This window comes from Leucopleurus acutus (assembly GCF_964270905.1).
Source record: "Leucopleurus acutus genome assembly, chromosome: 20".
Lineage (NCBI taxonomy): Eukaryota > Metazoa > Chordata > Mammalia > Artiodactyla > Delphinidae > Leucopleurus > Leucopleurus acutus.
The window spans coordinates 2819037-2888121 of NC_139162.1; the positions used below are offsets into that span (position 1 = coordinate 2819037).

At 54.8% G+C, this 69085-nt stretch overlaps 3 protein-coding genes across 5 annotated transcripts; 1 reads left to right on the forward strand and 2 right to left on the reverse strand.

The window, feature by feature from the left end:
• Positions 1-7408: 7408 nt before the first annotated feature.
• Positions 7409-8914, reverse strand: FOXC2 (forkhead box C2; the record flags this gene model as incomplete). Its single annotated transcript, XM_082863102.1, has 1 exon — positions 7409-8914. The coding sequence occupies one exon, from the start codon at positions 8912-8914 to the stop codon at positions 7409-7411; it is 1506 nt and encodes a 501-aa protein (XP_082719228.1).
• Positions 8915-15783: 6869 nt separating this feature from the next.
• MTHFSD (methenyltetrahydrofolate synthetase domain containing) lies at positions 15784-34725 on the forward strand. Of its 3 annotated transcripts, XM_082863104.1 has the most exons (8): positions 15784-15794; positions 19075-19178; positions 19892-20005; positions 22072-22185; positions 24938-25028; positions 27977-28089; positions 28301-28426; positions 34159-34725. In XM_082863104.1, the coding sequence occupies exons 2-8, from the start codon at positions 19116-19118 to the stop codon at positions 34633-34635; spliced, it is 1098 nt and encodes a 365-aa protein (XP_082719230.1). In that variant the 5' UTR covers positions 15784-15794; positions 19075-19115; the 3' UTR covers positions 34636-34725. The 3 variants fall into 3 exon arrangements, with proteins under 3 accessions (XP_082719230.1, XP_082719231.1, XP_082719232.1); XM_082863105.1 differs by lacking the exons at positions 15784-15794; positions 19892-20005 and adding an exon at positions 19746-19859 and having other exon boundaries at positions 18555-19178; XM_082863106.1 differs by lacking the exons at positions 15784-15794; positions 19892-20005 and adding an exon at positions 19785-19859 and having other exon boundaries at positions 18555-19178.
• Positions 34726-45877: 11152 nt separating this feature from the next.
• On the reverse strand, positions 45878-50708 carry FOXF1 (forkhead box F1; the record flags this gene model as incomplete). The annotated part of the gene is given in 4 exon segments (XM_082863103.1): positions 45878-48150; positions 49589-50613; positions 50615-50663; positions 50666-50708. Coding segments are annotated over 4 exon segments (1278 nt in total). The 3' UTR covers positions 45878-47989.
• Between the last annotated feature and the right edge of the window lie 18377 nt (positions 50709-69085).

Sequence of the window (69085 nt, forward strand, 5' to 3'; positions counted from 1 at the left end):
TGGATCCCTGGCTTTCCTCGGAGCCCCCCTTTCAACCCTGGGATGGAAAAACAACCTCAATGTCGGCGCTTTTGCAACGCACGGGTACCACAGTCGCCCGAGTCACCCAACCCCTCCAGACCAGAGCGCCCCCTGCAAGCTCAAGTTTGGATCCAGCCTCGGTGCCGGCTCGAACAGACCCAGAGCCAGACCCAGAGCAAGAGACAAACCGGTGTTACTGCGCGGAGCCCCCACCTCCGCTCCCGGAGCCCTTCCTGGAGTTTCCCAGGCACCCAAAGTCCAGCACGTACATCCTTGCCTTTCCGGAAAGGCGCACCACCGCAGCGCTCCTTCTAAACTCTAAGGCAAATCGGAGCTTGAATTCGTACAATAATAAACACCGCCCAATTTGGGCATGGGCGGGACGCAGGCGGAGACACGCGCAGCTGGTGGGCAGGGCACTGATAGTAAAGAAAAAACAACCCCAGTTCTAGTCGCGGTCTGGAGAGACGAGCCCCACGTGCTTGCAGCAGTTAGCAACCTCTCTGAGAGGTTTCAGCCGCAGGACTCCGGCAGGGCGCCCTAACCCGGCTCCGGCAGGGGGAAGAATCCTGGGCTCCCAGGTGAAGTGTGTAACTTGAGCTTAGGAGGGGACGCTGCAGGAAGGAGCCCCGCGCTGCGGCTTATTTCCGGGGAGCGCAGGGAACAAGCACCGAGTGTCCGAGTGTGGATGCGCCCTCGTGCGGAAGCTCTGTCGGGTGAGGACCTATCGGAGGCTCGGTGGGGGGACCAGCTGAGCCTAGGAGACAGCCGGGCAGACTGGGTGACTCAGAGAGCCAGATGGAGAGGCCGAAAGTTCCCTGCAGGTTCATAGGTCTTCAAATCCCAGAAAAGCACATTCATCTCTGAAGTCAGTGGGAGTGCGTCTTCCAGATTACACGAAAGCCCTGAAATCATGCTTCCGGAAGGACCGTGGCAGTTCCAGCTCTGGGGCCCAAGCACAAATTGGGTTCAGTGTGGGATGAGGGCAGAAAGTACCATTCCCAGCTCCCTGGCAGAAAGCCTGCTCCTTGGGCAGGCCAGGCACTAGCCTGGACCAAAGAGGCCTCAGAATAAAAGTCTTCGGAGGAGAGACAGGAGTTCCTCCCGTGCCCCGCTCCCATCTACCCTTCTTCTGCTTCACCGGTAAATACAGAGCAGACATTCAGGTTAACGATGATCTGCGCCATATTCCCAAATATCTGCCTCACTCTTCTACGTGTGAAGATAGTTAACGAATTGTATATATATTTGAATGAATGAATGATTCATTCAATGATTCATTCATTCAGTTGAATGAACGAATGATTCTACCATATGTTTGAGAAGAGTGAGGGTGGAAGGATGCAAGGTCACCTTAATGACAAAATGTGGGCGAGGATGATGATAATAAGGGTAATACGAATAACTAACTATGTCTTGAACACTACTGTGTGCTGGCACCGTTCTAAGTGCTTTCCTTGTATTGTTACTCCATCCTCACAGTAACCCTAAGAAACAGAAACATTTATCGTTCCCATTCTGCAGATCAGGCAACTGAGGCCAGGAAGTTAACTCACCTCAGGTCTCCTAGGAGGAAGTGTTCCAAACACAGGAAAACAATCGCATTATAATAGCTACTGTGTGTCGTTCTTGAGAACCCTGGCAGCATCTATGGAAGATGCGAGGATGGATTCACCCATTTTACAGATGGTGAAACTGAGGCCGGGCACGGAACACCGGAAAACAACGGAGGTAGTAAACGGAACAGGGATTGGAACCCACACGGTGTCCTCCAAAGGGGGATTCTCTGAGGTCTTACACCCTCAGGTGAGCACAGAAGCTGAGTAATGTGTGTCTGGAGTAATCAAAGGGCAAGGGGACCCTCTGGAGAGGAGGGATGAGTGCCCCACCCCCAGAGCTGGGAGATTTGGGGCATTGTAAGTAGGAGACCCAGAGTCCTCACATCCTGCCAAAACCCAGGACACCCTCTCCTTCCCTACCTTCCTCTTCCACTTTGAAAGAATCTTAGAGCAGTGTCTTCTGCTTCTCTCAGGGGAAGTGAGCCATAAAGGTAATGGTTGGCCAGTCAGCTGATGCTGATTGAAGCCCAGAGAAGAGGGGCAGTTAGGGCCCGGGCACCACCCTGCCCAAGCACATCAGCATTTAGCCTGATATATGCAGTTAAGTGAGACCAAAGAATCCTTGCTCTTCTGTTATCCAGGTAAATCCTAATAGCTAACAGCCCTTACCATGGACTGGATGTTATCGAAGCACTTTCCCCACGGGTGCTGGGTTCATTAATCCTCACGATAACCCTATTTGATGATCCTGTTGTTTTTTCAGTTGAGAAATGGGCTCAGAGAGCCTGAGGCAGCATGCCCCAGGTCACGGGGACCCTCAGTCGGCCTGTGCGCGGTAGGGCCCGAGTTGGTGCCTGTGGCTTTGGCTTGGAGAGGAAATCTCCATCGGGGAACCCATCTGGAAAAATAACATGAGGGCAGAGAGAGCGCCCAGAGGGGCTGCTGGAAAGGTAGGGTCCAGGATCAAGGGCCACCGAGCCTCCGTGAGGTCAGAACGGCCTCCCTGGCCTCCATGACCTCCCAGCCTGGGTGGGCCTATGGGGTGAGCACAAAGCCCTCCCCGGGCTCCCCAACTCCATTCCCTTAAAGGGACCATCAATGCCAGCAAGTCCGTGGAGCTGTCCACCACCCCTTCCCCTGTTCCAGCCTTCGCACACTCACAGCCCCAGCATAAAGTCCCCACGGACCTGACCCAGGAAGAAACGCAGCGCCGGAGAGGCACCTTCAAGAATCCACCTCTACCCAAGCTATGTCTGTCTGCTTTTGCTGCAGAACAGAAACGTTGCAAAAGCCAGAGAGGGAAAGGCTTGCATAAGTGGAGGCGGTGGCGTCTTCCCAGGTGCAGCCGCGGCTGCCCAGCCTTCCCAACTCCCTGAAACTTTCCACCCCCTTCCCTACATGCCTATGTCAAAAAGCAAACATTTCAAATGCCTTGGTGAGCTGAGGCCGGGCAAAGAAGGAGGCAGGCAGGCAATGCTTCTCAGCGTTTGGGAAAGCATTTCAAGTATGTGGTGCTAAGAGGCACTCGGGGGTGGCTCTGACCAGGGGGTCCCGCTGGCCTGGAGTCTGCCCCCCACTCCCCAGCCCCCCCTGGCCTGGCTGCACCCAAAGGCGGCCCTACTCTCCACTCATCCACTCCCACCACGCCCTGACCGACCGGCAGGAGCACGTGGTCCTGAGGACGCAGGCACACATCCCCTGAGACGCCCGCCGGGTACGAGCTCCCAGACCCCAGTGCATTCTACTTATTCGTCACGGGAGTCTCTTCTCGGTGTCGCTCTCTCCACTCACCTCAGGTTTATGGTTATCAATAAATTTCCATTGGCCAACCTGGCCCAACACCCCCGTCCAGATTTCTGGATTGGGGCTGGGGCTGAGGATGGAGGAGGCGAGTCCTCGGCCACTGGGGACCTGGGAGCTCTGCTCTGTGCTTTGAGTGAAGCTCACAAGCCTCTCCCAGGCCCAGAGGTGATCCCACCCACCCCCCAGGCAGTCTTGGGGTAAAGGGCAGGAGATGGACCTGGGAAGATTTATGAGCCAAATGCTGAAGTTCCCAGGACCCTGCATGTTCTTCTCCCACCAACTTCTGATATTCACTTCTTGCGAGCAGAGCAGGGGAGTGGGGATAAGCGAGGGCGCATCGCAGGAGCCGGCGATGCAGGAAACCATGCCTGCTGCCCCGAAATGCCCTTGCACCCACCCGCTCATTTTAGATGAGAAGGCCAAGGCGAGGGAGGGAAGGACTTTGTTCACACAGCGAGATGTGGTCCTCTAACCCCTAGCCCACTGCTCCAGCAACTCGAGGATGCGTGGCGCTACCGATTTTGGCGTCCTCGAGGACAAGCCACTTGAACCAGAGCAGTGAGGGCTGCCGGGCCACAGACCCAAGACTGGCCGTGGGAGAAGCCCAACTTTCAGCCTCTCTCCCTGAAAGCAGTGAGCCTGGGTGTCTCTCCGAGTCTTACAAGAAGCATGGCTCCTCCAGTTGCGGCCTCTCCAGGGCTAAGAACAACGTGCAGGATGCTCAAAGGCCACTGGGTCTCTTTGGCGGCCTTTATCTGTCAAAACTGGACCCTGGTTAGAGACACAGTCCACCCAGCCAAGGCCAGTCGGGGACGCAGGGTTATCTCTGTGGGAAACGGTCTCTGTTGTAGTGGTCGGGTCACTTCCATTTTATTTGCTGTATCTTTGAGACCTGCCCGGCTGTATCTTACTGGGTCAGGAAGAAACGTGGTTATCAGACGCAGCTTCACGCAAACTGCGTTCGGTGGACCACAGAGCCGCCTTAGCAAGGAGTCCCGGCAGACCTGCAATCCGGCCCTTCCAGCCCCGACCTCCTTTCCCCTTTTCCTGAAAGGCCCTGGGCCTCCCGAGGAGAGCGGCGGAGGAAGGAGCGGCGAGCGGATGGAGACGTGGAGCCGGGACGCCCCGCGCAGTCTCTGCGCGACGGGGGCAGACGCGTAGGGTGGCGCGAAGACCAGCAAGGCAGCCGGCGGCGCCTGGCCTCCGCGCTCAGTCCCGGCGTCCGGTCTTTCCCACTCCGCGGAGCAACGGACGCCCCAGGCCACTGAGTCCCGAAGCCTCTCGGGCTGCTGCAGGCCGGGGCTGAGACTGGCTCCGAGCGCAGGGCCTCCACCCCCCCACCGCCCACCCCACATGCGGCCGGCCTCCAGGCGCTTCCCGCACTCCCGGCCTCCTCGGCCCAGGGCCTGACTCGCCTCCATTCTGCCGCCTCCACAGGCCTGGATAACTCCTCCAACAGTCCCCAGGTGGCTACGTTCCCCGGGGAATGGAAGGGCCCCTCGCCGTGGCCTCCGTGAGCTACCCGCTCAGGTGAGCGGCCCACGCACAGCGGGGACTTCTTTAAGAGGCTTTCCCAAACGTAGGAGACCCCAGCGCAGTGTCAAGGGCAGATCAGATCTCTGACCCCGTGGTTCCATTTCTCTCTCCACTGTTTTCCATGTGTCTCTGAGACCTCCTCTGAGTTCTAAATCTTAAGGTGAGGGCAGGCTTTCAGGGAGGACTCTGAAATATCTGGGGAAGCAGAAAGCCAGCTAGAACACTCTCCTCGAGGGGAGCAAAGTGAAACCCCAGTGCCCGAGTCCGCAGTGAGCGATCTGCAGCCTCATTCTGCAGCTCAGAGAATGGTCTCAGGAGTCTCTCCCTCCCTCTCTCTGGTGCATCCCACTCAACTGAGCACCAAGGACCCGGGGGCTCACCACTCCTACGGTCATGAAAAGGAATAAAATGCAATCTTTAAGTCTTAGCCAGGTGCCACCTCTGGGGCCACAGATTGAAAGAAGCTGTGTTGCACATATGGGGGAAATTATTATGCTCAAACTTCCCCCAATTCGATTTCAGCATAACACAGAGACAAAATGCCGTGTTAAAAACAACATAACGCCCAGGTTACATTCAAGGCTACTGCATCCAGCAAGATCACCTTCTGGAAAATCATCATCTCCTGAAGTGGTAAGTTCACAGGAGCTGCGCTCTAGGCAAGGTACGAGTGCCTTCTCACCTGCTGGGCTGGGAAACTAATTCCCAACTTGGAGCTCTGGACCCCAAAGTCACACACAGAGACCAAGAGGGGAGTTGCGTGTTTTGGTCAGTGAAACAGATAGTAACGCCATCCCCCCTCCCCTGCGCAGCCGCACCTCACAAAGGCTGCATGGCTATTTAAAATTTGAAGGACAAGGTATCAAAATTGAAAAGAAAAATAATCTATTATTTAAAGTCCTGGAAAAGTTGACAAATTTAAAACTCTAAAAGCACTGTAAATTATTTTTGAAGTGCGACAAGGCTTTAAAATTTTTCACTGCAGTAGGGTAAACATTTAGAAATCAAATCCAGAAGTGAAGAGGTCAAAGATTCACCTCTGATCTGGTCACCGCCAGGGATGGTCATTAAATGGTACAGAATCAATCCCCTTTGGATTTCCGCCATCCGGGTTCAAATTCTTTTCTGGAGAACTATTAAAGTGGGGAAGGAAGTCCGTATTTTAGGAAACTGAGGAAAAGCAGGACTCCCCCTGGTTTGTTGTCAGCTAATGGAAAATGTTTATCCTCCTCTCCCTCACCTCCTAAATTGGAGATGGCTGGACACTGGGATGGAATGGCACTGTTTGTTTTGACTATTGGCATGTTTTTCTGCGTTTAACAAAATGCATTACAGCAAATGTCATTACGGCTCACAGCCCTTCAGGCAGCAACGTCCAAGCAGGACTGTTTCTTGATTGAATCCCACCTCAGTCAGGGTGGGATTCTGAATTAATCGAAAGCCTTTTGTGACACTGGCGGGACAACAGGGGAGTTCCCCCAGTCTTCTGTGATCATCCGTAGATGTCTATACATTTACCCACCTGTGTAACAAAAATAATCAAAACAGGTGGATTTGTGAACACACCTGGTTTTTAAAAATTCGAGAATACAAACACACTGTCCGGACTTTGGGCAGAAAAACAACATGGGTTTATTTTAAGGCAAGTACAACAATTAAGACCACATAAGACAAACACAGGTCAAGTTAAATTTTTAGTGTTTTTTTTTTCTTTTAGGAATGCTGGGGGAGGAATCTACTATACAACACCATCACACTTTGTAAATAAAAAGTATCAGATACTTGACTTCTTTATCTGCCAACAACAACAAAAAATAAATTATTTTCTTGTTTTGTAAAAGACCTACAACTGGGAGAAGAATTATATCTCATAATTGTACAGGGGGGGGGAACCCCGCATAGGTTTCTTGAATTTTCACTTTGGCAGTTAGAAATGGTCGGGCAAGATGAGAAATTATCCAGTGAACTCAACTTTAAATATTATATTAATGGCTCTGAAAAACAACAAAAAAATAGCCTGATTACAAATCCACACATTTGTACAGCACGGTTAGAGAAATTTAAAATTACACACAGCACATACATAATCTATAGAGACCCCCATAGACCTATGGGGGTCTCTACAGAGAATCATTACTGGATCGCTATGGGATTTGGTCCATAAGTTATAATTTTTGAAACCCCGAGTGGAGCTGTGAGCACAGCCATCCTGGAAGGGGAGGGGGATTTTAAAATCATTTTTCATTTCGTTGGGCCGCGTCCCTGTACTGGGGCCTCTTGGGATCTCAGAAACGGGGCGGCGAATTAAAGTTACCTGCAGCTTCGCAGAGGGCTGAGGCTGGCGCGCGCGCTCTGTGCTCCCGGGTCTGCGGAAAAAGCGGTGGGCAAGTTTGGGTTCTTTTTGCGTCTCCGCAGCCTGAACTGTTTGAGAGGGTCGCGTCTGGGAGGCGAAGCCAGAGCGGGCCAGGGCAGAGGAGGGCCGGGGCAGGTCAGTATTTCGTGCAGTCGTAGGAGTATGGAGCTGCGTGGCGGTAGAGAGAAGGCGTAGATCTGTAGGGCAGCTGACAGCTCGCGTTGCTGCTCACCTGGGGTTCCCCGAGGGTCGAGTTCTCAATCCCCAGCCGGTGGGAGTTGAACATCTCCCTGACGTTAGGGAAAGTCTGCTGCTGGGCTGCGAACGTGTGGCCGGAGAGGTGGTTGAGGTCCCCGCTGTGGTTCAGATACCAGGACGCCGCCTGGGCCGCGGCGGCCCCGGGCTGCGGCGCCGGCTGGGGCTGGGGAGCCGGCGGGGGCGGCGGCGCCTGCGGGTGGTGGTGGCCGTGATGCTGGTGGTGATGGCCGGCGGCGGCGAGCGCGCCCTCCTGGCCGGCGGCGAGGTTGAGGGCGCTCAGGGGCGATGTGGGGCCGCTCGGGTGGTCCGAGAGGGCCTCGTCCAGCGCGGGCGGGACGCACATGTGCGCCGGCCGCTCGGCCCCGGTGTACAGGCTCATGGCGCGCATGCTGCACTGGTAGCCCCCGGCGCCCGCAGCCTCCAGACCCTGCGCGCACGGCTGGCCGTAGGCAGCGGGCGGCGCGGCGGCGTAGGGCAGAGCCAGCGGCGGCACCACCAGGCCCGCGCGCCCGGCCGCGGGGCTCAGCTCGCCGCCCGGCGGCGACGTTCGCAGCGTCATGATATTCTCCACGCTGAAGCCGGGCAGCCCGTTGGGCGCGCCTGCGTGGTGCTCCGGCAGCGAGCCGTCGGGGGAGCCGGCGGGCGTAGAGGCCGCGCTGCGTGGACTGCCCTGCAGCGCACTCTCGGGGCTCAGCGTCTCCACCTTGGTGATGACCGGCAGCGCCGGCGACGCCGCCTCGCTCTTGATCACCACCTTCTTCTCGGCCTCCTTGGGGGCGTCCGCTAGTGGGGGGGCGGCCGGGGCGCCCTTGGACGCCGCCGGGGGCGGCTCCTTGAGGTGGGCCCGCTCCTCCTTCTCCTTGGGCACGTCCTTCTTCTTGAAGCGCCGCCGGCGCCGCAGGAAGCTGCCGTTCTCGAACATGTTGTAGGAGTCCGGGTCCAGGGTCCAGTAGCTGCCCTTGCCAGGTTTCTTGTCGTCGCGGGGGACCTTGACGAAGCACTCGTTGAGCGAGAGGTTGTGGCGGATGCTGTTCTGCCAGCCCTGCTTGTTCTCCCGGTAGAAGGGAAAGCGATCCATGATGAACTGGTAGATGCCGTTCAGGGTGATCTTCTTCTCGGGCGCGTTCTGGATCGCCATGGTTATGAGCGCGATGTAGCTGTAGGGCGGCTTCACGAGGTCCTTGGGCGCCGCGGGCTGGTGGTGGTGGTAGGGCGCGTAGGAGCGGCCCATGCCCGCGCCGTACTGCTCCGGGTGCCCCGAGTAGACACCCATGGGGCTGGCCATGCCTCCGTAGCTGCCCGCCGCCCGGTAGTAATTCTGCTCGCTCAAGTAGGGCACCACTCCCAAGGCGTTGGGGTCGGACACAGAGTAGCGCGCCTGCATGCTGCGTCCGAGACGGCTAGCCACCGCCTGCGCGCACGGACCGCGAGGAAGGCCCTACGAGAGCGAGCGCGAGCGAGAGAGCGCGAGAGGGAGGAAGGGAGCCGGCGGGGGGAGCCCCGGGCGCCTAGAAGCCTCAGGGGTGAGCTGGAGGAGGCGCCGGGAAGGGGCGCCCGCCTTTGGGCCGGGAAGGGCGCTCTCTTTCAGCGGACCGGGCGGAGCAGCATCCTGGAGGGCGCGCCCGGGCGAACGCAGCGCCGGCCCCCGCTCGCTCGCCCGCTCGCTCTCGGGACTCGGCGGGTGGCAGCCCGGGCGGGCGACCGGGGACGGAGCGGAGACGCCGCGCGCGCGGTGGACCGAGGCTGGGCCCTCGGTCCGCGTCAGGAAGGGGAAGGCGGCTCTCCAAGCCCCCCCAGCAAATCGGCAGCCCTGAGGGTCGGAGAGCCGGGGTCCAGAGTGCTACCCTGCCGAGCCCGGAAAAAGAGGCGAAGTCCCTTTTAGGGAATGGGAAAAGTTTCAAAAGTCTTCTTGCTGAAAGCGAGTTTTTACTTTCCTCCAGCCACGCCCCCTCCGGGAACTTTGGACCAATAACCCGGCCGCTCTGGGGGCTTGGCACCAATCAGGACGAGGAGCGCCGGAATCCGTCGGCTCTAAGACCCAGCCGCGCAAAACCAGACTTCTGCAGCTCAGTCTTAACTTGAAAAGATTTTTTAAAAAGTTATATCTTATTAAAATTTATTTTATTATCACATTTTGGTTAATGGGCCCACGTGCCCAGAGCAAAAGAAAAAAACAAAAAAACCCCGACGCTCCTTCGCAGATAAAAGTCAGTTTGAGATATAAAATCGAATTGATTAATGTAGCCCAGTATCTCCCCAAAGACCTTGTAAGTAGCAAAGAACCTGGGACTATTTTTCTTATTAATGAGTGATGAGGCAAATAATTAGATTTCCTAATTATCGGGGTCCAGGTGTAATGGCTTCCAAGTAAACGTGCTGGACTGGAATGGAGGAGCCTCCGCTGTATGTTGTCATTATTTAAGCAAATAATTAATAATCAACGGGAAGTTTCCAGGTTCAGGGCAGTCGAGAATAACCTATAAAGGTTTTAGAGGCAAATTATAGAAACCGAGTGCCCCTCACCCCAACCTGAGGAGGCAGGCCGAGGCGTCTATAGGGGAAAGGCGAAGTGGGGAAAGCAGCGACATCTTGACGATATAATCCTCTAAATTCGCCGTGGATTCAGTAAATCGTCCACAACATCGGGAGCCGTTTTGTGGGGTTTGGGGAAGAGAGCGAAATAATTCTGTTCATTTCCCCCTTTCCCCTCCCGCGTAGACGCCTGCAGCCCACCAACTCCAGCTTCGCAGCGTGTCTCCCTTTTCCCAGAGATAAATTCCCTTTGACAGGCTGACTCCCGCGCTCCCCGAAGATGGGAACAATGCACCAGCCACCCGGCCCCGGGAAAGCCGGGTTCCTCTGCGCGCGAGGAGAAACCCGAGCCGCACCCCGCGCCCTGCACTCTGAGCCCTGCGCTCCGCGCTCTGCGCTCCGCTGGGGCTTCGCGCTGGACGCGCGTCCGTAGAGCGGGTTCCCGACCGGCGCCCCGCCGGCTGGAACCCACAACCCTGGGCGCAGCTCTTGCTTCCAGTTCCTGGAGAAGCCCCTTGGGATTCTCCAAGTTAACTTTCTGTATTTCAGTCTTTTCTGTTTGGCTGTTGTTTGATAAGGTGGTTTGGGCACTGGGGCTCCGTGAGAGGATGGGGTAAGCGATTGCAAATGGTTAAAGACACCTCCGGAGATGGTATTATTCGGGATATCGACCTGGAGCGACTCGGAGATCCTCGCCCTTCAAAGCTTTCTCCTTCTCTCTAGGAGTCCCAGAAAGTTTGTTTATTTGTGGACTGAGTATTTATTTCTTCAACACCTCGAATAATCAGGTCCCCCTCCACTCGCTTCCCCGAAGGGGCAGGACATCTATAAGACGGGCTAAATGCTGGTCAGAATTCTTCTGGAAGTTGTCGGTCTGGTTGGGAAGGGAAGAAGACTTCGGAGAAAACTTTTGTATTTCGGGATTCCTTTTCCCCTCCTCACTCTCCCATCAGTTGTTTATTAGATTCCCAGGAAAAGGGTTTGAGAGAATCTACGGTCAGTCTTATCTTTGGGGGAGGTGAGTAGAACGCATTGGGGATACTTCATTCATTTTCAATAACAGAACAAAAGAAAAACATTTATATGCACTATCTTTGAATGGTATTATCTCCTGATAAATTCAAAATCAAAGGGAAAGTACAAAATAGTTTCCTATTACCTCGAATATTCTGCTTCTGAAACATTCGCTATATTTTTTTATGGGTGCTCTGGGTTCTTTCTCTAACTTGATTTTTTGGGGGGCAACGAAGTAAAATAAACTGCCCAGTCCTCAGCTCACAGGTGAATGGTTTGAGCGTTCTCCGCAACCCTCCAACTCCCACTACAACTTTATTATTTTTTCATACCTCTAGTATTTTCACATCCATTTAAAAAAAAAAAAAAAAAAAACCTCTAGCAAAAAGTGTCTTTCTCCTGGAGTACGTGACAGGCAGCCCGAGTTCTCACAATTTTACTGCAAATGCAAACTATTGATCAAGAAACACTCCTCAGTCTGTAGACTTCCTGGAGGAATATTATTTACTCTGCTTTTACGAGGTGCTTTAAGAAAAAAAGCCTTATCACAGCACAGGGCAAAAACCAAAATAGCTAAGGACCACGGAAAATAAATCCCAAAATGGCAGTTTTTGCCTGAGTTTATATTTACAAGTGTGTCCAGGTTTAAACCAATGACATCTGAAAAGAACTAGGCTGAATGGCCTAAATTATCCCCCCCCCCAAAAAAAGAGTGGGATGGGAGGGGAAAAAATCCTTATAATCAAGACAGAAAAGGTGAGAGAGACATTTTCCTTTGCCCCTGGAATTAGGTTTCTTCTCCGCTCGGTAGGACTCCGGGAGAGATGTTTGTTCAGGTTATTAAAACAACACCTTCCACACACCTGGACTTTGCAAAAACCATGTTTCCGATCTTTTCTTTTTCCTGCCAAGGTATTTTGGATTGGGGGCTGCTGATTTCTTCCTTTCTTGACCTTGCTGTCAGTGAGCCGAAAGCCAAATCGGGCCCCAGAGAGCCCTGTGCATTAGTAGAATAATAAGCGACGATAAAGGCAGAAGATATTCAAGTCACTCCCCCACCCCCGGCCCCGCGCCCCACCGCACAGAGTCCTTGCCTGGGCGCCGCGGGCTCCTGCACCTGGAGGCGGCTCGGGCGGACCTGTGGTGTTGGCGCCACCTTGAGGCCCATCAGGGAACTACTCTTGAAATAGTGGGGCGGGGTCGGGGGGAAAACTCAACCATTCTGGTTACAATGGAGGTGCTGACACCTTATGGATGCACCCTAGCATTGCATGGCAGGAATAAAGTTCAAAATCTCTGAGAGAGAAAGGTAAATAAACTGTGCGCAGCGAGTCGATCAAGAAAATACAAAACATTTTCCATAGTTTTGCGATGTGTCAAGAACATGATGTGTTGGAAAACAGAAGTGTCTTTGAAACTGCTTGGGGAGCAAGAAATCCCCTCTAGGGAGACTCGCTGAGGTTTTAAGCAAATAAAACCTGCGCCTCTTAGGTGTCTACGAGTCTGGCTATATTCTTGCCAGAGTTGTTAACAAATTGCTCTCCTCGTGTCTTCCCAGGACAGCTGTCTTTCTGCCCGATGTGTGGCGTGAGTTTCAGGGAACTCATCAAAAATGTTTGGGCTGCACGTGTGTGCCTGACATTGGCTTTAACAACCCTTAACTTTAACCAAAGTTAAGGGAGACTTACAACACTTCTGCAGCCGCTTCTGCTTTTGAGGAACAACAGATCAGACAAGTGAAAGGATTTTTGTGTCTCTCCTCACTATTTTCAATACATTTCTCTCCTGAGCTCATGAGGTTTTAGGGAAAGGGACCAGAAATGAGAGCAGTCTCAGTCTTCCAAAAGCTACTTGGGATCTGATGAACCCTTGAGTTCATCAGAGCCAATGCTGCTTCTTAGAAATCCATTGCAATCCAGCTCCTAGAAATTTTTTCCAGGACAAAAAGTGTGTGCCTGATGAAAACTGTCCAAACCACCATTCACAAATGGTAGCACCATAAACAACAAAATAACAGGGGTAAGGACTGTTCTTGGTTAAAAGATTAAAGAAACTGAACAACTAAATGCAATATTTAATCCTAGATGGAGGAAATTTTTTAAAAACACTAATAGAGGAGACTACCTGGGGAAGTTTGAATATCACGTGTGTATTAGGTAATAATTTTTTATCAAGGTTAAAATTCTTGAGTGTGATAATTATATGTGGTCAAGTGAGAACATGTCTTGTTTTTAAAAGATGCATGTCAAAATATTTAGAGCTGATATTCATCATCTCTGCAACTTTTAAAAGATTCAACCAAGGGGGAGAGTGTGGACAGAGAGGAGAAGGAACGAGAAAGTTATCTAAAATGTACTAAAATGCAGACAATTGCTGAACCCATGGTATGTGGGTATTCATTGTTTATTGGTCTTGCAATTTCTCTCTAAGTTTGAAATTTTTCAAAATTAAAGAAAAAGATTGGGAGAAAACCATCTTTGTTACTCTGGAAATTTAAAAAGGGATGTGACACAGAGCAAACATCTTTCCATGGAAGGAAATTAGGATTTCCGTATTGCAAACACTAATGTAGGGGCCTAATTTGGCCCCCAATGTCCCCTCTCCTTGTGTTCTAGAAGTTTCTGGAAAACAATCTTGAACAACCATGGAGTTTATCACATTAACTTGTGGTTGTTTTAAAAAAATAACAACCAAACGCTGATTGTCTAAGGAGCTTATCTATCTGTATAATTCAAGCATCACCACAATTAATACCATCAAAATTGTAAGAAATCCAATAGAGTACTGTAGATGTTTCTGAAACAGAATATTAAAGATATACATATGTTTCTTCTTAAAGAGAGTCAATTGCATACCTCTTTCTGCTGCCCGTTTCATGCCAGTTCTATACAGTTGCCCTCATGCATGTTGCTATGCAATTGGTTGGCTTACACAGTGTATCAGTCAGTTGAGGCTGGTGTATGCTGCAGTAACAAACAACCCGAGTCTCACTGACTTCATCTTGAGCCAACCCCAGCTGGGTGTCACTCAGGAGCCTGGGTTTTCAAAGGCTGCCCCTCCTGTCACCTTGGCAGGGGCAGGAGAGGCAGATTCTGCCCTGGGAATTAAGTGTCCAAGTGACACATGGCACTTCCGTTCACAACTCATCGGCCTGGACAGATCATGTGGCCCCAACACACCTCTGGGGCAGGGAGTTCAGTCTTCCCTGTGCCCAGGCAGATGGGTGAGCTGACTTTTGTTTAGCAGTTTCATGTCTGCCACACATGTCCTACCTCTCCAGGCAGCTAGTGACTCTGTCTTGTTTCTCTCTGCAGCCCCAGTGCCTTGCAGGGTACCTTGGGGCATAATAGTACACAAGAAGTGTTTATTGAACGAATGTATGACTTGTCCAAGACTTTCCTCCCTAATAAATAAGGGAAAATATAACGCATGCATACTGTGTGCCAAGATGTTCTGCCTGTGACATCTCATTTAATCCTCTTTTGGGGTAGGTACTGTTAATATCACCATTTTACAGGGGAGGAACCTTAGGTTTAGAGATCTTAAGTAACCACAAATTTTCAGCTACAAGTGAGAGAATCAGGATCTCTTAACCCATTAATTTGCTGCCTCTTTAAGATTAGGGTTAGCGTCTTGGAAATTAGAGTCAACTTAAAACGTTAAAATACAAACTTCTATATAAATAAAAATAGTCTATATGGAAACATACATTTATGTAATTTCATAACTATATATACACAGTCAATAGCGTATGCACGAAGGCATGACTTCTGAACACACGACTCAATGTCTATGAAATTTTAGCTTCTTATACCACCACCTTGCAAGCCTAATTAACCCGGTAGGGTAAAAGGATTCATTATCAGTCTGCAAGAAGCGACTGCTCTCTGGGAGGTGCAGACAGGGCTTTGATTTTTGGACAGGGCAGGGAGAGAAAGAGGTGAGGAGGCTATATGTTTTTCACCGAATTTGTAGACTGTGGGATGTGTGTTCTGAGCCCCAGAGAATACACCAGACTTGGAATCACCATCCTGCCTGAAAGTGACCACCGGGTCTCACGGTGACGATAAGCAAGGGAGGCCCTAGGGGGCCTGTAAAGGACCGAATGAAGCAGAGCGGCTCCCCAGGGGGAAGGGAATCTTCTAGCTTCTCGGGAGCCAGCCTTTTTTATTAGAATTATTTGTTTAGCACTTTAGGAGGGGTGTGTGTGTGTGTGTGTGTGTAGATGATGCAGGGGAAGTCAGGAAACAAAAAATAAACTGTGGCATTTAACTTTTGTAGGGTCTCACAGGAGAGGGATCGCGGCATGGAGGAGCAATCCAGGCCGGCTTCCCGGAGTAGGGGGCCTCTGGGGAATAGAACAGGAGGTAGCTGTGTTTGAATTGGCAGTGGGCTCCGACAGGCCAGGGGTTGTTCACTCGGTAGCTCCCCAGCGCCCGGCAAACGCGCGTCGGAGCAGGGCCTCTGTGCTTGGCCTGCTCAGAGAACAAACCCTCAGGCCCCACGCCCACCTCCCTTCGCAAGGCCCGCGGAGCCGCATGCGCATGCGCGCCGCGGAACGTTCCCACCAGGCCTCCGCGGCTACGCCACCGCCCCCAACCCCACCCCAGGCCAGTGCGCAGGCGCTTGGAGGGCGCGCGCAGGTGTCGTCACTTCGTGCCGGACTCCGCTGGGTGAGGTGTCGCGCACTGACGGCGTCGCCATGGAGCCGAGGGCGGGTGAGGGGCCGCCGGAGGGACCACCTGAGAGACGGGCGGGGAGGCGGAGGGGCCGCTGAGAGACGGGCCGGGGACGCGGAGGAGTCGGTGGGAGACGCGCGGGCACGCGGAGGGGTCCCCGGGGATTGGGCAGACGGGACGTGGAGGGGCGGGCGGGGTCTCAGAGGGGTCGGAGCCGGGTGCGGGGTCGAACCTGCGGCGGGTTGGGACCCGGATACCCGACACTGTCAGTGGAGCAGGCGGGAAGAGGAAGGGAGGCCATCTTCTGGGTGCGTGGTACTGTCCGTGCGTCCCCGAGAGATGGGTCTCCCGTATCACGTCCTCTTTACAGCAGGAGAAACGGAGGCTCACAGCTGCTGGCGGGGGCACGACTGGAAGCCAGTTTAACCTAAACGCTGGGGTGCTGCGTCACAGACCTCTTAACGGATGGTTTCCGAGACCTAGGCTGTCCCAGGCCCTTCCCTAGGCCTCGGGGAGGCTCGCCCCAGAGCCCCTGAGCTTTGGTTGTTCATTGCAGAATTGCCTGGCAAAGGTGTTACCAAGGCCGTTGGCGCCCCAGGGTCTGTTAAAGCCCGGTTCGACGACCGTGAATAAATCCCCTCCTCCCTTACTGTCCGGGTAGCATGGAAACAGCACAGTAACCAGGTGCCGATAGTTCAGTGGGATGGTGACAAAGACCTTTGGAGATGCCAGGAGTGACCTCAGGGCTAGAGATAGAAGGAACGAGACCCAGGCTGACCTGTTGGGCAGTTACGGAACAGGGTTCATGCATTTCTCACATTAATATATGTCGCCTTTTATTATTCTAATTATTTCCCATGTTTTGGTAACTTCCCAAGGGCAAGAACCTGCCCTTTTATTCTCTCCCTCCCCTTGCGATTAGCCCAGTGCTTTCTAAATGGGAGTCACTGGGATGTTTGTGATTTATTGACTGTGGAGTAAGGGCCCCAATGCCTACATCTCTTGTGTCCCACACAGCACTGTGCACAGTGTTGGGGATGTTATTGGATGTCTGGGTTGTTAGTGAAAGTGATAAATATAGTAGCCTTTTAATAGTTGTGTCGATGTAATGGTTTCTGTTGGAAAAAACAAGCAGTGAGCGTGCTCTGGGTTCCTCAACGGGGGAGGGTCCTAAAGGAGGGACGTCTGTCTGTGACCCAGCACTCAGAATACTTTCTGGGGGAGGTGGCATCTCAGCTAGGCCTGAAGGGACAGGAAGGGGAGAACCTGGGAGGGGAGGAGAGGAGGTGCAAAGGCCTGAAAAAGACAGGGGGACAGGTGTGTGGGGCTAGGGGCCGACATGGTTGGGCCACTTTTTGAATTCGATGTGAGAGTGACAGGAGATGAGGCTGAAGTGGCCGGCAGAGCTTTGCAACTCATTCCACACCCTGTGCCAGGGATCCTCGGGGCACTGGAACAGCATGGAGGGGAGACTTCTGGAGGTGGTGCCGAAGCTGGGCCTTGAAGAGTGAGGGTTTGCCTGAGGGACAGGGCATAGAACAGACTTTCCAGCAGAGACCAGCAAATGCAGAGCTCCCAGCGGGAAAGAACAAGCCAAGTGCTGGAAACTGCCTGCATGGCCCTACCCAGGCCAACAGTAGCGTAGCCTTGGCCTGCGTCCGTGGAGATGCGTGTACACTCGAGTCTGCATTCTTGATTTCTGCAGTGGTTCAGAAGCACAGCCGGGGTCAAGAGGCACCAGCAGTGTTGGCAGGAAGTCCAGGAGGCTCTGGGGCCTGGTTGTGAAGGGCCTGGCGTGGCTGCTGTTCCAGGGGAATCTGTGTCTAGCCTGTGGGCATAAGCAGTGGAAACCTTTGGTTCTGGCCCTGAACACCTTAAAACTACACGTAGGGGTTTAACAAATGGCTATAAAATGGGCAAGGGCTGTAAGGCGTACATCAGTAACAAGGTTGGAAACCACCTGTTGCCCATCAGTCTTGAGTAAAATTTGACCTGCCCCCATCGTGGAAAACTGGGCAGCAGCAGAAAAGGATGAGGGTGCTTTTGTATACCGTATGGACCAGTCTGCAGGACAGTAAGTAAATAGCAGAGTTGAAAGCAGTATGTGTAGCTGCATGTATAGCACACCCTCTTAGGGAAAGAGGATGAGGGCAAGAATGGAGTGTCTCCAGGGAGAAGTCTGAGATGCCTGGGGAAGAATTCACTAGAACAAATAGGTGCACTGATTGCCTTGGGGGAAGGGACCTGGTACTCAGCAGGCCGTGAGGAGAGAGGCTCTTCATTATAGATGCCTTTGTATGTTTTAAAGCTCCATTTACAAAAGAATTAAGCTTTTACAATGTAATTGATTCACGAGACTCAAAGCCACACAATTGCTAAATGTTTATGGCTAGAAGCCGGCTGCCAGCCACGCCCCGCCCCCCAGGGTGGCGGCTCCCAGCTCTCTGGCTGCTCCCTGGTGTCACTTCTGAGCAGCCTCCACTGCAGCAGGGGAGACTGAGGACTCGAGAGGTTGGACCTGCCTGTTTCCTGCCTGGGTGAGGGGTGCCCCGTCACACCAAAGGGATTTGAAACAGCCTTCTGTATGAGTGCAGGGATATCCTTTCGGACAAAGGAAAACAAAAATTCAGTGACTGTTTTAAAATTGTTTATATGCATGTGCTGATTTTATTTTTTCCTGCTTAACTGGAAAATGCTTTTCATGGTTCTCCATTCCAGGAGGGGCACGTGGTTGGTGTGGATTTTCTTAGGACTTTCCCAGTCACGTCCTTAAGGAATATTCGTTGCCTAAAAGTCCATTACCAAAGCGAGGTCTGGAATAAAGAGTCCCGCAATAAAGGGGGTTGTAGTTGGTAATCCAGAATAGTAGCTGGGTTACGAGTCACTTAGGTCTAAGAGAAGCGAGCAGGACTTACAGCAGGAGTGAAGTAATCACAGCCGTCTCAAGACCGATAGACTGAGACTGAGATCACAGAGACCTAACTGAGCCGAACTGGCGTCTCCGCGTGAGGGGTTAGGAATGCTTGGGCCCGTGGCTTGGCTTGCGTTTGTCCTCCCGCCGCTACAGGTTCCTAGAACTAGCTTAATTAGCACTTGGGTTACGTTGAATTTACACTGTGTTTGGACTATAGCAGTTTAGTGAGGTGGAAACACTTATCACTGACCCTAGTTTTTCGACGTAGGGATCAGAAGCCCTAGGTTCTGTCTGGCGGGGCAGAGCTGGGGGTGCAGCGGGAGCGGGCGAGCGCTGGGCCCTGGGACTGCTGCGCTGTGGGCTTCCTGTCTGTGGGTTTATCAGTCACACCCTTTACTGCCATAGGTGTTTCCAAACAGGACATTCGTGAGCAGATTTGGGACTACATGGAGGCACGAAATCTAGCTGATTTTCCGCGGCCTGTTCATCACAGGATTCCCAACTTCAAGGTACTGAAGCATTCCTGGAGCATTCACAGTGAAAGCAGGATACCCCTGAATGAGTAACAGTGGTAATGCAGTTACCTTCCTGCTTCACGGCGGATTTGAACTCGGTGAACAGCGAGTGGTGTGAAATCTGAACCAGCTGGCCGGGGTGTTTTTATGCTTTGAGGTGTCCTTCATCATGTTACTTAACCTTCACTCTCGAGCACCTCTTGCCTTTCTGTGCAGGGTTGGTGGGTGGATCGCATCTTGCCATGAGGAGGTGCTAAGGCTACTGTTCCCCGTTTGGTACAGAGTGAAATATTTCTCCTGGCTGGAAGCATTCGATGGTTGTGGTGCCTTTTCACACAGTTGGTTCCTAAGGAGTGATGTGCTCTGAGAGGGAGCCCCAGCCAGCGAGGCTGGCTTCTCAGCCCTTTCTACCTGGCTGCTTCCTTAGACATTTCTCGGGTGACCCCAGACCTGGTCTCAGAATCGGCCCCCGCGCCTGTCTGGGGGAGATGCTGGAGCATCAGGCTGAGGGTGGCCCAGGGTGGTGGCGTCTTGGTGACGTGCACTTGCATTTAAAAACAGGGTGCTTCTCGGGCCGCTGAGCATTTCCCACGTTTGCAGGCGTTCAAAATGGCCAGAACCATTAAAGTCAACCCTGACGCACCCCAGAAAAATGCCCGCTTCTTCGTCCTCAACGTAAGTGCACCTCTGTCTATCTGCCTAACCAGGGCTCTTATCTGGCTTGCCAAAACATCAAAGACCTCGCGGTTTTTGCCAGAACGCAGGAGGTTAAAGTGGACCCCGATAAACCGCTGGAAGGCGTCCGGCTGCTGGCGCTGCAGGTAATCCCATTCCCTGAGCCTGAGCCCAGGCTACTGAGCGGCCCACCTTCCCCAGGGGGCTGGCAAAGGTGCACAGTCCCACATTTGGAAGGATGGTGCTTCTGACTCCCTCCAGTGCAGAATGTGTCCTTGGAGTTGTTTTTTCCAGGACGGTCCAGAGCTCTTCCCTTGTCTGTCGGTCTAGAAGTCCTGAACATCTCTGAAATAAAAGAGAAAAGACTTTGAAACCATGACTTTGAGGCATCCCAATTCTAATGTACCTCTCCAGAAGCGAACGATTACAATATATTTCATCTGCTACATTTGTAATACTATAATTCTTCGAAACTTGATAACCCATGAGTAAGAGATCTGAGAAATGAGTCCCCGAAATATATGAATTAGAACAGTGTTTCTTAACGTAGATATAATAGGCCCCTTTTCAAGAAGAAAAATTCCCCCAGGGTTGCTTCAATGTATTATAATTTAATAAGTATAAACATAAAACTTGCTATAAATTATAAGGCTCAGGATCTTATGTGACTGTAAAACCAAAGTAAACATGTAAATTACATATAGACAAAACTATAAAAGCAGTAAAATTCAGATAACATCACTCATTTAAAGTAATGGATGATGATGTTTTGCCGAAACAAAACACCGTTTACAGTGAGTATAGTGCTGCGTGTGGCAGTGCGGGGTCTGTGGGATTCTGCTGTATGCCACCAGGCCTCGGGTGGTGACTCAGTTTCCCTACAACTCCTGAGAATCCTCACTCTGCGGGCGCCTTTCATCCTGTGTGGGAAAGTGCATACCTCGGCAGGCAGGGGCAGCGCGACGCCTACGGCTGCAGATCACACCTGGGGGCACAGCTTCCCAGGCTTGACCCCAGACCTTCATTGGGTTCTAGGACCTGTTCATAGCAAACGCCCTGATGGAGCTTTGAGATCCCTGGGCCTGAGCACACGGGCTGTAAGTCAGCACCCCTGAGGAGCTCTGGAGACTCTTGCCAGTGTCCGCTTCTGAGTCAGGCTCGAGTGGAACTGTAATTGCTGAGGCTCAGGGCTCCCCGGGGCACTCTGGTGTACAGCCGAGGGGTGATCAGAGTAGTGTGCAGTATACCAGGATCTGGAGACTGCAAATAAAACCACCCACCTCTGTCACACTCAAAAGGAGAGTAGCACGTACTCGTTACTTTTGCTGAAATACTCTTCTCGGGGTTGAAAACCTTTTTTTAATAAGCCAAACTGTGTTTTTATAGGTCTTTTGTTGGTCTCAGGCTGTCATCTCCTGCACAAAAAGTAAAACATGTGATTTTTTACATGAAAGAGTTTGTAAATTTTATGATTGCCTCATGGCCCACCCCTGAATACTCTGCAGCGGTGTCCTTGGGCCTTGTTTCTCCAACTTTCTTGTGTATCAGGATTACCGGCTGGGCTTGTTAAAGCAGGTTGCTGGGCCCCACAGGGCTTCTGATCACTTCTGACAGGTGTCCAGGGGCTGCTGATGCTGCTGGCCAGGGGCCCCCACTTTGCAAACCCCTGCCCTGGGGCTTGCAGTAGGTATTTGAGAACTAAATAGAAGAAGACGGTTATCAACACAGGTCAATATAAAATACTAATTGTAATGAGCGCTGATCTTTCAGACTGTGATTCATTGAGCAGCAAACTAGATATAAGTGCTTGACGGGGTAATGTTTTTAATGTGGCTGTGTAATGCCAGCTTCGAGATAAAACATCCCTGTACCTGGATAGTGCTTAATGCTGGGAGCAGAAGGCCCAGGAAGGTCGTCAGGATTTGCATTGTCATTTTCACCTGTAAGCATTGTGAATGGCAAGTAGAGTTGAGTCAGCGAGTTTTACAAACCCCCTGCCCCTTTATTCTGAGGCGGGGTAGTGCAGCTGCTCTAAGTAAAATGGGCCCCCCTGTATTATTCACTTGGGTTTGCAAAACAACTCATCTCCTTGGCACACACCCCAAAATACAGGTAATAGTAACTTGCTTCTGTTCCTGAAATGCTAAAAGTATACAGAAGAAAGTTCCCATCTTAAATTTTGTAATTTATTGATTGTCTTTTCTTTTAAAAGAGCAAAAAAACATTGTTGGTTCCAACACCACGACTGAGAACGGGGTTGTTTAATAAGATCACACCACCCCCTGGGGCAACTAAAGACATCTTGAGAAAATGTGCCACCTCTCAGGTAAGTGTGAAAAGCAACACCGGCCACAGGGAAGAGCCGTTCTCAGCCGTGGCTTCTGGTGAGTTAGAACAGTGTAAATGCGCCAGAGCTGAAATCTGTGTTTAACGGAGCCAAGTGAAGAGTGATGTTAAGTGTTCAGCAATCTCGTCATTACAGGAGCCAAGCAGAAAAACTGCCTGTAACTCGGTTTTTCTCTTGCACTAAGCTGAGAAATAGTAAATTCCCCCGTTAATTAAGAAAAGGGAAAGCCAGTTTTCCAGTACTCTGACGCCCTCTGGTGTTAACTTTTGATGCTGTTCAGTGCCCTGTAGCATTTTCTCAGATGCCACCAGAGCAAATGGGGACACGGGGTAGAATTTCCAAAATATGTTCAATTGGAAATTGCCTCAGCAAGTGCTAAAGTAATAATGGCTTTAGTGATTTAGCAGTATGATTTTCTTCACTACCTCACGATGCCATAAAAGCAGTGTGTAAATGTCACATTAGACTGCCTTACAATGGAATTTGTCTAGTATTTTAGAGGTGAAGAAATAGAATCTGGTGACTTTTCAGAGTTCTAGAGTTGACCCCAGGTCATTTGATTCCTAATCCGGTGGGAAGAAGAAACAGGGCATCAAGATATTCCTTTTAAAAAGGGATTTTCCACTTAAGTCTAGTGTATAAAAAGTGAATGCTTTATCGTTATTTATTGATAACCTGTCTTATTGCAAAAATAGAATTTGATGTGGCATACAAAAATATATATAATAAAGTAAGATAATAAAATACATGTAGGAAAAAGAACAAAGGGAAAATAAATGCAGAAAAATAAGAGATAACCCTGGTTCTGGTCAATGTTCAAAGTGCCCACCCCGTGATCCTTTGCAGTTGGCAGTTGTGGCCACAGATCTGAGCCCATACTTCCGCGAGCTGGCAGGGAATGTGATCTGTTATAATTGGTAGGTTCCGGACAGTGAGAGCAGCCCCTTTCCACGTATTGAGGTCCAGGTCAGACATGGCCGTGGTGCTGGTGTAGTGGTCTGTGTCACCCTTAACAGCATCCCACTCCCCTCCGAAGGGTGACCGACATGGGGCTCGTTGCCAGGAGGCCCTGTGAGGTGCCGGCACTGGCTGGTCCTGGCCAGGGTAAAGCCAGACCAGCTCTCACAACTGAGCTTGCGCACAGATTGAACTGTGTTTGGGCTCTGTCATATCATGAGATACCGGATGGAAATCAGAGATCCAGGGCCATGAACCTCAGAATGACAGAGCGCGGGTAGAAAAAACCGAAGATTTTTGTTTTCTTTGTGGCAGAGGAAAAATGGCAAAGGAGAAAGAGAGACTCTTAAAGCCAGTCTAACGCAGATGCAAGTTTAGTACGATTATTATTTAGGTTGCCAAAGCTTAGTGGTGAAATGCCGCCACCGTGCGTGTCACTGTAGGAGACTGTGATGTAGGCTTACTTCTTGGCAGATAAGACTCTGAGTCTGTCCCTCAGCCCCCTGCCACGGCCACACCCCAGCCACCTGTGTGTGCCATCCTGGTCTTTGTATTTACTCTGACTCAGGAGTGTTCTGGTAACCACCCCTGGGGGCAGGCAGAAAGGTCTGTTAACTGCCTCATAAGTCCCTCTGCCCATCCGGTGACTCTTGGTTGAATAGAACAGGATCTTGGAGAGTCAGGGTGACTCCTGGTTGCTCACGCTGTGTCTGGTCAGACTGAGCAGGTGAGGCTGAGCCCCCGAGAGAAGAGGGGGCCTGACAGGTTACCACACAGAAAACCCCAGGCAGGTGCGTGCTCCCCAAGGCTGCCAGGCACCAAGCGCCCTGAAACAGGCTTGAGGACATGGGCCGTGGGCAAGAGACCTGCCTGCGTGGCCGCTGTGAGCTTAACGAAAGACACGCTTTCCTGCGGTGGGCACTGCGGGCCGATGACTGCGGTTTGATGGCTGGGAGGCCCCAATCATGGTACCGATCCTATAGGGACTTGTCACGTGCTTGTCGACTGGGCACCGTACCACATCCAGCGACCGCTGCTGCCGGGTACTGGGCCGGGCAGCATCCTCTGGTTTCCGAGATTCCCCTGTCGCCCGTTATCAGAATCATGGCCACAGGAGCCTCCCTGTGCTTTGCACCAGGCCTCCGTCAGTCAGCATAAGTGGGTGTGCTTTGGGTGCTCTTCGGTTGAATAATTAACGTTAGGAGTGACCAGCTGTTCACGCAGAGCGAGGCCTCCAGTGTTTCACAGTGAACTAATATGTCACACACGCTTAATGGCCATGTCTTACATGCTAGACGCTTTACCTGCGCTCTGTCACTTCATTCCAACATGTCGGACGAGGCAGGGCTGGCATCCCTGTCTTACAGAGGAAGAGACTGAAGCTCAGAGAGTTTCCTCCTGTAGAGGCCACAGAGGAGAGGGATCTGGACCCAGTTCCTTGTGACTCCCGAGCCTGTATTCTAATCACTGGGCTCTCCTGCCTCTTGGAGGAAAGTGATTTGTTGAACATTATGAAATGAATATCCTAGTCATTGTGCTATCAGTTCCTCCTGATGTCTTTCCTGGGGAAGAATTGTGGGGAATTGTCTTAAAATGGTTCTGATCCATGGTTTTCCTGAGCTGCTGCTTCCGTGATGCTGCGTGTTTGCTGTGGGGTGGTGCACGTGCTTGCTTCCCTCGGGAGGCTGTTCAGACCCTGAGTGCATCTCCCCGTGGGTTATGAGACAGGTGGCCTCTGTGCCAGGGAGCTTTCAGGCCGCGTGTCTGTCCGCAGGGCGTGAGGAACTACAGCACTCCCGTGGGCTTGGATTCCAGGGTCCTTGTGGACTTAGTGGTCGTGGGGTCCGTGGCTGTTTCTGAAAAAGGTAAGATTAAGAACAGAAACTCTCGGATGTGACCACTTACCCTGCAGCCTGCTGTTCCCCCAGCGCTCCGGTCGCCTTTCAGACGTTGATGGTGAGTGATTTCAGCTTTCTGGACGCGTGCCTGGCCTGCATAACCACTGCGTCTATCACTCATTTTGAAGAATTAACTCGGTCCCTCCCACTCTCAGTCCCACTCAACACCTTTACAGCATTTTCACTTTTCATAACAGGAAAAATAAAGTGAGATAATCTCTCTTCAGGTGGTGAAAGATTTCCCCTCTGTTCTTAAGTTAACTGGAACTGGAGCTGAACTTATTTGCAGTGCGTCAGTAAATAGTTGTTTTTGGAGAGCCTCCAGTAAGTGGAGAAACGTTGGGTTCTGAAGCTCTTTTTTGTTGTGAAGCAGTAGCCTCCGGGACAGTGCGGGGTGTCCTGAGCCTGCCTCTGAGGCCTGGAGCTTCACCCCGCACGCCTGTGAGCAGGGACAAGGTGGGTCACTATGCCAGCCTCTGCCCTGGGCTGAGCCGCCCTCAGGACTCGTCTCTGGGGTTCCCTAGGGCCTCTTCCTCTCTGCCCTGCTCTGCCGCAGGCCCAGCTGGGTGCTGTTGGAAACGAGCTGCTGATTCTGCGGCAGGATGAGCACATTGCAGAGCTGAGCTCGTGTGGTGTGGTTGGGACCCCCACCCTCACTAGGAAAGCCTTCTCTCTCCTCCCTTCCCGCCAACAGAATGTCCTGAGATGCTCATCCTCAGGTCTCCCTTTGGAAGTTAGTCGGCCAAAGCCAAGTTCTTCCTTCAGTAGAGGTTCCGAATAAACAGTTGGCGAGCAGTGCTCTGAATCATTCGTTCTGAACCCTGGGCGTCGTGTTTTAAGTGTCGGCCTTTAATACCATCACCTTAAACTTACTCTTTTCCCAGCTCCTGCTCTGAGCTACTGTGTGAGATGCTTAGGAGTGAGATGTTACAGGTCTTTATTCCTTGTTTTCCTTGTATTCACAGTTACAGATAGATGCTTTACCTGTGTCCTCAGGGACAGGTACACGTGAGCACACGTGTGCCCACTGTGTGCCACATGCCAGGCCGGCACTGAGTGGACTCTGCTGTGGGTCCTCGGTGGGTGGGTGGAGCAGACATGAGAACTGAGCTACAATACGACGTGCTCAGTGCTGGAAACAGAAGCCGGGGTGGACGTAGGCGGGCTCAGAGGAGGGACTCGCCAGCTTGGAGCAGGGTGACCTCAGAAGAGGCCTGAGGGTTGGCTCCTGCGTGCCAGGTGTGTTCGAGGCAGGCGGGGCAGGACAGGGAGAGGGAGTGCCGTGGTCACCTAGCACGGCCCTCTAGTGTCTGGGGCTGTCCTTCCAGAGACCAGAGGCCAGATGCCGGGAACTGGGCTGTACTCTTTTGGCAATGGGAAGTTAGCAAAGATTTCTTCTTTTAAAAGGACGTCAGGAGTTTTCTTTTTTAATCCAGGATGTATGAAAAAGAAAACAATGTTTTGTAACTGTCACTGTTTAGATAAACCCCTAATTAAAACAACAAAATCACCATGCATGTGTTTAAAAAAGGTGGATAGCACAGAAAGCGTTGCCTGGCCACTTTCCCTCTGCCTGTCCCCTGATGCCCACAGAAGTATCAGCTTGTGTGGTGTGAGATGCAGGCATCTCGAGTGTTCTGTGTGTGGGCTGCACGTTCATCCTGGTTCTGTTTCCGCACTGACAGTGCGCTGTGCCCTGCTGCTGCTGCGTCTGTGTCTCCAAGGGCTCTGCCCGTCAGCACAGAGCTCAGCCGCCTCCTGTTCATCAGACCTGACTGATACACATTTAAGTTACCTCCAGTGTTTGTTTCGGTCTTTCCCTTGCAAATACCGCCAGAATGAGGTGTCGTCTTATCGTATGCTCTAGGGGTACTTTTGAGGACCATCTGTGGGGTGATTCCTAGGAGAGGAATTGCTGGACCAAAGGGTTTTTAAATCCTGATGGATGTTGCCAAATTACCCACCAGAAAGTGTGCCCACCTCACATCCCCACCCCTCTGCGTGCCTCTCTCCCTCTTCTGTTAATAACTAGAATTATCCCACCTCAGTTTAGCGTCTGACAGTGAACAGTGGTATTTGAGTCACCTCTTCATTTGCGTCTGGTTTGGGGGAGCTTGAACGTTTCTCCTGTGTTCACCATCCGTCCGCCCGTCTCTCTCTGGACTCTTTGCACCCTTTGCTGTTCTGCTATTGAATTGTCTTCCTCTTGCTTCTTAGTGTGCACGGTTGAAGGCTTTTCATTGTAAGAGGAGCTCAGTCAGGTCTGAATCTTACAGGACGCGTGAGTGGTGGTGCGTACACGCTTGCTGACGATGCTGACGTTACACAGAAGTCAGAGCTCCCGGCTGGCCTGGGCGTCCTGCCGAGCAGAGTAGCTGGACTCGGCGGGGAGCTGGCAGCGTGCTAACGTCCCCTGTCCGCTGTCCTGCGTTCTGTTCTCCTGCTTCGCTTGTCCTTCAGCCTCAGAGGATGAATCCTTTTCTTGTGCCGCATTTGTGAATTTGCAAATAGCACTAGTGCTGCTTCAGCCGCCTCCTTCCAAGCTGTGGGGCTGCGCTGGGTGAGTCCGTAGTGCTTTTACAAGGCAAGGCTGTGCTGTCTCACAGCCACGTCCCTGATTTAGACTTCCTGCTTTCGCTCCGTGATGAAAAAGATTTGCCTTTAGTAGGAATTTGTCCTTAGTGTTTTTAAAAACTACTGTTTCACTACTTGTAGACGTAAAGCTCCCATAAATGCAAGCGCAGTTTCCTTGGTAAAGGAGAGGTCTGTGCTGAGAAGGCTCCACGCTCACTTCGCTGTGTGTGAACCGCTGTGTGTGGCTCTTCCTCTGTAACGCCTGAGTCCACGATGAGAAACGTAATCCTGCGTGGTTCCCCAGACCCCACAGAGACATTGATTCTCTGTGTTGTTCTTAGGCTGGAGAATTGGGAAGGGAGAAGGCTATGCCGACCTTGAATACGCCATGATGGTGTCGATGGGAGCGGTCAGCCAGGGGACGCCAGTGGTCACCATCGTCCACGACTGCCAGGTGCTTCCTGGGAACAGGCCAGCAGGGTCTCCGCCTTCACTCCATGCCGTGTCGGGCATGGCGTCACTCAGCCAGGCTGGATTCGCTTGGTGTGGCAGCTCGGCCTTGCCCGTGATGGGTTTGGGGGACATCACACTTCCACCCAGTGGTGCAGCCAACACAGCTGGGGCCGTATCCCTGTCAGCTTCTTCACCTGCTTCTGTTTGACCAGGTTGTCGACATACCTGAAACACTCCTTGAGGATCACGACCTCACCGTGGACTATATTCTCACTCCGACTCGAGTCATCACCACGGGGTGTGAGCGCCCCAAGCCAACAGGAATCATGTGGTCCAAGGTGGGTCACCGTGCTGTGGAGCGAGGCCCGTGGCTTATAGGCACCTCCTCTTTCCCTGCGTTCTCTGTCTGGCATGGCGGCTGTCCCCAGGCTTGCATGGCTGTGCGTTAGAGTCACCCAAGAGTTTCTGAACATTTCTGCTTCTGGATCACAGTCTCCAAGCATGGGCTGGAGCATCTACTTTGCAAACCTTCTGGTTCTGACGAGCAGGCAGGGTTCAAGGTCTCTACACGACACCAGCTCTAGGCAGCGGGACGTGACCAACTCAACTAGGAGAGCTGATGCCTTGAGTCTGTTTGCCCGCTGGCTTTCACTGCTAAGAACTGTCTTCTGCCGTCCAAGCTCTGCATGGTCCTAATCATCAGTCTGTCCTTTTGCAAACCCAGATTTTCTTACTGCCGTCTGCATCTCCATGCAGAACCGAATTGGGTAGGAGGCAGTACCCAAAGCCTTCATAAGCTGATGCCGTGGTGACTTGCATCTCCAGAACAGGCAGTGGCATGGACCGCAGAGTGGTCTGCAATTGGAGTTTGACCCCAGAAGCCAACCTGTGGGTTTTGATGCCATCTGCTGGTAAATAGCCAGAATTACTGAGAAAACGGGAGAAGTTGTGCTCTGTTTGCATTGAAACTCCTGGTCAGCTTAGCATGTTTGTCCCTGTTTCACATTCCTTAAACCTGAGTCATCCAGAGCTGGAAGGCCTCCTTCCTGGGGGCAGGGGAGTCAGCAGCATCCACCTCCCCTCTGAGGATGAGCCCTGTTCTCTCACCACGCCCTGAGGGCTTCCCCACAGATGCCCGCGCTCCTGCCAGGAGAGCCCCTGAGGAGAACAGAGGGGAGCATATGAGACCCTGAGCTGGGGTGTGGGACCGTCCACGTGCACCCTGAGCACCGGGGAGAAGGCGCAGCTTCCTTCATGACTATGAAAGCGTCTCTCGGGACAGTTAGAACTTGGGCTTCCCCAGAATTCAGGCCCACAGCCTCCCTTTGAATGGCGACTGGCATACAGGCCGTGCGAGCCAGGTGGCTGTGCTGAGAGGTGAGCACGCGGTCTGGGGAGGATACATCACAGGGGCGCACAGTGAGGCTGCAGGTGCCCTGGGGCCAGCACTTCATAGCTGAGGGCCAGCTGCAGCGCAGGCTGGGAGGATTCTGGGGGCCTCTCCGGGGAGAGAGAGTTGGTTGCCTTGGAGAATAGCCGTGGTTACAGTCTGCAGATTTTAACAAGAAAAATACAAAGAAAGCAACAAATTAGGTTATCAGCTGTGTTAGATGAATATAATCCCTCTGAGATGAAAGGAAACGAAATTCAACCACAGCTTCCTAAGACGTGTCAGCCTGCTCATCGGGATGTCGGCTTGTTCATCCTCTTCCCGAAGGATGCTAATGCTTAGTGAGGCCTTGGCAAGAGTCCCTAGCTTGTAAAAGGCCATTTCTTACTTTGGGTCCTGCGTTCTCAGTTCTGCAATGCAGAGCGATGGGTCCTGTGAAGGCAAGGGCTCTCTCCAGCCCCTGGGGTTTCTGTCTTGGCCTTGCTGTGTGTGCAGCCAGAGTGTGTTTTCATTGACTTTGGGGACAAAGTCCCTAATTCCACTGAAGATTTTTGTTTGTTTGTTTTTTGCGGTACGCGGGCCTCTCACTGCTGTGGCCTCTCCCATTGCGGAGCACAGGCTCCGGACGCGCAGGCTCAGCGGCCATGGCTCACGGGCCCAGCCGCTCCGCGGCGTGTGGGATCTTCCCGGACCGGGGCACGAACCCGCGTCCCCTGCATCGGCAGGCGGACTCTCAACCGCTGCGCCACCAGGGAAGCCCTGCACTGAAGATTTGAGGAGGTGGTGGGGGCAGTTCAGTGCTGGGTTATAGTGCTGTTTCAGGGTGGCTCTTTGTTTGGCACATACCGGTAAATCCTTCTGTGATGCTCTACCCAGAGACTCGTCATGTAGGGATCAGACTCTAGGAATTTGCCTCTTGTCTTTATCATTGGAATCCCCTTTTTTTCTAAACACTGTAGCCCTCCCAGATGCAATGTTTTGAAATAGGTACCAAATGTGATGCTTTTTTTTAACTCATTCTTAATACACAGAGACTGTACAGCATTTGATTTTCCAGCCTTTGCTCCAGCTCCTCAAGAAGTGTGAGTACTGCCCCAGCCAACAGACTGATCTGATATGGACTCTGTCTCCAGCTCCAGTCACTTCAGACAGTGGGTCTCCTCGACCCACCTCCTAAGTCTTGCAAGGGGCTGACGTGATTTTCATGGAGGTTGTAGTTCTCATTAGAAATACTTCTGACGTTTCTGTTTAACTTTGCCAGCAGCTGCTGCAGCACATCCTGGCGTTACAGAATGAGATCATCCCTCCCCAGCACCTTATCTTCTGGTCAAGTGAAGTGAGAACCAGAAAGAAAAGCAGTTTATCCCCGAGTGTAGCCCCGGCGTGTGGCGGAGGGAGGTCAGAGCCAAGTGTCTTCTTCTTGGGCTGGCAGCAGATGCGTCGAGAGTCAGATTTCTGATTGTAATGGGCTTAGCGAGCATTTCTAGGGGACAGGTTTAATTTAATCTCTAAAGGGAACATATATTTAGAAATGACTGCCGTCTGCATGCTTCAGCAAAAAAGGGATCGTAGCGCACAGCAAAAATCAGTCTTGCTTTACACTTGCTTTTTAAATGGTATGATTAGTTACAGAAGGGCATACATTTTTTTGCTTGATTAACAAGCAAAATCTTCCATTTCACATGGCAAATAGACAAAACCTAACAAATGTTCCTAATTGCCAGCCAGGAAAAATAGAGCCGCAGTGTGGGTCCCGTGTGGGTGTCCAGCCCGTCCACTCGGCTCTCAGAAGCCTGTCGGCTGCAGGGCCGCCATCAACCTACGCCATCCCGTGAGGAGCACATAGGTGGCAAATGGCTGGGAAAGTGGCAGAGGCCCCCTCATGGTCAGGGAGGTTTGTCCTTTAGAGCTCGCGGGGTGGGAGTGGCGTGGAGAGGGGGCTTTGTTGTTCCAAAGAACACACCGCTCTCAGGACGAGCAGTTTTACATAAAAGCCTCGCGTTTCTGTGTCTGTTTCCAAAGATGCCTTGGTGTTCGCCAGCGTGGCGGTGCTGTGGGCTCAGTTCACAGTGTGTGCTGGAAGGCTTTCCTTACCCTGCAGCTGATTGCAGCTTGTATGTGCGCCAGCTTGGGATCAGGTAGCTCCCGGGGACGTGCGCAGAAGGATGCGTGTTTGCTTCACACACGTTTTAGGGTGGATGTCTGCTGCCTGAGCGTGGAGCCTCACCCCGTGGGTCAGGCTTCATGAGAACACGCACCTCTGCCTGAGGCAGCCCTGTGGGTCCACTGGGCACTTCAGGGGTGCTCATCTGGCCACAGTGGGCCCAGCGGATGCACGGTGTTTCCCAGGAGGTGTGGCCTGGTGGCTCCCGCTGCTGGTGCTTGGACTGGGGTAACGTTTGGTTCTCTCATACAAGGACATAGTCACGCTTTTTCTCTGATTGTAATTACAGTTTTAAATTTGATCATTCTTTCTCAATGCTAGATCCAGTAACTTAAGAAGTCCCCAAGAATCTAATTATGACCAGTTTAAGTCTGCTGCTAGGTACTTTGAAAGAATGCAAGAATGTGAACTCCTTAAGAAGGCAGAAGAGGGACGTGGCAGGGAGTTGGGTTGGCCAGACTCGCATTGTCTTGGGATTCTTTGGGAACTGGAGCCTCTGGAGGACTGGTCTGTGAGTTTAACCACCTGCAGATGAGTCAGTTCAGGAGATGGCAGAGGGTCAAGTGGAGGAAGATTCCCTTTGATCAGGAAGAGTGGCTCCGTCTTGTGGGTGTCTCCGAGGCATAGACGTGGTTTTTGTTTCTCTCTTTGTATCTGAACAATGGGAAACATGAGAAGGAGGGAGTTCTCATTTGCGCCAAGAGTGTGCTCTGTTCTGAAGACCCGAGTGGTCGGGTGCCCCCGCAAGGCTCCTGACTTGGCTGTGCCAGGACAAGGGCAGCATCTGGCTGGGGAGAGCTCTGACCCCCACGCAGGGCTTTGCTGCGGGGGAGAGCATCACCTGCACAGCACTGGGAGAGACGGCCAGGACGAAGTTGGTGAGGGTTAGCAGCCTGCAGGTTTGCGAGAAGGTGCGTGCCGTGCTTAGGTGTTCGTGTTTCTTTACATCTTACTCTGATCCGTTGATTCTCAGCCTGGGACCTGTGTGCCTCTTGCGGTTTGTAGGTCCGGGAACAGGTGCTGGGAAATTGTACAGAGAATTGTGGTGGAGCCTTTCTTGGGAGGGAACCCCAGCTTCTCTCCAGGGTCCCTGACACCCCAACAAGGATAAGAACCATTGCCCTAAGTTACATAGGCTTCTGAATATATTGAGAACACTGGTGCTAGTTGAACTATTTTTGTAGAAAAGTTACATCTGTCCACCTTGTGTGCTGATCTGTGTTTTGATGGACCCACACCTGTGGGAAGCCCGTGTTTGGACCATTGCTTGCCTCTTGGTGACTGATTGTTTTTTTTTTTTCCTGCCACGCTGCACAGCTGTGTGGGATCTTAGTTCCCCAACCAGGGATTGAACCCATGCCCTCAGCGGTGGAATCATGGAGTCCTAACCACTGGACTGCCAGGGAATTCCTGGTGACTGATGATTTACATGCTTTGTGCCCCAAACAGAAGACAGAAACCATCTCTAAAGAATGAATTATTGAAAAGAACTAAGCATGGCTTTCTGTTTCATTTCTGCCTTGGGATTCCTTAAGACACGTGAAGCACTTCTGCCCCAGGCTCAGCCCCCAGTGCCCCTGCCCCACAGGACGGAGCCGTGGGTGTCCTGTTCAGGCTTCACCTCGAGTATTGGGGCGCTTCTGTCACCGCCATTGCCATGGGTGCTCAGGAAACACTTGCTGATCAATTTGACCAAAAAGCCAAAATGTCTTTTGTGTAAAAGTCTTTCTCTTTGAGATGTAACATTGTATGTGGGATTCGTTATTTTGTAGCCTGATCACCCTTTGCTAGAAAGTGTTCTCCATGTAGCATTCTGTTTCACATTCGCCTTGTCTGTGCTTTTTCCCGGAGGTCTGGATGGGTTTGGCCCTTAATTAAGGGGTGCGAGGTGGGGGCTGGGGGGAGGCTGAGAAGGAGAGCCCCACGGCCCCATTAAAGACCTTATCCCACCCAAAGGCGTAGGTTGGGGAGGAGACGGGTGTGGAAGCAGAAACCGCCCCATTATTCCTGGGGTCCCCAGGGCGGTTGCCATCTGTGACCCTGTAACCCTCATACCAGTGATCTTAGCTCCTCCCCTTCTTTTTTCTTTTAAGATTTTTCTTTTTTGATGTGAACTTAAAGTCTTTATTGAATTTGTTACAGTATTGCTTCTCTTTTATGTTTTGGTTTTTTGGCGGTGAGGCATGTCACATCCACACCCCCTGCCTTGGAAGGCCAAGTCCCAACCACTGGGCCGCCGGGGAAGCCCCTAGCTCTTCGCCTTCTGCGCAGGAAGCCGTGGTTGGCTGCCCTCTGGGCCCCCAGGAAGATGGAGAAAGCCGTCCGGTTCCTGCAGCGGCCACGGCCTGTCTGGCAGACGCAGAGTGGCAGATGGAGATGGCTGGCCTGAGTGGACGGAGGCTTCCACGAGCATGTGGGGCAGAGGCCCCTGCGTGACTGCTTTCTCCTCCCTTGTCACCAAGTCATGGTCCCTTTTGGACACCTCAAGAATAGCTGGAACTGCCTTGCTTTTTCAGATCAGCTGTGAGATGATGGGGAAAATGCCAGTCCTCAGAAGCCTGCGTTGCCGAGAGGAGCAGGCCGGGAAGGACGTCACCCTTCGGGATACACACCGGGGCCTGCCGCGTGCCCGGGCCGCCCTGAGCACCGTCAGAAGCCCGCGGGAGCTGCCCTCGCTGGAATCGGGCTCCTTGCAGGGGGACGATGTGCCTTCCAGCACTGTTTACGTTGGGAACCTCCCCCGGGACGCCCGGGTGAGTGAGCTGAAGCGAGCCCTCAGCGCACGGGGCGCGGCGCCCTCACGGCTTACTTGGCAGGGGCCGCAGCGCGGGGCCTTCCTCCACTACCGGGACCCGGCCGAGGCCTGGCAGGCCAGCTCCCGCTTGCAGGGCTTCTGTCTGGGCGCCAACACGGTGAGGGTGGCGCTGGCCAGGCATCAGGGGGCCAGTGGCCCGGCAGGCGGCCGCACTGGAGAGCCGCACCCTGACCCGTGACAACATCCCGCTCCGGCCCCGGCGAACTTCAGAGCCCGGCACAGCGGGATGTGGTGGAGCTGTGCTGCACGAGCTGCCTTGAGTTCAGTCCTCTCCCGGAAGTCAGAGCTTCAGCTGCTGCCTGGTGTCTCCTGAGGAGCAGGGAAGTCAGCCGTAATATACTTCCCATCTTCTGAAGGCAGAAAGGTCCATGTTCAGGCTTTGGCTTATACTGCGCCTTCAGCCTGCTGGATGTCTCAGCCCTGCTGGTGTCTTGGTTTAGGGGACTGAGTGGGCAATAAACAAGTTGGAGTAAATGCTGACTGCAATTTAGGGGAGTCTGTGTTTTGAACTTGAGAGGTGTGGGAGATTAAGAGAAGGTGGACAGAGGACCAGCTGCAGAGGCATGGCGGCTCAGAACCAGAAGACATCCTTGTGTTCCTGGCTCCTAGGCCTGGCACTGCTAGAAGGGAAAAGATGCGCTCAGCTCGCAGAAGCCAGGTGGTTCAGTCCCCTGGGTACAGACTGCTTGTCACACCTCAGTCCTGGTGTCGGAGATGGAGGCCAATCTGACGTGGACCCTCGGCTGTGTGGTCTCATCTCTGTCCCCTCCTTACCTTTCCAGCCAGGCTCCTCCCCCGGGGTGAACACCTCTGCTCTCGGCCAGCTGCCCCTGAACAGCAGGGAGCTCTGTGTCTAGGAAATCCTGGCTGTCAATGAGTTGTCCCAGCCTACGCCACGGACGAGGCCAGACACATGCTCACACACTCATTTGTCCGCTGTCGTATGTTTTCTTTCCCTCCATTTCTCTGTTCCTGGAAATCAAGCTGGATTTTGGCTGAACTGGGCTTTCTAAACGGAAGTGCTTTTGCAGTGATCCTGGGTGAAAAGTCAAGCATTTAAGTGGAGATTTCATTTTTTTTTCAAATGTATATGCACGGGGCATTTTTATTTTTCCGCCAGAGGGTCTTACTGAGCATGTTTTAAACCCATTATTATGCCTCAAGGGGCAGGCCTTGCCTGCACTTTGAAGATACGGTTCTCAAGGCTCTCAGTCTCCCTTTGAAAAAGCATTTTCTCGTTGGTTTTACGGTGAAAATGCGGTGGAGACTTTGGAAAGAGAATCGATCCTTAGATTTGCTCGGTTAGATGCGGACTCCACATTGACATGAGCAAGACTGGGGGTAGAATATCTTAACACAGGGCAGTCCAGGCCGCAGGGCCTCTGGGCTCACTCTTTCTCTGCCCAACCCCTGTCCCTTGGCTGGTTTCGTTTTGTCACTTGTGTTCAGCTTGGCCATCCCAGGCTGACTGACCGCCCAGTCCAGAGTAGCGACCTGATATCTGAACTCTGCTCCGTTCCGGTTGGTTTTCCCGTTTGTTCCAGAATGCCTCCTGTCTTTGGCATGTTCTTGGTCAGTTTTGGTTGATGTTTCTGTCGTTGACTTGCTACCGTTGGAGTAGTGCTACAGGAGGGCAGGAAGTGAGTCTGTCCCTGCCTTTACTCCCCACTGTGCCCCAGCCCCAGCCGTGAGAACCACCTGCTGATAGACAGCAACTCAGGAGCAATGCAAATGGGAAGGGCTCCGTCAGAGCCAAGGGGGAGGCTGGGTCCGGGCCTCAGCCCTGGGGGCCGGTGTCTGGCGAGTCTGGCGCCAGCACCTTAGACTGTTGAGTTGTGCCCATCAGGGATGATCCCTCCGGGTTGAGCCAGAGTGCTGGGTTTTCTGTCACTTTCAGCCGAAATAATCCAGATGTATTGATACACAGATGATCTGAATGCATTCATCATTTTTTTATATTTGTGGACAGTAGGTTAGTATGAGGGAAACTAGGACCAAGGGCCTGAAATACAAGCCCTCCAGATGTGTCACCTGCGCGCCTCCCCCCCATCCGCCTCGGGCAGCCCCAGAGCCACAGTTCTCAGCGCCGCCAGGAGGGGCCCTCAGGGACCCTGCTTTTCGTTCTCAGAGTTCTTGAGTATTTGTCAGCATCATAATTGTATAGTTCGCATATTAGAAAGGAATGGGAGCTGAGCGCTTGAGAAGTTGCTGAGACTGTATGAACCCCTTTTAAGTGGATTCGTCACGATTCGTGGGTCGCATCTTGTGTTTTCCTGAGTGGCGCTGCAGTTTGGCTTGCAGATGCGAGGAGATTCCTGCCACCCTCAACTCTGCATGGCGAGCGCTGGCCCTGGGGCTTCGCTGTGTCTGCTGGCGGTTCCTATGTTGCCGGCAAGTCCTGGAGCCTCTCTGGGCGTTGGCGTCCTCACCTGCACGAAGAGAGGGCTGGGCGCGTTTGTCTCTGAGGCCTGAACGGTTGTAACGTTCTGTTCCCTTTAAGGCTCGCTGCTCACCGTCACTTAGATGTTTTTCTGTTTATAAACGTAAACTTACCCATTCTGGAAATTTGGGGATACCAGAAGTACAAAGAGTGTCACCCCTCACTCCACCACTTAAGCAGCCTTGACACTGCCTCTTATTTACGTCCAGTCTCTCCTGCGTGCAGTTGTAAAACGTAGCTAGGATTAACAGCATGAGCTTCAGAATCACACAGGTTCGGCCGAGAGCATCAGTGTTGCTGCTGCCTGGTGCCTCCTGTCTGACTTCCACGTGCTCAACTGTGCGTGGGCATAGTGATAGGACCTCCTCTAGATTTGTTGTTTTGAAGGGTGAATAAAGCAGCTTGGATTTACTTCTAAGTCGCACCACACGTAAAAGTAAATTGCAGGCTAATTAAATATCTAAACATAAAAATGAAGGAATTTGGAAATAATAAAAGAATGTTTTCTAATGTTGGGTTAGCAAAGGATGGGCGGGGCCCTGAATTTAAGGAGGAACCTATTCCTGGTCCTCTCCTGGAGTGTCAGGTTTTGGCGGGTATGGAATCCAAATGAGCCGTCCAGGATGAGCTGTCTGCGGGATGCTTCTCCAAGCGACGGCATTCACCAGTGTTTTTAAGCATCGAAATTTCTATGTGTTCTTTTCTAAAATTTGTCACTATGCATAAATGATTTTATTTCGTATTACTTAAGTCGTTTGGGGAATGTTAAGATAAATAAGCTTTACAACATGTGTCTCCTACTTCTAAAATCGGCCTCTGGACTGGGTGACTGTTACAAATGGAAACAGCTGCTCTCAGAAAGTGCAATGGGCTTGTTCGGGGCTCCAGACCCAGGCAGAGGTAAAGCGGGTACTTGGACCCTGGCCTCTGCCCCAGGAACCCTGCCGGCTTCTCTACATGACGGTTGGCCCTCAACACCTGCGGGTTCTGCACCAACCGTGGGTTCACCCAACTGCAAATACTGAGTCCTGGATGTGGAACCCATGGATGTGGAGGGCCGACTGTATTACACAACTGGATACAAGGGACTTGAGCATCGGTGGATTGTGGTATCTACGGAGGCTCCTGGAAACAGTCCCCCACAGACACCAAGGGTTGACTGTACTTCCTCTACCAGCAGAGGAGCAGGGATAGCGCTGTTCACACCCCACCCTCCCCAACCCAGCCAGCAGCCCCTAAGCGGCCAGGGCGTGTGGGAGCCAGCCCTCCTAGACTCTTAGGGGAGGGGTCCTGTAGGTCTGCCCTCCCATTGTCCTTCGGCCATCATTTGGCCTTCCTGGTTCCCATCCAGCGACGCACGCAGACCTCCCCCAGATGCCGCATGAGGAGAAAGAAACACGATGACACAAGACTGCAAATAGAAAAGGCTGAGAATAAAACTACCCTAGAAAAGAGGGCCCATGTAGCTAAACCCACAAGAGTTTATGTTTGGTGAAGAGAGATTGGCGAGAGGATAAAATGTCAGATGAGAGCAACATTTAAAAAGAAACAGTAATCGGGTCCAGGGGTGGCAAGCACGGGGCAAATCCAGCTCCCCGTCCACACCCGCACCCACAGCAGACATGAGCAATCCATCCCAGCACCCTTCCTGGCCGAGCCTGAGAAGGCTTTGCCCTGGATTTTAAGGAACTGGGCCAGACGATCGCTACGAGGTGAAGCTTTCTGCCTTTTTGCCAAAGGAGCAAAACTGAGGATCCTTCCCTTCACCTCTTGTTTTCCTGGGGAGCATTGCCACCTCTCACCACCTGCCTCCCCCCACAGGCTCCCAGGAAGCACCTGGCTTGCAGAGGACTCTTCCAAAACTTCACTTCTGCCTCTCAACACCCCCTGCACTCAGCAGAAAGAGCTGAATGGGCATTGCTGACCTCACTTCCCCTGTATCTGGATCTAACCCAACCAGTGTTCCAAATACAGTAGATACTGTGGACTCTCTAGTCATTTTCAAAATGGGTTGTTTTAAGGGGTGGGGTGGGGCAGGGCTATCCTGGGGAAGTCTGTCTTCAAGATAAATCTGACACAAAGCTCCATACATAAAAGCAGGAAGAAGAGATTGGTGTGTAGGTGAATTTACAGTCACCTCCCGCAGTATTCTTTAACGGGCGCTGCCTACCTGAGCCCCCAGCTGTTCTGCAGCTGAGAGTGGGGTGCCGACCTCAGCTGGGTTGGCTTCTGTCTTCTGGTGATACGGTCTTCTGTCTTCACTCCTGATGGTAATGGCTCAAATTTATTGAGCTGTTTAAAATGCTGTGGAAGTTGTGAAGTGTTAGCCCAAGGTTATTCAACAGCCCCATTGAGCGAAGGGGTCTGTGCAGATCCCCGTGGATCTGGGCCCTGGGGCAGCTGGGTGAACACTGCTGGCTGGCACGCGGAGGCTGAGGACCTGGCAGTTTCCCCCTCATCTTCTCGGGACGCTTGTCCTCAGAGCCTGGTCCCCACGCTGTGAGGAAGCCCGAGTTGCCTGGGCCGGGGCCTAGCAGAGGAGTGCGTACCACCACCTCACCGTCCTTGTGGGTGTGCCACCTTGAAAGTTGGTCCCCAAGCCCAGGTGAGCCGTCTCAGCTGATGCCTCCTGGAGCAGACAAGGGCTGTTTCCACTGCGCCCTGCCCAGATTGCAGTCAGGAGTGAAATGAATCCTTTCTGCTGCTTTAAGTCTAGAGGGTGATTTGTTCTTTATTAATAATCAGTGGCATAATTTCATTTATAACAATGTTACTATGTGAATTATATGATGCACTTATAAATACACATTACTGGAGATACAATTTAGAAATACAAATTATATAGATACGCAAGTGCGTAATTTCATTTATATTGTAACAATGTTGCTATATGAATTATGATGCATTTATAAATACACATATATTACTGAAGATACAATTTAGAAATACAAATTATATAGATGTGCAAGTGTGTGATTTCACCTGACCCTCACAGTCGCTTCTGAGAGAAGCGGGTAACAGACGGGTAACTGGCCCACAGTCCCCCAGCTTTGGTAGTGAAGCCAGGAGTGGGGTTGTAGCTGATTGTAGACTAGGCCAGAGTTATCTGTCTTCTTTCACTGTGGGTCACCTTCACCTTGCCACCTAAGGTAGAAAGAGGCACACAAAACCGGGTCATTTTCTAGAAGAGAGATGCAGGGTGGGGTGATACCCCCAGGTGCACACATGCTAGTGGCAGAGACACCCCTGGGGCTGGGGCTGCTCAGTTCAGGAGCCTGCAGGAGAGTCTCCAGGCAGGGGGCGGTGGGTTTTGTCCACTCTCCGTTGCATCTGTCCTGCTGCCTTCAATTCTGATCTGCACGTCACTAGGTAGCTGCCCCTGTTGGAGGCCCTCAGTCTGAGGGTCACCAGGCCAGCTTTCCCTCTGTTGCTTGAAATAGCCCCGTATTTTATTGCACGTGTAGATGAGGCACCGAGTTGTGATGGCTTGTTCCCCGGTGCGTGGCGGAGCCCCTCTTGTCCCTTACCACGCCCTCCCCTGTGAGTCCCACTTGCTTTGCCAGGCCTTGTCGTCATCCTAGGTTTTCACTGGAGACTGCCTGGGCGATCTTTCAAACAAGCAGAGACTTCTGAATAGCGGAACCCACACTCCTGTTCCTCCAGTGGGGCAGGATTTCTTCTTGTGAATGGAATTCTTTATTTCCGACGTCCATAAATCACAAAAGTTATAATGGGAGCTGACATGTGACCATGTAATGTGGACATTTTGCACTTTGGATGTTTGGGAAGCAATAAACTCAGACCCTGAAGTGCTGAGTTGTGAGCAAACTAAACATCCCTGCCTGCCTCGGAGGGTGGATTAACTCACTTAACCCTTAGAAGAATCCCATGAAGCAGGTGGTGTTACGTTCCCATTTTCTAGGTGAGAAAGATGGGGCTCCCAGAGGTTATCTGACTTGTTCAGGTCACACAGCAGAGCTGGCCTTCAGTCCCAGGGCCTCTCCCCACCATCAAGGGAGAAGCCTGTCCATCATCATCTCTTGACTACCAACAGGCCTCCGAGGTAGCTGGGAGCCAGGGTGGCCCATGGGGACACCAGAGACAATTGATTTAGTGGTGGAGGCACGTGGTGTTGAAGCCACACCCGCCAGGGTTGGCAGTGAATCCAGCTCCGACGGGCCCTTGCTGTGCCACCTCAGGTGGAGTGCTTGCCCTCTCGGTTTCTTCCCCTGTAAGCCCTTCATAGATTTTCTAATCACTTAATCCTTTGAGAGGAGTTCTCCTACCATCACCCCCATTTTAAAGATGGGGAAGCTGAGGCATAGTGGGGAGGCACCGGCCCGAGCTCACAGTTGGGAAGCAGTGGAGTTGGGACTCAGACTCGGGCTCTCTGATTCCCAGGGTCTCAATCCTGGGTTCATCGCCTGCTTTTCCAGGGTCGGCAGGTCTCCGTGTGTGCAGGGAGACGTCTCCTGGAGCCGACACGCTGTCTCGAGGGGTGGGTTTGAAGCCATGTTTGCTTTTTTCCTTTCACCTTTCTACAGTTTATTTTATTTTAAATAAGCCCTATCATTTGTGTAATTAGGAAAAGACTAAATTCATATAGTTTAGCTGTCTCCCAAAAAACGCCAGCTGCACCTTAACAAAGGTCAGAGACCCTGAAACATCAGAATCAGGTTTATCTGTGCACAGCCTCTGTCCGCGTTCAGGTGAAATCAATTTTCCTCAGTGGGTCCCTGCTGTTATCCCAACAAAAACGGCGAGGTGGACAGCAGGTGGCGCTGCCCCCTCAGAAACAGCCAGGGGCGGAATCCCTGGGACCGTTCAGGTGCTAGGCTGCCTCCTCTCCCAGGGAGAGTCCCCTGCCCCGAGCTCTCTGCCCAGGGAAGGCTTCTGACCATTTGGACAGAGATGGCCCAACCCTCCCTGCTTCACCCCAAGCTGTGACCACGCAAAGGTGTTACAGCAGGACCCAGAAACACGGTGTGCTGAACTATGGGGCTTGCTTTGGTGGAAATTTCCAAATGCAGAAACGTTGTCTCCTTTTCCAGGGGACATCTGAGGGCCCGGCATGCCCCGTGGTCGTGAGCCCTGACACAGCAGGGTTCACAGAGCCCGTGCCTCCTCCCTGGTGTGATGCTGTGGTTTTAATGACATAAGCCTGGGGAGGCTTATAACCACCGTTACTCCTCAGACCACTGTCCAGCTGCAGCGTTTCTCCCTGGGCTGCCACCCCACTGACACAGTGAACTGCAGGAAATCAGCCGCAGGGCACAGTCTGCACCGGCCCCAGCGCCTCTGTCCGCTCTGGACAGGCTCACCCTTCTCCGTGTCCTCAGACAGCCCGTGCTGTAGGAGTCGGAGGGGACCTTGGTGGCCACGCCCACACGGGGGTCTTGGACAGCACCAGCCTTCTGCCTCCGCTGGGGGGCTTGGGTTGCCTTGGCCTTGGTGACGTTGCCTCTTTAGGGTGTTGACACGACCGACCCCAAGTATGCTGGTGCTGGAGACAGTGCACTGGTCTGTTGACCCGTGTCAGCCGCTGAACCTTGTCTGACCCGATGGCAGAGGGCAGTGGGTACTCAGTGTCCCTGAATGAGTGAATCTGTGCCAGATGCTTCCTCTGTCCTGTGTTTCGTGCCAACGGTATTTTACACTTGCAGAGTCCGTTGTCCCTCTTCCCCTGCCTATCCCCAGACCACAGAGATCAATACAGTTAAGGGCCCATGATTTGTCTCGGTCCCACAATAAGTCAGTGCGCCATCGTGAGTGGACGTGGCTTGCCAGCGGGAGATGCTAAACAAGGGCCTCCCTCCTTAAAACAGCCCAGAACTCGAGCTCTTGGTACCCAGAAGATTCCAGAGGCAGAGCAGGAGGGCGCAGCCACATATGCTGCCCCAGCTGGCCTCTCTTCCTTGAGCTTCATCTTTTGTTTGAGTTTTTCTCTGTTGGACTGAGGGGCCCAAGGAAGTGAAGGGATCTCTCATGGAGGTCCGTGGTGGGAACCTACGAAAACCAGGTCCACTGTCCCAGAGAGGAGGTGAAAGTCAGGGGTCTGAGCTGGGGCTGATAGGAGGGCCTCCCCCCCCCCATCCAGATGCAGGCAGGGGGATCAGAGGGACCCCAGTCCCTTGTGCTGCCCCTGACCATTGCCATCTCCCCGGCAGAGGCAGGAGGCTGGCAGAGGCTGGGTCACGGACCACACTTCAGCTTCCCTCTTTTATCACTAGGCCTCATGGCTGGAGGAAAATGGGTGTCCAGGAGCCATGGGGCACAGTGGTTAGGGACATGGGCATTGTGGTCAGAAAGGCCTGGGTCTGAGTCCAGATTCCACCTCTTACCAGCAGTGTCTTGATAAAGTCCCCTAACCTCTCTGAGCTCATTTCTGAATCTGGAGTCGAGAGCAGTAAGTTGTAGGACCTGCCTGAGAGGGCTGCCGAGAAGGTGGACAGAGGTGGTGTGGAGAGAGGACGGCCGCGTGGCCAGCGCAAGGCGCCTCCTGCACAAACCCGAGCCCCGCGTCTGCTCGCCTGGGCGCCAAGTGCCCCCCATCAGCTGCTGCTTAGGGTCACGAGCTGTCTGGGCCACTGGGCGGGAGGGGGCAGCAGAGGCCACAATGAGACTCCTTCACCGGGGTTTTCTCAGGAGCCCAGAGAGTGCTGGACGAGAGACTCTAAACTTCGCACCCATCAGGACCACCTGGACATCTGTGAGCCTGTGGATTCCCGGGTCCCACCTCCAGAGCTTCTAATCCAGTGACTGTCAGCACCTGCCCCTGCCCCTACGTGCAGTGTGACCAGACACCCCTAGTATTTCTGATGAGGGCAGTTCCTGGGCCGCACTCTGAACCACCCTCAGAAGTGAAGCCCTTGAGCGCAGGGTTAGGAGATCCTGGGGAGGGTCCACATCGGAACCGAACTCCTGACTCAGCCCCACGTTAGAATTCCATCTTTGGAGCCAAGTGGGACGTCTTCCTTCTCCCTGGGAACGGAGGGAAAGTCCAGGTGCGTCATACTGGAAGATGGGGCGTCCAGCGGTTCCCAAGCTGGTTGCCCGAGTCCCTGAGCAGGAGGCCTTGTAGAATATGGGTTCTTGCAACTCGTTTGACACCCACCCCACACTCCAGGGGAGGAGGATAAGAAATGCGCACCTCATAGCCATTCCTGGCTGGGCATCCTGGAGCTAGGCTGTCCTCTTGCTCCTGGCAGGTGTCACCTCGCTGACCACTGAGGTGAGGAGAACCGAGGCTCCGAGGTAACTTGTCTCACCCAGGTCAAGTGGTGCTGGAGCTGGGGCTCTAGCTCCATCTTTGCACTGCTTCCAGGAGAGCTGCAGGCGGGGAGCCACTCCGCTCCCTGTCCCTAGCCCTCCAGCCCCAAAGGGCAAAGAAAACGGCAGGACCAGGCAGGCACTTCCCCTTCGGAAGCACGCACCCTGAGTGCCGACTGGTCGCCAGGCCTGCAGCTCGCGTCTGCCAGGGGCTGGGGAGCAGGGACACTGCGCCAAGGCGCCGCTGCTGCTGCTGCTGCTGCCGCTTGGGGCTGCGATGGCCTGCAGCCGAGGTTCAGCTGTGTCCCAGCCGTCGGCCCTGCGCAGAGAACTGCCACGGGAGGTGTAATCCACGAACAGAAGCCCTATCGTGAACATCCTGGCCGCTGCCCCACCTCCTGGCCTATTGTTTTGGGGAGTATTCATACCCTTGGGGTATTTTGACTGCGTTGTTCCAGGACAAACCCCCTAAAGATGTGTGCAGAACTTTCGAATTAATTCTCTCGAAAATGTCCCTAAGCTAGAATGATACCCCTTTATGCACCCAGGGCGTGTGATTTTGCACCGGACTCAGAAGCGCCTTTGCATTTTAAGCTGGTAACTTGCACAAGCCGTGCACGCTTTTGTGTTGGCACCGGGGGTGGGAGCTTCATCCCCGTGGTCCCTGTGCGAGCCAGGCCGAAATGGGCCTTGGGGAAGACTCGAGTGAACGTGGTCTTGCGCAGGGGCAGCGGGCGGCTTCGTGAAATCTTGGTCCTGGGCGTGGAGGCAATTATGCCTGTAGAATCTGACCCTTTCGGGTGTGCCTGGAGCCACACTCTCCCCGCGGGGAAGGCTGGACTTTGCTCTCATCCCCAAGCTCCAGGTCAGGCCCCAGGCAGGCCAGGCCCATCCCTGATCCCTGGGCTGGTTTTCCTGCACAGGCCCCTCTGGGTACGTCCCACCTGACCTGGCCCGGCCCGGACGTGAGCACGCAGGGAGATCTTGCTGAAATGAAGGCGCTCCGGGGGAGATGAACAGGAGACCGGGGTTAGCCGCCGCCCCCCATCCCCCACTCTGGTCCAGCGGCGCCAAAGCCACATGCTACCAGGGCGCACCAAGGGGCCAAGGGAGTGGGTGCGGGGGCTGGAGACGCTGCCCGAGAAGACAGGGAGCGCGCCGACTGGGCTGGCATTGGGTTTCTCCTAATCAGCCCCACTTCCCCGGAGCCTCCATCCTAATTGGGGCGCAGGCTCCGATGGAGGAAGCAGGGGGCCCCACGCCTGCCTGCCTGCCTCCCTGCCAAGATTGTCTGGAGCCCCAGCACGACGTTCCTGCACTGGAGGCCTGGGGGCTTTTCTCTGGCCCCGTTCTGGGCACCGACGGGAGGCAGGGGGTGCGGAGAGGTGGCCTCTGCCCCGGAAGACAGTGCCTCCTCCGCCCTCCATGAAGCTGCTCCCCGCCCGCTGCCCAGGAGACCCGGGCCCGCCGCTTCGGCCGCCCAAGACCCCGAGGGACGGAGTCGCCGGCTTTTTCCTGTGCCCTTTATCTCGGTTTTATAGACAGCTGTTAGTTTGGGGCATTAATTGCTTGGGCGAGTTTATTGATAATTTTGATGTAACAGAGCACCGGAGAAATTGCCCTCACGTCCAGAATGTCAGATTTGAGAAGAACCAGGTTCAGAGGCTCACGACCCCACGACGCGGAGAAGCTGTGGTGGGTCTTGAACGGCTGCACCGACAATGCGACTTTATTGTGTTTGTTTTCCTAGGTAGCTGGGAATTGGAATAGAAGGAGGGTCAGTAGGTGAGACAGACTTTTTAAAATGGATTTTCCCCTAATGATTTAGGGGGAAATGTACGCAGATTGGAAACATGCCTATCACCTTGCTCTCCCACCAACAGCCTTTTTCCTGCCCAAATTTTACTCGCTTCTCCATTGGGGAAAACCAAGTGCAGGGCACAAAAAAAAAAAAAAATATCCTACCCCGAAAAAAACCCTTAAAAGGTGTTCCATGATTTATAACAGCTAGAATATGGGAACAGTAAAGTCTGAAACTCAAAGTACAATTCTCATTGGTCTTGGAGTGGCCAAAACGAAAGTGTAAAATATTTTACGTATATACATATATATATATATACACACACGTATATATATGTGTTTTCCTTGGGGGAGGGACAACTATAGTTTTTCTTTAAACGTTTGCTTATTTCTTTAAAACAAGAAACGACATATCGAGGGGCAGAGGGCTCTTCTTAAAAAACAGAAGCCAAGAAAAAGAGTTACTCTCGTCCAGATTTCACCTCAGCGTGAAATGAAGAGTGAAAAGAGAAGGATGAGCCAAGAAATAAAAAAGAAGAAAAAAGGATTAAGAATTATCCATACTTTAAATTAAAAAAAAAAAAAAAGGCTGGAGATCCCAGGCTCGTTTCTGTCTGTATTTGGAAGATATTCTCCAATCCCAATAAAATACTCATGCGATTTTATTTCTAGTTGATACAATATTAAAGGCCATGTACAAATGTTATACATTTTTATTTTTGTTCTTTTTTAGGAAAAAATACACAAAAGGCAAAAACATCCTCAAATTGTCATTTTTATACAGTGCAGAAGGAAATTTAAAATACGTGTCACAAACGCTGCATCCCAGCAGCCAAAATGCTAAAAAAAAAGGGGGGGGGCCTTCATTTTATATATATATATATTTATTTATTTATATAAAACATATGGAAATTTGTCTTTACACAGATCGGACTTAGTTTCAAATTTACAATGGATACCTAAAAAAAAATCTACGCGGCAAATATTGCCAACAAAGTTACACCATTAATACTGATAAACGGAGGAGCCTATGCGGTGTTTCGATTATTAGGGAAAGAAAGTAGAATAAATAACAGGATGAGCCTTGCTATCGTTTTTTTAAAAGTGCCTTAACCTTTCTGCGTCACCGCAATCCTGAATCCGAGCGCTCAGCGGGCCTTCCCGGTCCCCGCGGCGCCGTGTTTTCCTCACTCTCCCACCAGAAGGTTTACAGTAGAGATCAGGAGACAGCCAGGTCTCGGGAGAAAAACACCGACCAAAAAAGTCAAAATAAAGTTAGAAACCAAACCAAAAACACTGAAGAGAAGGATGGAGAGGAAGGCGGAGGGGGACGGCAGCAGAGGCCCGAGAGCCGCCGCTTCTGGGCTCCTTCTGGTTTCTTTCCTAAGACGAGCAGTGGCTTCAGAAATGCAAGTTATTCGCACAAGGATCCACCTGTGGTTGATTGGAGGACTTCTGAGGTGGGGAGGGAGAAGGCGATTTCTTGCCCCCCCCTTCCCTGCAAAAGATGGCTCTGAAAGGAGACGCGCATTCCAAGACATTCTTTCAAAAAAAAATTAAAAATAAGAAGATAAATACTCAACCAAAAAATAAAAGTATTTGATAATGACGGTCTCACATGTTTGCCCTTCTCCTTCCCCGACTTTTGCCGTTGGAGGGGAAAAGGGGGAGAGACCTCAGCAGAATGCTTGTTTAGATGTTGAGGGTTTTCCCCAACACAGCACCTTCTCAGCCGGTTTCAATAGGATCAAAAATAGATATTTATTTTTCAACAGCTGCAGTCAGATCAGGCCCCACCACCACCATTTTAAAGAAACTGTTGAGCGGGTGGCGGGGAGGTGCCGACAGCGGGGCTCCGTCGTTGCCTCGGGGATTCCTTTCCCGAATAATCCGGTCGGGGAGGGGTCAAACCCTTTTCTTCTGCCGACGGTTATACCTCGAAAATAAAGCAGTTTCTGGCGATGGGTTCCGAAGTCCCACTGCTCGGCCAGCCCCTGCCCGGAGGGCCCCGGGGGCTGTGGCCTCACATCACGCACGGCTTGATGTCTTGGTAGGTGACCTGCTGGTGGTAGTAAGAGCCGCCGCCGGCTGAGTGCATGGACGAGGATGCCATTGTGTTGAAAGAGAAGACGAACTCCTTTCGGTCACACATGCTGGGCGACTGCGAGTGATACCGCGGGATGCCTGCGGGGCAGGGCGACAGGAAAGGGGACGTTAAAGGGTTAGCCTCCGGAGGCCAGAGTTCCAGGTGGAGAAGCACCTTTGCCCGAGGGGTGCACGGGGCAGGCTTGCCCGGCTCGGGCGCAGGGCTGGAGGCCTCTCCTCCACAGCGCCTCCCCATGTCTGAGTTCCCGGTCTCCGTAGGGCCGGCGCCCAAAGGGAAGATCCCCAGACACTGGCAAGGATCCCTGCTCCCCTGAGCGCCTGCTGGCTGGGCCTCTCCCACCTTGGACACCGAGCCTGGGCCGGGGCCTTCCAGAGGCTGACGGGGGAAGTGGTGAGAGGGGCCGAGATGCGCCAACAGGGAAGGTCCAGCGGCCTCCACTTCCAGGGCAGCCTGGGGCCTGTGCCTGGGGCTGGGCAGCCACCTTCCAACCCCAAAGGCTGCGGTGGCCCCAGAGCAGCCGGCCAGGCCGGCAGGGGCCAACACGGGGGCCAAGGGTGGCTTCTCCAGAGGAAGGGCCCTTTGAGAACCGAGCCTCTGGGACAGCTGGAGCCCGCCTGGAGTTTGAAGCTGCCCAAGCTGGGCAACCCGGTGCAGAGGGCCCCTCCAGCCTCCAGGCCCGGCTCCTCCCCCCACAGGCTGCTGACAGCTGACTCCTGGCAGGCCCCTGCTTGGATCACTCCAAGCTCTTCTCAGAACCAGGCCCAGAAGGCTGCTAGCGGGTGCCGAGATGGAGGGTTCAGAGGGAAAGATTGCTGTGCACCTTCCTTCTCGGAGGATTGGGGCTGGGGCGGTACCTGGAGACCTGAAAACCTGGCTCCTGAGAAACAGGCTCTGTGGGGGGCCTGCAACTCTGACCCTCGATCGGGTCCCCTCTCTGCCTGTCACCACAAAATGCCCCGACTCAATGTTCGCGTGGCCCAGGCCTGATTCCTGAAAGGCCGGGCTCTGAGCCTCTGAGCAGGCGTGCAGCCCAGCCGGCTTTGGGCCTAACTCTTCCGTCCTGCGCGGCTCAGAGCAGAGGCGGCTCTCCCGCAGCTTTTCTGGGGCGAGTGGGGAGAGTGAGCCAGCTGTCCGGGGCTGGGCCTGGCTCCATCCTGGGAACTTGCTGAGGTGTGAGGGGGCTGAGGGACCTGAGGGGACTTAGAATGTTGGAGTCTAATAAGTCTTTTTGGTGAGGACGGGGCCTACCTGGCCAGGCTGGGGCAGCCAGCAGCTGGGAGTTGAAACAGAAAAGGAGAGACAACGACATCTTAGTCTATACTGGGGGCTCCAGGCTGCACTCGCGTCTCAAATGGGGGGAGGTGGGGCTGAGAGGCACCCTGGGGAGCTTGGCACCGCAGAGAAGTGGCCGCAGGCTGTGGCCCAGGGCGGTCAGCAGCTTCAGGGGGCTGGGTCTGCAGTGCACTCACAGATGTGCTCCCCTCAGGACTGGGACAGTTCAACCTCCCCACTCACCTTGCAGCTCAGCTGGGGTGTTGTGACTGTTCTGGTGCAGATACGGCTGGTCCAGGGAATGCGTGGAGAGGCTGCCGGACAGGGGGTTGGCCGCGGGGTTGCAGGGGGACAGGGGCTGCTGCTTGATGTAGGAGGCGCTGCTGTTGAGCGCCGCGGAGGCGGAGGGCGGCCAGGCGGCCGCCGAGCCTGAGTAGACGGCGTGGGGCTCCATGACCCCACCGGCGGCCGCGGGCAGCAGTGGGGAAGCAGGCACCGAGCTGTCGTGGTGCGGGTACTCGCCGGCCGCCGCGGCGCCGCAGCTGCCCATGTACGAGTGGCCACCGTTGGCGGGCAGGTGGGGCACCGAGTGGCTGGGCAAAGGCATGCCGTCCACGTTGCCCGGCAAGTGGCCGTTCATCATGCCCAGACCTCCCTCCAGCGCCAGGCTGTTGGGCGGGCACGAGAGGCCGCCGGCAGAGCCCTGGAAGCTGTAGGTGTCCGGGAGGTGGCTGAAGCCGAGCCCGTTCACCATGCTGTACATGGGCTTGAGCGCCTGGCATTTCCTCCGGAAGCCGCGCGGCCGCCGCCGAAAGGAGCCCTCCTCGAACATGAACTCACTGGCCGGGTCGATGGTCCAGTAGTGGCCCTTGCCCGGCCGCCCGAGGCCCTTGGGCAGCTTGATGAAGCACTCATTGAGCGAGAGGTTGTGGCGCACCGAGTTCTTCCAGCCCTGGTAGGAGCCGCGGAAGAAGGGGAAGCGGCTCTGCAGGAACTGGTAGATCTCGCTGAGTGTCAGGCGCTTGGTGGGCGAGCTCTGGATGGCCATGACGATGAGCGCGATGTACGAGTAGGGCGGCTTCTCGGGGCGCCGGATGCCGGCGTTGGTCTTCTTGGCCTTGGACGGGCCAGACGACGCGGGGTCCATGGCCGCGCCGCCTCCCCCGCCGCCGCCGTGCGGTGGCTGCTGCTTCTCGGGCGCCGAAGACATCGGGTGGCTGCTGCCGCCGCCGCCGCTGCCGCTGCTGCTCTGCGCCGCCGACGAGCCGGGAGGAGGAGGAGGAGGAGGAAGAGGAGGGGGAGGGGGAGGAGGGCAAGGGGGAGGGGGCTGCGCGCGCGGGGCTGGCTGCACCTCTGCCGTCATCGGCGGCCACTTCTCCCGAGCGAGCCTCGGCGCGCCCTCCCCCGCCCGCTCGCTCGCCCGCTCGCTCGCTCGCTCGTCCTCCCCGAGGAGCTGATGGATCCGCGGGCGGTTGGCGCAGAGCCCCCTCTCTCTCCAGCTGCCTCCTCCCCCCACCTACTCTCCTCCCTCTTTCCCTCTCGCCCTCCCACAAGGGAAGGAGCCGAGCAGAGGCTGAGAGCAGGCTCTCTGCAGCCTGGGCGGAGGCCGCTAGAAAGCCCCCCACCGGTTTTGCGGGGGAGGCACCACCTCTCGGGCCGGTGGCCGTGCGCCCCCGCGGGGAGCACCGCTCGGTCCCCACCACCCGCGGCGCTCGGCTCCACGACTCCAGCCGAGGCCGCCTTCTCTGCCTTGTCTCTCGGCGGCGTCTCGCGGGCCGGCGTAAGACCCTCCAGGAGTTCCCTCCCCTCCCTGCCCCCCTCCGGCCCCCGCGGTGGTGGGCGCTTAAAGGGCCCCCACCTTCGCCTCCCAGCGTCCGCCTGCAGAACCCGCCCCGCCTCCACCAACCTGGCGAGCAAGTGTTAAAGCGCCCTCGGCCCGCGGTTCAGCCCAGCTGCGCGCAGGCCCCCCGCCTTCCCTGCCCGGCCCGAGCGGAGGAAAACGCACCCCGGGTCCCGGGCCTTCCCCGACGCGTACTGCTCGGTGGCAAATCGCAATGGCAGTGGCGGCCGTGGCCGCCGGGTCGTGACCATCGCGGACGCAGCCGGTTCGGCTACGGGTCCCCGCGGCCGGCGGGCGTGTGTTCCCGCGAGGGACCGCCTACCCACTCTCCCCGCCCCGGGAAGGACTGCGCCGCGCCTGGGACTTTTCGGACTCGCCCAGCCCGGCGCGAGCGGGCGGGCAGCCGATGGAGCCGAGCGCGGGCGGAAAACGAAAGCGCAGGGCGGGTCGCTGCCGCTTTGTCTCCGGCGCCGCAGGCTGTTCGGGGAGCGAGTGAGAACCTCTGGCCTTGCGGAGACCAACATCTCCCGGGCTTCCCGAACAGGCGGCCACGCTCATTCACTTACTTGTGCACTCGTGCACACACAGGCATACACTGATGCACATGCAAACCCGGTAAATTTCGCAGACTCAGATGTGCAAACTCACACCCACGCGTTCGTTCCCACTCACGCGCACACGGCGCTCAGGCATGTGCGTGCCCACTCGTGCGCTCACTCACGCGCACACAAAAGGCCCACAGGAGCTTCAATTCGCACCTACTCCCACTCATGTGCACACTAGCCACGCTGATCTGAGCTCACACATAACTCAGTTGACCCCCCCCCCCCAGCATACATACTGAAAACCCGCCTATTTGGCCCCGCAGTCCCTGTGTCCCCGCTTCCCAAGAGCAGGTTCCGATTTCTCGCAGATGGTAAAGGCCCTGGCAGGAAGTTTATACGGTTCAACGTAAACACATTCTGGGGGATTCTTTAATAATAATAATAGAGAATTCCGCGTGCGCGGGGGGAGTTGGCCTAATGCCCCTGTGGGCTCGGCCTGCCGCCGCCGCGGGGGCCTCTGACATTGAGCGCCAGGCCAGGTTCCGGAAAGCAGTCTGCGCGGGCGGGGAGCATGGGCCCGGGCGGCCCTCGCGCGCCAGGCTGCCCGCAGCGGGGGGCTCGCATGCAGCCTTACCCCGCCAACCTCCCGGCGCTGGGGTGCGGGCTAGGACGGGGTAGGGGGGACGCTGGCGCCGAGCGCAGGATGGCGCAGGAGCCGGGCGCAACGCCGCACGCGGGGACCCAGGTGAGTGCTGTTCGCTCGCAGACTTAGGAGGAGGGAGGCGAGGGGTGTTTTCGCGGGTCGTCGCGAGGAGCCAGGACGCCGTGCCGCGGCGCGAGCTGGGGCGAGAGGCGTGTGCCGGGCTCGGAGTGCGGCCCCGCGGCGCTTTTCAAAGCCCACCGGCCTCTCGGGTTTCTCGGGCCTCCTTGTCAACCCGCTGACGCCCCTCCTCGCTCCGACGCCTTCAGCTTCGGCGGTAGACGCCTCGTCGCCTTCGGGACGCTTGGCACATCCATGCGAGGAGCCGGGGGTCTCGGCGGCGTAGCCTGCCCTGGCGGAGCGCGCTCGCGGGAGACTAGAAAGCCAGCTTCTCTGCGCTGCGCTTTCGCTCGGCTCTCCCGGCCTCGGCTCCGCACGCAGGCAGGGGTCGGTCGGCAGGGGAAGGGTGAGTGTGGGATGTGACCGCGTCGTGTGCGGTTGTCTTCGCGCAGGTAGACGCGCGCTGGCAGACCCACTCCCACTTCCCAGAGCCCAGCCAGCATCCACCGACCGCAGGCATCCTGAGCACCGCGCATAGCCTCGGCCTCCATACGTCAGAGAACACCCCTCACACAGCTCAGGCGCCCCAACCCTTGCACGAGCGCTCTGGCCTGCCCACCGCCGAGGACACACTTTCGGTTCCGTGCACACACTCCTGCGCTGCGCGTTCGCCCACGCACAGCCCGCCGCACATGCACACGCAATCGCACGCACGGCCGCTCCACTCGCGCGCGCACACGTCCACGCACACGCAATCTCACATTTCTCTCTCCATCACTTTTTTTTTTTTTTTCCCCCCGCCGGACGGCAGCTGCAGGGTAGGAGGCCCCGCGGCGCTGGGAGGGAAGTTCCCGAGAAGGGGTCGCTACTACCAGCTGCCGGGAGCACATCTGGCCTTTAGAAGAGAGGCTATTGGGGGAGGTTGCCCCACTCCCAAGGCAGCGAGGGGTGCAACGCAAAGCCCCAGGCTCCCAGAAAGTGATAGTAACCCCTCCCTTTCTCTCGCTCCTCCCCCACTGACAGGACGCTCCAAAATGAGGGGGCTCTATAGAGCATGAAGTTGGGGCCCCTTTTTCCAGTAGCCCCCTTCCCTCTTAGGCCCTCTCTAGTTGGGAGAGGGCTACAGATTCCGTCTTCAGCTAACCCACAGATCAGTTTCCCTCACTCCTGCACATCACTGTTTCTCAGCGGCTCCCTTTGCAGGCCCCTGTGTGTTTTGGGGTGGGAAAGCTCCGGCCTTCCTGGGAGGAAGTGTGGAGTCAGGGCCCCGCCTGGCCTCCACTTACCCCGAGGTCTAACAGTAGAATAGACTTTGCCGGGGAAGGCCAGCAGTTGCTGTGCCCAGGGAGAGGCTGAACGGCCTGGGAGCCTCAGGAATGCGGCAGACAGAGGCTCTACCCCAACCCCGCGTCCCCACTGGGGCAGGAGGTAAAGTGGAGGGGAATGAGTTCCAGCTGTGTGATTTGGAGGTTCCCCCCCCCCCCCCCAGTTCTGGAAAGAGCCACAGCCATGGCAAGGAGGGCTTTTCCAGGTGGCCGGAGACTAAGCTTTCGGCTCTTAAGATGCCCTGAGAGGTCGCTCCTGAGCCTGTCTTTGGGGGATGGAGAAACCGAGGCCCTGGCCTGGGTCAGCCAGCGCTGCCCAGCGAGCATCTCTGTGGTTTGCTCCGCCTCCAAGGGCTGACTGTCATCGAATTTTACCCTCCCAGATGCCTCGTTACAGGCCGAGAGTGGAGAGAGAGGGGTGTCTGGAGATGCTTCTGTTGCCCCCTACCCCTGGCTTTCCAGGCTCAAGGGCCCTGAGACCCACTGGAGAACTGCCGGTGATAAAATAATAACCACCGCCACACACACATGATGATAATAGGATTTATCGATTGCCGGCCATGCACCCGGTACTGAGCTACGCCTTATAAACACCTCTCAGATGTTCTTGGTGTTTCTCTGGGCTGTGAATCCCTTTGATAAACTGTTGAAAACTAAAACCCTCCACCCACCCCTTCCAGAGGAAAGATACCTGCGACATTTGTAGAATGATTTTCAAGGTTTCACCAAATGCCTGGAGCCCACCCATGAATCCACAACCTCCCATCCACGAACCCAGGACTGTGGTTAAACACCCCAAGGATACTTGTTTAACCTTCACAGATGACCCTACCAGGTCAATATTATCCCTCCCTTTACAGATGGGCTCAGTGACATTGCCTCACGTCCTAGGTCACCCTGCAGAGGCAGGACACAAATCCAGGTCTGAGCAGGACCGGGGGTTAAGCCTCCGGAGCACAGGGCAGAGACTGTCTACGTGCAGACTCACAATCGTGGTCCGAATTTGAGTCCAGCCTCCACTATGTAGTGATGTTGCATAAGCCATGTATGCGTTTGTTCCTTATCTTTCTTTGGCAGGGAGTGGGAGGGTGGGATTTATTGGGTGATTCTTCCCCAGCTTTGTTGAGGTACAATTAACTCATCGGGTAGGTTTCAGGTGTGCAGAGTGTTGATTTGATACATTTATATGTTGCAGAATGACACCATCCCATCACGTAGTTACCATTTCTTTCTTTGCTTTTCTTTTCCTTTTTTGGGGGGGAGTGAGAACGTAAAAGATCTCTCTTAGCAACGTCTAAGTATATGATACGGTGTTGTTAGCTATAAGCCCCATGCTGTAACTTAGTGTCTTCATCTAAAAAATGGGACGAATAATGGCGTCTATTTCTTAGGGCTGTGGGGGAGGATTGGACAAGACTGTGCAGAGAAAGACAGGCTCTCCAAACAGACAGAAACAAACAAAACCCCCAGGGGCCCAGCTCCAGGGACTGTCGGAGAAAACGCAGACAGGGATTCGGGCAGCTCTCTGCTCTTAGCGCAGAGATCTATCAAGAACACCCACCCATCCCAAATCCAAACTGCGCTCCAGCGCCGGCCCCAGGAACCCCAAAATGGGGAGGGGGGTGTAAAAACAGACACGCCTGCCATGTCTCCCACTCCCCGAACCCAAGGTATTTTTACTGGCTAATTGCTTAAGTGAAGCCGCCCGGGCCCGAGAGCGCGCCGTAACCCGAGCAGGGAACCAGATCCAGCTCGGATTGTGCCCGGGCCGGCAGCGCGGGCGCGGGCGCGGGCGGGGGCGGGGGCGGCCGCCGACCACCCACCGCGAGGGCAGCCGCCCTGCTCTGCATTAGCGCCGGCCCGCACCTCCCTCGTCCCCGCTCCCTCGAACCCCTTCCCCGGCGACGTCCAAAGGCGACAGAAGGTAGCGCGGGCCGGGCCCCAGACCAAGGTGGGCGTTTGGCAGTAAAGGAAGCCTCTTGGCTTGCGGACGTCGGTGGGGGATTAGGGGTGGGAGGTTTGTGGTGAACATGCGGCCCTGGGGACGGGAGACTGTGGGGAGAAGCGTCAGAGTCAGGAGGAGAGGGCACCCTCTCCCCAGTTACAGGGCGATCTGTGCACAGAGTAAGTGGGGTATTTCTCTGCAGACTCTGGAGGTGCACACGTATCGCGCGTGCCAATGTGCAGAATATTGTCCAGAGAGCAGGAGCTATAGAACTAGAGAGGCACCGAGTAGTGCCCCGTAAGTGTGATCGTGTCAGGTGGGTGTACAATGTAAGGCCTGTGTGCACGGAATAGCACAAGGTGTGCAAATATAACTGTTTCCTGTGCTGAACATTATTAGGGTGTGGGTACTGCATAGTGGCTTCATGCATAATGAATGTTTTAAGATGTGAATAATATGACACGTTGTGTGTGCAGAATATTTGAGGGCAATAAGAAGTGTCCTGTACACCAAATATCATAAAGTGTGTGTAGTATGTAGCAGGTTACGCACGCTGGGGTGTGTACAGCATCACGTATTCTGGACAGAATACTGTAGGCTCTGCAGACCATATGATATAGAACTACGCGGACTGTTGTAAGGTGTGTGCGTGATATAATGGGTTGTATTGGACATGATACAGTGGTTTCACACGCACATCGTAAAGTACGGCGCGGTGCCTGTGCGCACGGAGCATCCCGGGCAGCGTTTCACAAGGAGAGGGGTCTGCGCTGTGATGCTGTGTCTGCCCAAGCATCAGGCAGTGCGTTTGCAGTGGAGCATGGTGGCGTGAGTAGAACACCGTCAGGAGGTCTGCACGCAGCCAAGCATGCAATAATAAAAGTACAGAGCTCACACATCCGACGGTCATGGAGGCCTGACCTTGTGCCCTCGCTAGGCACCTCAAGGCCACCACTCGCCCAGTCACCCCCACCATAACCCTGGGAGGCAGGTTCTGTTCTGATCTCAGGTCCCAGGGAAGTGAGTGATTCTCCTACTCTGTTTTTGCAGTGACAGAGCAACTCTCCTGCCCTTTGTCGTGCCGGGAAGGGGGGGCTGTCCTCGTCGGCATGGCATGGTGTGGGGACGTGGGGACGATTTACCTTCTGTGCAGGTCTTTGAGAGGCTGTGAGCTCAGAACGTGTAAGCCTCTGTCTGCAGCCAGCACAGAAAAGACGCAGAGACAAGGAATGTGGGCAGAATGCGCACTAGAAGGGACCCCAAGTCCTGGGGAGCCCCAGCGCCCTCAGAAGGCCATTGGGGAGGCTCCTGCTCTGTGCTGCACACCCACACCTCGGGGTGCTGTCCCTGCTTGTGCCCGCTGCTGCCTGCCAAGCTCTAAACTAAGGCAGTCCTGTTGTCTCCTCTTGTCAATGGCAAGTCAGATTCTGGGGCCCCTTAGAGTGCTCCTGGGGCTACCCCCCAGTGGGGAGGAGAGAGAGCCCTACCCTCTGGCTTCACTGGCCCGGCCACACCCCGCTCGACACAGATGCGGCTCCGAAACGGCACCTGTGGGGACCACTAGGGCCGTGCTTGGGGAGCAGCTGAGGCAAGGGTTATCCCTGACCCAGGTCCTGGCAGTTCATCTCCCCTGTCAGCTGTACATTAGGGAGAGGTTCATATTTTGGTCAAAAAAAAAAAAAAAAAAAAAAGAGCCTCGTCTTTGCGCTGCTGCAGCCCTGCGATTGCCCCTCCACTTGGCCTTTTACCCAAAAGCACGCATTTTCCATGACGTTCTTCAATGAAATATTTGACAACATTGCAGCCCAGGAATTTACAGCCCTCTTCCCCTCGAGATTTTTGGGAGTTTTCTGGCATTAGCAGTGCATACGGCTCTAAGGAACAGAGAGCGCTCCGGGGACGCTGCGTGTCCTGGGGCTCCCACCCCGGCGCCTGGCCTGGCTGCAGCCCTCCTTCCCGCAGGGGCGCGCTCCAAAGCCTCCGATGTGTCTTTATCCCCGGTGCCTGGGCAGCTGCTCTCGAAAAGATGGCGAGAAGACGTTCGCTCCATCATGGGGGGGTGTGCGGGAGGGAGTGGGCCCCAGATCTTGTTTCTGAGCAAAGGACCCACACGGAGGGAGAAAAAGAGGGATCTCCCAAGAGGTACGGCTGAGAGAAAGCGACTGGTCCTCAACACTTACTGGGGGGGGGGGGCGCCCCGTGGAAATAACTCCTCTGGGGGCAGGGGGAGCGGATAGTGTAGAGAGAGACGATGAAAATGAGTGAGTTTCCAAAAAAAAAAAACCAAAAGGAAAATATAAATTAAATTTCAAACGTCAGATATTTTCTATCTCTCAGGTTCAAGGGGGAGATAAAACAACACACACCACCTTCGGGGATCAGGGGGTTTAGAAGAGGGCGAGATGAGGAAATGAGGGCCAGGCCAAGTAGGGACGGGGCGGGAGTGTGCTCAGATTGGGTCCTTAATCAGAAGCAGCAATTTGCCCCCAGAACCCTGGCAGCGTGCGCACCCAAAATGTGCCTGTTGGTCTCCCTGATAGCTTGTGATGCTCTGTGTCCACTTAGAGGGTGTGGGAAATACGAAAACAAGTGTTATCTCTAGGGAGAAAACAGAATCCGCGCAGCCCAGAGTGCCTGCGGGAAGAAGGGACTTCACCTGCCTGAGCGCGGCCCAGAGCCCCGGGTTTGCTGAGGAAATGGAGGTGACGGACGTGCTCTTTCCACGCCTCCCCCGCACCCCAGGTTGGGTTTGGGCCCTTCTGTCCCAGCCGGGTCGTTTCCGGGCTGCCCCAGGGACCCCCTGGGAGGATTTGCACGTGGGCGTGCCGACTTGCACAGCCTCCCCGGTCTGTCTTCTGCACGATCGGAGAGCCAGCTGTGTGCGTGACACGGGGAAGGCGACACAGCTCCCGGGCAGTCAGAGCTGAGTAGAGTGCCCTGTGGACGCAGAACAGAGGCACAGGTGTCCAGGAGACACGGAGACCCTCCTCCACCCCAGAGAGACCCCAAGGTATCTGGTCACCAGAACCCAGAGGTGCCTGGGTCAAACAGACAGAGGGCGAAGCCCCAGGAGACTCACGCGGATTGTGAGAGAAGCAGGGACTCCCACAAAGCCTGGGGTGAGAGAGAGAAAAACAACTCACCCAGAGGCACACAGGGAGGGATCCCCTCGGTCTGCCTGGGGAGGAGGTGGGCAGGGAGCTCTAGAGTGGAAAGGAGTGTGTGTAAGAGGGAAGGAGAGACAGAAAGAGACAGAGGTCTGTGTGTGTGTGTGTGTGTGTGTGTGTGTCTGTGTGTGTGTGTGTGTGTGTGTGTGTGTCTGTCTGTCTGTCTGTCTGAAGGCACAGCCCCAGGTGACTGGACACCTCTCTCTGGGGCTCCAGCATTGGGCGGGCAGTGGCCACTCTGACGTGGAAGTTCTGTGTCCAGTTTTCCGAGGAGCAGGTCCCAGACCTCAGCCCACTTAGCCCTGGAGTGGGGCTTTCCCAAGAGAGTCGGGAAGGGTCCCTGTGAGGCCCTTGTCAGTGTCCCTGGGAGGAAAGCCAGAGGAGGCGGCCAGGCGCAGCGAGGAACGAGGAGAGCCTTTGCAAATGATTTAATCTCTGGGTGCGTTTGTTTTTCCTTATCTTAAAATGGGGAGAAAGTCAGTACCCATCCATGGAGCGGCCTGAGAGCCAGAGGAGAAATGCAGAAGAGCTCTGAGCACGGTCTAGGAGGGGGCTAAGGCAGGGGAATATAAATGCGAACCAGGGCAAACTTCTTAAACAAATAAATAAGACTGTATTGAGACTTGGCTTCCATTGTTGTGTGACCCAGGGCTGGTGGCCTTACCTCTCTGTGCCTTGGTGTCCTCATCTGCAGAACCGGAACATTGACAGTAGCTCCTTCTGGGTAGTTAGCAAATTGTGAATAATTCTTAGCCTGGTTGTTGTTATTGGGGGTGTTCCCTCATCCCTGGTGTTTGGGGTGCTGGGGCTGAGATCCTGTGGGGCTTAGCTTGACAGGACCAAGCTTCGGTGGGGTGAACTCAACTAGGGGAATCAGCTCACCCGAGACTTGGGGCAAGTCCCCTCCCCTGGGCACTCTGGTTTGCCCTCACCCCTAGGTGGCGTGGAAGAGAACGCAGCTCAAAATCTTGGCACCTACTTCACAGAGCAGAGCATCAGGTTGGGTCGGAGGGGAGCCTCCTCTGGCCCTCTGACAACTCAGAGCCAACTTGCCGCCACACGGGAGGGTGGTGAAGTCTCAGGGGCGCACCCCGCCCCTCCACCCGCCAATCCTGGCACCTACTTCACAGAGCAGAGCATCAGGTTGGGTCGGAGGGGAGCCTCCTCTGGCCCTCTGACAACTCAGAGCCAACTTGCCGCCACACGGGAGGGTGGTGAAGTCTCAGGGGCGCACCCCGCCCCTCCACCCGCCAGGCGTGGTCCCGGGTCACCCTCTGCAGACAACAGAGCCCACTGAGGGCTCCCATCCCGCTTGGGGTGGCCTCTGGAGCAGGGGCCCGGCAGCCAAAGGCCTGGGTTAGAATCCCACCTTTCTGCCCCGGCTGCTGTGCGGCCTCTGCGCAGCTTAGTGACCTCTCTGAGCCCCTCTTCTCATTTGCGTGATGGTGAAAATAAAGCTATCCCCGCCCTCGGGCCGCTGTGAAGACTAAATAAGAACAGCGTCATCGTTAGAGAACCATTGAGCGCCTGCTGTGTGCCAGCACCGGGCTAAGGAGCCGCAGCGCTGAGCCCATTTCGCAGGCCCGAGAGCAGGAGGCAAGCGGCGAGGGCTCCGTAAACGTGGCTGTGCTTTAAGACGCTTCTCTCCTCCTTCCGAGGGCACCTGTGGGGTCCCAGCTCCGGCTGCCATTGGCAACTCCAGGAAGAAGAGGGGAGACCGTTGGCTCCTGACTCAGAGGCTCTGCTTCACGTCCCCCTGCCCCAGGTTTCCACCCTGCGTAATAACAGAACAGTAGTCTCCAGCCTTTCGGGCCCTGCCCTGTAACCCCCGCATGGGGCAAGGGGGCTCCGAATCACTTCCACCACACCCGCCCCAACCCGATCCCACCCGCTTCCTGGCACTGCTCCCCAGCCGCCCAGCTTCTGAGAAACGCCAGGGACGGAGAGCGGTGGGGCCTGGCCTGGACATCTGCACTCCTCCAGGGCGTCTGTTTTGCTGGGAGTGGGGGCTTATTGAGACCCTCAACTGCCCTCCCGCAGGGTGTTCAGGGTAAGTCTTCAGGGCCACTCTTTTTGTGGACTTAAATTGGGGCAGGGGGACTTGGGGAAAGGCAGACATTGGAGCGCCCCGGCTGAGCTCCTTGGGGACCGTTGGGGTCCCCGTCCCCCCAGGAGCAGACCTCCAGTGGGATCCCTTGGTGGTGGCGGTCCTGACCAGCCCAGGCAGTAGGTCTCAACCTGGGGCAACTGCAGAGCTGCCCCAGCGCCGCTCCTTGCCTTTTAAAATGTGCTGTGTCTAGGGGCTTCCCTGGTGGCGCAGTGGTTGAGAGTCCGCCTGCCGATGCAGGCGACGCGGGTTCGTGCCCCGGTCCGGGAAGATCCCACGTGCCGCGGAGCGGCTGGGCCCAGGAGCCATGGCCGCTGATCCTGCGCGTCCGGAGCCTGTGCTCCGCAACGGGAGAGGCCACAACAGTGAGAGGCCCGCGTATCGCAACAAAAATAAAAAAATAAATAAGTAAAATAAAATGTGCTGTGTCCCTTTAGGCTGTACTTATTTTTGCATCTCAGTCAATGCTCACCTTCCTACCGGCAGCTACCTGCCCCGTCGAATTTAAAAATCAAACAGAGGTGCAAAGATGAAGTCACTCACACTTTCTGGTTCTTTTATTTTGAAACATGTTTTCTCAATGCTCGAGATACACCAAATCTGGGAACAATTTGATCACACACAGGTCCTAGCATGGGTTCGTTTTTAAAACTAATTTCCTTGGGGCACTCGGTTTGCATTTAAGTACTTCATTTCTGTACTCCAGCACCAATTAATTTTTATTCTGGGTACTTTTCTTAATAATTAGAAATCAGTTACATGCAAAACGTCTCTATAGCCCTGACATGGGAAGACCCGCCATCTTAAAAAGTGTAAACCTCAAAATATTTTAAACATTTTGTTATATTCCCAAGGTCAAAATCGATCTTTTTATCTCCGTTCTCCTCCCACCTCCCTTTTTCCTGTTAAAGTTTGAGAATGAGTTAGGTCCACGTGGCAGCTGCAGGCAAAGCTTCCACGAGGTCATTCCCACCCCACCCCTAAATTGGGCGAAGACCTATTTAATTCGCCATGAAAACTAACTCATTAGGAGTCAGATTTGCCCTTTTTAAGAGACCGCTAATGAGTATCCTAACACCCCCTTCGCCATCGCCTCCACGTTTTCTCCGCGTTTCTTGCAAAGCAGCATTTTCTGAAGAACGTAGCTTCAGGCCGGGTGCCTGCCCTTCGCCGCCGCCTACCTGCCCTAACTTCTTTCTCTCTCTCTCCTTTTTAAGCAGCCGAGACTCACTCTGGCTTTGCGAATCTGATTCGAGCACTGTCTAGCCACCTCCCAGAAAATAACTGTGGAAGGCTGGCGTTCGGCCGAGACGGCGCTCTCACTCGCGCAGGAAGCCGAGAACGCGTTTCCCTCCGTGCGGACCCGGGCCCACGGGGCTCCGCGTCGCGCACGTCACCCCTCGGGGTCGGGGCCGCCCCGGCTGCGACGTGGCTCCGCGTCCACCGACGCCCCGGCGGCGGCGGCGGCGGCGGCGGCGGCGGGAGCGTCCCAGGCAGTCCCGGCTGGTTACTGCCGCTCTCGTTCCGCGACGAAGCAATTATTTTAACCGTGGTTTGGGCTAATGATGGGTTCTGCTTGCTTGAACACGGTGTTTATTTTACCTCGACCATCCCCGGGGAGGGGGCGTGCGCCCGAGCGCGGGACGCTGGAATTGCAAATCCGAAAACTCTCGGGCTGGGGTAGGGTCTTGGGAGGTGGGGTCAGTGAGCTCCCTTTTCTCGCTCGCTTGGCCCTGCCTGGGTGGGAGCCGAGGGGGAGGATTCAGCCTTCTCCTGCGGGCGTCTAAGCGGAGAGGCCGGGGGCTGGGGCACCGGGGCGCGCCCGGGACTCGCGCTCGTGGAGAGGCGCCTTCTGGAAGCCAAGCCCGCGCGCGTCTCCGGGCCCCGTCGCCTCCCTTTGACCGTGGTGGGGACTGCCCAGTTTCGGATACCGCGGGCACTGGGCGCACGAAGGGAGAAGGGCGGATGAGAAGGGTGTCCGCGCTGGACTCCGGATGCTACCTAGGGTGCCGCTAGAGAGTGAGACGCCCAGGTCAGACTCTAAGGCTCATGAAACTGGGGTACCTCGAAGTGTTTTTTTTTTTTTCTTTTCCTTTTTTTCCTGCAAAACCGGGAAATGCACTTAAAGTGCATAATTGCTTGGGACGTGTCTATAGTGCATAATTGCTTGGGACGTGTCTATACGGGTAATGGGAAATAGCGGAGACCAAAAATTATGTAGTAACGTTAGGTAACAGGAAAAAGGAACATCAAAGGTCTACTCCTTGGACAATTCCAACTACGTTGTTTGGGGCCTGAATTATACGGGGAACTGGCTCTGTTCTTGACCTGCCTGTGCCCGCAGAGACGGAGACTGGAGCCGGGGTCTGGACCAGTCGGGGAGATTTCCCCTTGCCGTCTCCAAGACCCTGTCGATTTTTAATTCGTGCGGGTGCGGGGCCCGAAATGGGGGTACAGAGCGGGGTGGAAGAGAGCGAAGCTCAGACCCACGACTCCGGGCTGATTCTCGGTGAGCTCTGATTTGGGGCGGGGCGCGCGGGAGGAGACCCCGCTGGCGCAAGGACAGCTTGCACACGCGGACGTGGGGAGCGGAGGGGCCAGGACTGCGTGGACGCGGACGCGGGAGGCCAGAGCACCAGGAGAGCCGCCAGATGGTCACCGCGCCCGTTTACGCTGACGGCAGAGACTACCCCATGTTATTGCTCTTCCTTCACCAGGAGCCCACCCCAGGCCAGAAGTCCCAGGCGGTAGGCCCACCTCCACCCCCGCCCCCGGCTCCTTCGTCCACCCCTCCAGGCGTCCAGCTGAATGGAGGCCGTGCGGGTTCCAATTCAATTAGCTCGCTGCGAGGCCGCCGCCGGCGACCACCTCCTCCTGAAATTAGGGCCTTGCGGGCGAGGGCGAGGGCGGGGGCTGGGCAGGTAAAGAGCAACCAATTTGCCCCGAGGCTTTATCAACAAGTGGCTTAACTAGGAATTTACATTGACAACTCAGCACCTCCGTCGGGACTCTGGTGGCGGCCGGCCGGGATGACAGGCTGAACTGTGGGGGGCCGGCCCGAGATCCGGGAGGCCTCAAGCTTCAAAGCCACCCAAAGGCGGCCTCCGCCTGGGCCCCGCGCGCCGCGTGGATGGCGCGGACCCGGGCGCCCCCGGCGCGCCGCGAGGGCAGGGGTCCCGGTCGGCGGGCGAGCGCGGGCCGGTGGGCGCTGGGCCGTCTTTCCCGGCAAAGTAGGTGGCCGTGTATATTTTTGTTCAAGTGGTGTTTATGTTAATGAAAAAAGGGATGGAATTACAAACAGCCCGCCGATGGAGCTTCAGCCGCCGGGGCCTCGCGGTGCTCGCATCCCAGGTCCAATCAAAGGGCGTGCGCCCTGGGCCGCTCGGACTCTTAGCAGGACCCCGTCCTCTTTCTTCTAAATGGATGAAATTGTCATGTCTCCTCCCCCCACGGTGCAAAACCGGGACTCTCTTTGTTATCATCCCCCCGCTGCCCCCGCCGTCCGCAGTAGCACAATCAGGTTTCTGGGTAAGAAAAACCCTAATTTAAGTCCTTCGACGCCCGTTTCTAAGAGCACCCAGACAGTTCCTCTGCGACAGTCGGGGGTAAGCGCAGCCTCCAGCCTCCCTCTGCCACCAGCCTTTCCCTTGTCTCTTTTCTTTTCAAATAATATAATTACCCCAGGCTTTGACGTTTGTTTCCTGGCCGGGAGGATTTTTTTTTTTTTTTTCTGGGGAGAAGCAGTTGGCTTTCCAAAGGCCACCCCAGCTCCCCCATCCCAGGAGAGTTTTTCTCCTGTCTTTTTCTCAACACCCACGGCCCACTTTTCTTCCGTTGCCTCAGAGGACGGCATGTGCTGGCTTTCGCCTCCTTTTCTTTAGCTGAATGAAAACTGGAGTAGGAAAAGCAGGACCCCGCTGGAGAGATCCCCCGACCCGCAGCCATCAGGAGGGATTCCACTGCTCGGGGGGCAGCGGGCAGCGACGGCCATGGCCGAGGCCAGGTGCGGTGGACCAGGGCAGCGGGACTGATGTGGGCTCTGCACCCCTTGGGGATCACAGCCGCGCGCGTCCTCTTGGAAACACGCCCCCAGCCCCTCTCCAAACACCGTGCATCGGGAGACTGGCAACTGTGTAACCAAATGGAGAACTCAGGGCCTCGTCTAATCTCCTAGAGGACACTGGGCTGGGAGAGTCTAGTTTCCCAGTAGATGCCCGCAGCTCTCCAGCACGCTCTGCTTGTGGAGATGCTGTGCTCCTACCTTCTGGGACCAGTTCAGCCCAATCCCAGTCCTGTGTGCAGGGTGCTGGGCCGCTGCAGATGCCAGGCAGTGGCCTAGAGACCACCACCACGCCTGGGCTTCCAGCCTGGTAGGCGGGAGCTCCCAGCAGCATCCAGGAGCCACTTTCCCTGGTTCTGAACCTCTGCTTCCCGGGTGCTACAAAGTCCACAGACAATACGCAGATAGGCTCTGGAGGCCAGGCTCACCCCGACTCAGCAAGCCGCCTGGCACCCTAGCAGTAAAGAAGTCGTGGGAGCCAAAGAAACAAAACTCTTTCAGGAAGAGAAAAATAGGGAGATGATTACTTGGCCCTTAGAGATGTGCAGATAGAGGCTTCCTCAAGGGAAGGGGCAGACCCTGGTGTACTTCCCGGGTCTTAGGTCGAGCTGTTGGGGGGTGCGGATCTTAACTCAAGACCAAAGGATCTTGGGGTGGGAGGTGCAAAACTAGGTGTGTGGAAAAGCAGCCCATAGCTTTCAGTGCTGTGCAGAGTCCCTTACACACTCCCTCCCAAATAAGAACCACCAAGATCGAATAAATTGGGCGCAAGTCACAGTTATCGACACTCCCTTCTTTCAAGCAGTTGTCATTTGTCAAAGCCCTCCGTTCAGCTGACACTCCCTTGATGGCTTTTGTAGCCTTGACATTGAGCAGCGGAGAGAAACATCCAAGGGGCACGACCGGGTGCGCCCTGCACTACCACAGGCCGGAATCCGCCCCCGCTCCTCCCTCCGGGGCGCGGAGGTCACAAGCCACGTTTTTTCATGCAGAAGCGCCGGCCCATCGCCCACAGGCAGGTTGCTTCGCGGAGCCCCTCCTGACTTGCAGCCCAGCTCCGGGTCGCATCACCAAGTCGTCTGCCTGCTCGAGTTTCTTTCTTTCGATAGCCTTCAGCAGGTGCCAGGGCGCCCTCGTTCCCGGGTCCCGTCTCTCCCCTCGCCCTCACCAGCCAGGACAGATACAGAGGCGTGTGTCGGGGACACTTGAAACCGGTGTCTAGTCTGTGGCGATCGGTGGTGACTCTTGTCCCAAGCCTAACGCCCAGCAAACCGGCCTTGCATTCTGCCAAGGGGGAGGGGGGCGGTGGTGGGAGGGTAGGAGTGGCTTTTTTCTAGGCGACTTTGGAAAGCAGGGTGCAGGCGGAAAGAGGGAGTTAGTCGCAAGAGGGCCGCTCTCCAGGGTCAGCAGCCGCCGGAATCCGCCCACACCCAAGGGTTCCAGGGCGGCCCTGGCCAGGGACCGCATGGCCGCACTGGGCTCCGGAGCCTTCACCCTCCTTTGCGTCTCAGGCGCCGGGGGAGCCCCTTTCTCCGACGCACCACTTTCTCCGGGACTGGCGGATGCCAGATGCAGAGCCCTGAACTTGCCTGCGAGCTGGCGGGGGCCCCTTCTGCACGTCCCAGCCATTTATTCCATCCTGCAATTAAACCCGAGGTCAAATGTCTCCTTAACGACGCTATCAGGCCAGGGGCTCATTATGGCGTATATTTAGGCGTAAACTACGGGTTAGCGAGGGGGAGATGAACATTATTGTGTTCTGGGAATGAATCCTTTGAGCAGAAACCGGAGCTGTTATTTACCAGAGAGAACTAAGTACAGGCTCCGGCTTCTAGGCGACCCCAGGCGGGACAAGCTGCGCTCGCAGGCCCTCCCCGCCTTCACCTGCGCGCCCCTGCAGCAGGCCTGCCCCTGGCTCCCTGGGGCCAGAAAGGCACGGCCTCAGGGCGCCCCGAGCAGCCGCACAGCAACATCGAAGGTGCCCGTGGAATGGTCTGGAGCTGGTGGGGTCGGAACGTGTGGCTTCTAGAGTGATGCTGTTTCTCCTGTGCAGCCTTAGGTGGCTTACCTAACTTCTCAGCAGCCTCATCTGTAAAATGGGGGAGAAGTCAGACCTTCTCTCTAGCGGCTCAGGAGAATTAAATCTGACCCAGGGGGCAGCTTAGCAAGTGATGGCCGAGAGAAGACTCATGAGGATGCTGATAAAAAGCAACTTTATAGGTTGCTGGAATGAATTATGAATGAAAGCACTTATGTAAGGCTGGGGGAGACTTGGAGTCCAGGGTTGGACGGAACCCAGTTTGAATGAAGCCCAGACCATCACCAGCTGTGCCCGCTGGCTTGAGTAGCTTATTTTCCACGTCCAGGCCCTGGGGTCCTCATCTTTGAATGCTACCTGACCAGAGTTGCCAACAGTAGCTGAGATGCTGCTGTATCCAGTGCAGAGCTTTACAGGAGGGAAGATGCTCAAACATTATCTCACTTCCTGCCCCCCCACCCCCCAATCCGGGATGTCAGGGTGGCCCTGGTTGGAACCAGAAGCTTCTGTATACGCTGGAGATGCTCAAGTTGGCCCCTGCAGTGCAAGGGAGACGGAGGTTGTGTGGGTCAAAACCACCCCACATTTAGCCTCTCAGGAAATGACCAAGTGACCCACGGGCTACAAATATTTGGACAGATGAGACAAGGGAGTCCCCAGTCTAAATGTTTGCCCGAGGCTTCCGAGGAGGCAGATTAATTGTGAGGCTGCTGGGCCCCCTTCCCAGGCCGGGCAGGTGTGGCCTAGAGGAAAGTGGCCGTGGCCCCTCTCCCCTGCTGGCCAAGGCCCAACTTCCCCGGCCTCCAGGCTGGGCAGCACACCAAACTCCCCATCCCTTCCCATGGACGTCCTGCCCAGAGATTCTGAGAGCGCCTGCCAGATATTAGATGTGGGTTGTGTTGGGGCAAGAGCAGATCCCCCAGACCTTCCCGATGAGCACACACACGTCCAACAAACAGATCCCCTACTCTGCCTCCTTAGGGCAGACCCTCACCGTCCTGGTGCTGTCCTGTCAGCTCAGCCAGCCCCCTTCTCCCAGGCGGCCCATCTGACATGAGATTGCAGGGAGTCCTGGGGGTCCTCCTGGACTTCCGTCCTGGAAAGGGGAGGGCACCAACACTCTCCATCTTTACGAACCATGGCTGATTCCAGAGGTGTTTGCAGTTCCGAGCGGGAAGTGCTGGATGGCAGTGCTGGTGCCGTGCTGTCCCTCACAGCTCTGCGATCGTGGCCAGGTCCCACCTGTCTCTGAGCCTCTGTTTCTTCTTCTGGGCAATGAGGATCCTCAAGAGGCCAGGCCTTCCACTTGTGACATTCGATGTCAGTCAGACCCTCCTTCTCAGTTTGAGCAGCTCTCTCTCTCTAAGGCGTCACCCCATCACTTTCCGGAAGCACACACCAGGTACTTCATGGGCATTTAATCCCGAGGTGACGGGGATCCAGGCTTTTTTCGGATGGCCCGGGGGCTGGGAAGGGGCACAGGGAGCAATTCAGTACTTAATCACGCGGAGTCCTGATTAAATGACGTCACAAGGTGTAACTTTTGTTGGTCAGTTAATATAAATATATATGCGGTTTATTGCTAAGGGGAAATGTGCACTGAAATCTTGAGTGTCTTCGGGCTGCTCACTGTATTACCCAGGAACTCCACAGGGCAGAGACGGCAAAGAATGATGCGGGTGGTAAAGGCATAGATGCATCCGCGGATGTGTCCACACATAGTCATTGGCCTCAGGTGGGTCCTGAGTCAGTGCCTTAGACAGGCTGCGGTTGCCTTGGAGACAGGCTCAGCGCACAGGGCTGGGCTCCGTGCTGCCATTCAGGTTGTGTCGCTGGGAGGGTCTCCCTCCGAGATGACAAATGCCCTCGGCCTGACACGCTCTTGGAAGCACAGCGCCCGCCTGCCACTCACAGCGGAGACTCTGCTGCCCAACAGCGTTTATTTCATTAGAA

What these genes read in the sequence shown, in the direction of transcription:
- MTHFSD (XM_082863104.1), top strand. Translation starts at nt 19,116, where the DNA reads ATGGAGGCACGAAATCTAGCTGATTTTCCGCGGCCTGTTCATCACAGG. An exon ending in CCATCGTCCACGACTGCCAG is followed by an intron (nt 28,090 to 28,300) that starts GTGCTTCCTGGG and finishes CTGTTTGACCAG; the next exon opens with GTTGTCGACATACCTGAAAC. An exon ending in CAGGAATCATGTGGTCCAAG is followed by an intron (nt 28,427 to 34,158) that starts GTGGGTCACCGT and finishes TTGCTTTTTCAG; the next exon opens with ATCAGCTGTGAGATGATGGG.